Below are 71,888 nucleotides of genomic sequence, written 5' to 3'. Positions count from 1 at the left end.
TGCCTCCGCAGTGGCTGGTCCCTCTGCGTGGGCTGCGGCTGCTCCAGATGCACCCAGTGCTGCTCCTCTTCAGCAAATGGCTCTTCTGTCCTGGAGACCAAGCTGCAGAATCCCCCTCCCTCTCCCCCATTCCTCTTCCCCCCCCCCCCCCCCCACGGTACTTACCTTGTTTATTTTCTTTCTCTTCCATGACCGTGAGCAGAAACTCCTGTAGCCACTGCACCTCCAGCTCTAACTCAGCCTGAGCCTGGCACAAGGAGCAGCTGTTGGAGCAAAGCAGCCATCACCAGTCCTCCGGGGAAGCTTCCGTGTAGCTTCCAGCTTCCAGCATTGGAGAGCTCACCACCTTGCAAGCCGCCCTTCCCCAGCTCCAGCGTATGCTGAATCCAGTCTGGAGCCCTCAGAGCAAGCCCAGAACTGTCTCCCGCAGAGGGAACGCCTTCCCTGGAAAGCAGGGAGACTGCTGAGCCTGCTCTTAGAATGGCCCAACCCCAGAGGTCAGGTCCAGGGGCTGCCTGGAGCCTTCTGTTTCCTTTTCTGTACTTTAGGAAAATGTCTGCAGTGTCAGCGTGGCACTGGGATGTCTCCTCGCCCTTCCCCACAGAGCCCCAAATCCAGCAGGCTCTCTGGGCTGAGTCCTGCCCTAGCAGGCTCCAGCATAAGGAAACTGGGCGGAGGCAGAGCAGGTCTCCAGTCCGCCGCCAGACCCTCGCTCTGTACCCATGCAGACCTGCCCCATGGATGCTGGCCACCTCCCTGTCTAATGCAACTGTATATTCTGCACATATTCTCGCTGCTGACAAGGCCATCCATTCCCGTTCACAAAGACTGTTGAGCATTCTAGCAACGCATAGGAAGTGGGAGCACGTTCCCATCACGTGCGCTGGGGCCTGGCAGAAATGCTTATCTCCTGGCAATGAAAAGAAGAAAGGGGAGGAGATGACTATTTTCTGCAAACACAGAGAAAAACTGACTGGTCAGGGTGCTCCAATGGGCACCGTTTCCCACAGCTGCTCGCCCCACCCGGTCAGCCTTGCCCAGAAGGACTTTCCTCCGGTCTCCATCAGATGGGACTGAACGGGGTGAAGTCGCCTCCCTGCAGGCAGATCTCGTGTTTGGAGAGGCAGCTTTGCTCACCTGTTACGCAGGCTGGGCGCCTCGCAGTCCCTCCATCCCTCTCTCGCCTTCTCTCTCCACGGGTCCCGTCAGTCTGTCCCGGGGTCTGGGCCGCCCTCCCTGGAGCTGCCCATATCTCTCCTTCCCCATAGTCTCCCCCGCGGGCCTAGCCTCTGCTACTTGCTTCATGACCCCCGCCACCGTTTCCTGAATGACTTCCCCGTTTCCGCACCCACCAGCCTCCCACCGCTGTCCACGCTGCAGCCAGGCTCTCCTGTGCCGGATGCTGTTCCTCAAGCCCCGTGGTGTGGGGAGCCAAGAGAATTGCGGACATTCTGGATATTCTGTATCAGACGGCGTCCCTCTGCTGCCCACACTCAGCCTCAGATGGAAACTCCTTCTGTGAACTTACACATCAAGAGCAACAAAAAACAGAAATAACCCCATTAAAAGGTAGGCAAAGGACATGAACAGAGATTTCTCAAAAGAAGACACACATGCGGCCAAGAAACATAGGAAAAAATGCTCATCAGCACGAATCGTCAGAGAAATGCAAATCAAAACCACAATGAGACACCATCTCACATCTGTCAGAATGGCTATTATTAAAAAGTCAAAACATCACAGATGCTGGCGAGGCTGTGGAACAAAGGGAATGCTGATACACTGTTGGTGACAATGCAAATTAGTTCAGCCCCTGTGGAAAACTGTTAGAATATTTCTCAAAGAATTAAAAACAGAGCTACCATCCAACCCAGCAATACCATTGTTGGGTCTATACCCCAAGGAAAATAAATCATTCTACCAAAAAGACGCCTGTACCTGTATGTTCATTGCAGCACTTTTCAAAATAGCAAAGATGCGGAATTAATCCAGGTGCCCACCAATTGTGAACTAGCTAAGAAAAGTGTGGTACATCTACACCATGTAATACTATGCAGCTGTAAAAAATAATGAGGGCCAGGTGCGGTGGCTCATGCCTGTAATCCCAGCACTTTGGGAGTCCAAGGGGGTGGATCATGAGGTCAAGAGATCGAGACTATCCTGGTTAACATGGTGAAACCCCGTCTCTACTAAAAACACAAAAATTAGCCGAGTGTGGTGGCGGGCACCTATAGTTCCAGCTACTCGGGAGACTGAGGCAGGAGAACGGCTTGAACCTGGGAGCAGAGCTTGCAGTGAGCTGAGATCGCGCCACTGCACTCCAGCCTGGGCGACAGAGCGAGACTCTGTCTCAAATACTAATACTAATACTACTACTAATAATATCATGTCCTTTGTAGCAACATGAATGCAGCTAGAGGTCATTCTCCAAAGTGAATTAACACAGGAACAGAAAACCAAATGCCACATGTTCTCACTTGTAAGTGGGAGCTAACACTGGATACTAATGGACATAAAGATAAGAACACTAGACACTGGGGGCTGCTAGAGTGGGGAAGGAGGGAGGGAACAGGATTGAAAAACCACCTGTCAGGTACTGTGTTCACCATTTGGGTGATGGGTTGAATAGAAGCCCAAACCTCAGCATCAGGCAATACACCCATGGAACACACCTGCACATGGACCCCTGAATCTAAAATTCAGGGGGCTGAATTTCAGAGAAACTCATCCCATGGCTCACAGGCCCTACCTGTTCTAGCCTCTGCCTCTCTCTTCCCCCTTGTCACTCCACTCTAGTCATTCAGCTTCCTCTGCCTCCAGATGAAGCCAACCGCATTCCTGCCACAGGGCCCTTGCATGTGCTCTTCCCTCTGCTTGGCTCACACTCTTCAGACTGTCTGTGGCTGACTTACTCATGTAATTCCAGCACAGTTTGGCAATCTCCTCTTCAGGATGCTGTGCTGGCCACACAGTCACTCTGGGTGTTCCCAGCCCTTGTCACCAGCTGACATGCTCTGGATTGTAGGTGGCTCCCAGTTTATCAGTGTCTTGGTGTATGTCTGCTGATTTCTGCATCCCTCTCCCCAGGAAGAGCAGTTTGGCATGTGATATGGATGCACAGCCCACACAACCTCACAATCCAGAGAGGGATGCAGGGCAGAGCCAGCCCTGGATTGCAGAACCATGGGCTCTGCTCTGTGAACTGCTCACCCCTGGGTGTGAACAGACACTGCATTTTCACACTAAAACAGGAGATATGATTGTTTCTTGGGAGCTTACGCAGTGGGCAGCATTTCCCAAAGGTGACCCTGGAAGGAGGATGAGACCTGAGGGCAGGCAACAGCAGCAGTGGAGGGTCTGCTGACAGGCTCAGGCCATGCTCCGTGTCATCTGGGGCATGGGACCATGGGAGGAGCAGTGGGTTGATGGTGACAAATTCTCCGCCGGCATGGTTTCAAGGGATGCTGTGAGTTCCCAACCTGGAATGGCACAGCCAGTGGGACGTCTATTAATTGTGCTGTGCTGGAGGAGCGGGGAAATTGATTTGGATCCTGGGGAGGTTCAATGTTTGACGCTGGAGATCCTCGTTTTGAAATGGATGGGTCATTTCTGAGGATGGAGGCAGAGCTCAGGAAACTTAAATGAAGAAGCTCAGACTCTTTGGGGCATGTGTTTGTTCCACACTTTCTCTGAGCATTGATTATGGGTCCTGCTTTGAACAAGATCTGTTAGGGGCTCGGAAAGGCAACATGGAGGGCCCTGCCTCAGGGAGCACACAATCCAGAGAGCGGTGCTGAGTCTGGCCTTGATCAGGAGTCACCCTGCAGAATAAGCAGCTGTGTGTTGGGGCCTTACATCAATGTGGACAGCCTGGAAAGTCCATCCAGGAGGCAGAACACCAAGATGAGAGGTATCCTGTCCTTTGCACACAGGCCAAGGTGGGAGATAAAATGCAGGACTTGCTCAAAAGCGGGAGCAACCTCTGCCCCCCGCATTTCTCTCCAGGCTCCAGGAGGAAGGAAGCCCCCATGAGATGAACCCCCAGGAGAAAGGAGGCCATGATCCCTTCCAGTCAAGGAGAAGGGTAAGGAGTAGGGGCCAGCGGGTGGTGGCGGTGCAGAGAGAAACTGGGAACGTCCGTCCTCCAGAGACCCACAATCCAGTATGGACACATTCAGGAACACAACCCACACCATGTGATGTGGTCTCTCCAGAGGCTCTGGGACCTTCTTTCCTCTTCTTTGGGGCTCTATCCCTCCCCCAGAAGTCACAAGAATGATGGTGGCAGAACCATCTTGCTAGATAATGTGAGTTGCCGATCACTGCATGCCACCACTGTCAACCCTTTGCACAGACAAATCACATCCATCCCAAGCTTGTGTGATTGTTTTTTAAATAGTGGTGACCATGTTTACTAAACACTTTCTATGGCATCACATGGTTGACCTCAATCTGAGGAGATGCGGAAGCTAGCCCCATTTCACAGATGCAGCGCTGAGGTTCCGGGATGTGAGGTGACGTGATCACAGGCTCACAGCCTGGGAGGCACAGAGACAGGGAGGGGCCCACATGGTCTAGCTGCAAGGTCTGTGCTCAGGGCCACAGAGCAGCTTGCAAATGGACAGAACTGGGCCTCATGGACAACATCAGAGGACTGCTTCAATGACAGCTGAGAGTGATTTGTAATATCATTAACTGCATTGTTTAATTAGTCCCTGAAAACAATTTATCTTTTATCTAATTTAAATCTGTCATACCCTCTAAACATGTGAGGACTATTAAAAAACCCTTTCTTTACAGATAGTGGAGGCGAAATGCTAGCCTAACCTTATCCATGCCATTGTGCAAGCAATGGCAATTGACACCTGCCATTTCCCTACAAGAAGTAACCCACCCAGCGTTGCACTCCCCTGTTGATGCTAATCTCAGTCCCCTCTCCACTCCCAAGCATGTCCGTGTTGTTCTAATAATCTCAGCAATTGATGGTAAATTCATAGGCGTGAATTCTGTCTTCACCGTCAAGGTTCTCTAGATTTGACAATTGAACAGACCTCTCTTTTATGCCCTGCAAGATGAATGCATATTTAGTTTTTTTTTTTTTTTTGGCTGTTAAGGGGAGAAAATGGGAAAAGGAACACTTATTTGCCTGTGTTATGTGCTTCTCTGCATTCTGCAGTGAGTTTTTCTTTTCTCTCTTCCCCATATTAGTCCGGGGACCTTTGCTGTCAGTTCTATTTGATCCACTCCCTACATTGCTAGTCTGGTCTTGTCACATACATGCTACATAAATATGTGAATGATATGCTTTTTTCAAGAATTTTGCCTTGTTGAATTCTCTATTCTTAAGATTGATTTTATTTTAAAACCAAAATTTAGCAAAAACAAAAACAAAAAACAAACAAAAAACCCCAGCAGATCACTGACTTAAATTAGCTTATTTTTAAGAACAGAATTGACTGTTAGAATAATGCATGTAGACACAGCCAGCGTTAGAAGAATGATTAATTAATACTGGTGCAGACACAAAGGCAGAAATTCCCTGGCTTGGAAGTCAAGACATGCAGCATCTGCATCCTCCGAGGAATTCCTCTGTGGCCTGCTGGAAGGGAGCGGACTTTCTGCCCTGCATCAGTGAGATAATGAGTGATTGCATCGGCTCAGCGTCTCAGGATGCAGCACGCCTCTGTCAAAAGATTCTCCCTCCAGAGTGGAATTTCCAAGGGAATACAAATAGTGCATTTATTGAAACAAAAGGCATGGGAAGGGAGAGTTGAAAGGTTTGGTGTGTAACATCTAGATATTTAGGCAGTTCCATGGAAATAAAAAGGAGATTTGGAATGGGATGAGCCTGGAGGCATCATTGACTAGAAGTGGTGTCTTGGGTAAATTCTTTGTCTGTTTCCTCATCTGGAAAATGGGGATAATGATGTCCATGAGGATTAGGGAACCCTCCCAGGCTGCAGCAGAGCCACGAACCTGAATTCCACTTTCAGCCAGCAGGGGAGTGTCTGGTGCTTACTTCCCCAACCAGGGGTTTTCAAAGGGTGTTTCTCAAACCTGATTCTATAGCTCACAAGGACCTGGAGTTGACACTTAAGGTGACAGCTGCCCCTTCCTTCACCCTGGAGGGTTTTGGGGTGATGCTGTGGTTGCTATTCTTATCACCGGAGAGCAGGATGGAGGAGTGAAGTGTGGAGTCAACTGGGCTCCACGCAGTGTCAGAGGGAGGGGAAACCATCATTTGGTGGCAATTGCAGCCTTGGCAGTAGGGGAAGAAGAGGTCCAGGAACCAGTCACAGCCTGAACCAGCTGCTCTTCATCCCAGTTGGCATGAGAATGCCCAGCTGAGCCAGGGAAGTACCTAGAGACAGGATTACACATGACATGTGGAAAGGATGACCAAGGGCAGAAATGAACCTCTAGCCACCCTTGTCTTTCCCCAAGAAGCCTCCCTTTTCTCTCTGGTTCTGGAACTAAAGGCATTTTCCTGGGTGATTGTGGGACTTGAGATATCCTCCAGGCACAGGGCAGTGGGCTGGAGCCATGTCCTTGCCAATGTGTGTCCAGAGAGGGGCATGGGGCAGAGCCAACCCTGGATTGCAGAACCGTGGGCTCTGCTCTGTGGACTGCTCACCCCATAGTGTGAACAGATGCTGCATTTTCACACTAAAACAGGGGACCCAACTGTTTCTTGGGTTCTTACGCAGTGGACAGGATTTCCCACTGAGGTGTCCACATGCATAGCTTCTTCTGGCTCTCCTGTGGCTCTGAGCCTGCAGGAGTCACTGACCACTCTGCAGTTGAGCATCTTGCGTCTTAGGGGATGGATTGTCTGAGGGGAAGAGAACTTTGGGTTCATGCCCATCCACCTTGGAAGAATTTAACTCCATGCCTCTCTCACTCTGTGACTCTGGAGAAGTTATTTGAGTTATCTTCCATCCTCCTGTGTCCTGATCTGTCAGCTAAGTAAACGAAACAAGAATTAGTGAGTGTATGAATGGCAGTGGTTACTACATTCTTAGTGCTAGAAAGGTACTGGAGAAAGGTCACTTTCCATTCTTTCTATCCTTAGATTCGTGCATGCGCACACATTCACACACACCAGGTTTGAGATCGTTTTGCAATTAAAAAGCAAGGGCAGCCCATTTTGCATCTCTGAGTCTCAATTTCCTCATCAGGAAACTGGGGATGATGATCTAAACAATAATAATTAATAATAGTAATGGTGACAGTTTCATATTCAGCACCTTCTCAGCACCAGGCATTAAGTGTTTTACATACATTATTATGTTGTGATAATTAAATGAAGTAATGCACATAGAAGTACTTAATACAGTGTCTGGAACACAATAAACACTCCATAAATGTTAGCTAATGTGGTGATTTCTGTATTCAGTGTGGATGACGTCATTGGCTGGTGTCTCATTCTTTGTCTCTGTTAGACACACACTAACGCACACACACAGCTACAACTACACACCACTAGGGTTTAAACATCTTTTTATAATTTTTCATCAAATGATTTTATACTTTTACTACCCAGATGAGAGTCCCTTGAGGGTAAAGAGTAAAGGGTAAATAACCTCCCAATGTGTTTTTGCTTGTTGTTGGTGGTTTTTTTTTTTTTTTTTCTTTTTGAAATAGTGTCTCACTCTGTTGCCCAGGCTGGAGTGCAGTGGCACAATCTCAGCTCATTTCAACCTCTACCTCCCAGGTTAAAGCAATTCTCCTGCCTCAGCCTCCCGAGTAACTGAGACTACAGGCATGCACCATAACGGCCAGCTAACTTTTATATTTTTAGTAGAGACAGGGTTTCACCATGTTGGCCAGGCTAGTCTCAAACTCCTAAACTCAGGTGATCTGCCCTCCTTGGCCTCCCAAAGTGCTGGGATTACAGGTGTGAGCCACTGCATCCAGCCTTTTTCTTGTTTTTCTCTACTTTTTTCTTTTCTTTTCTTTCTTTTTTTTTTTTTTTTTTTTTTGAGACGGAGTTTCACTCTTGTTGCCCAGGCTGAAGTGCAATGGCGTGATCTCGGCTCCTCCTGGGTTCAAGCAATTACCCTGCCTCACCCTCCCAAGTAGCTGGGATTACAGGCATGCGCCACTACTCCTGGCTAATTTTGTATTTTTAGTAGAGATGGGATTTCTCCATGTTGGTTAGGCTGGTCTCGAGCCCCAGACCTCATGTGATCCGCCTGCCTCAGCCTCCCAAAGTGTTGGGATTACAGGCGTGAGCCACCACGCCCAGTGTTTTTTCTAATTTTAGGATTCATTTCAATGAATGGCCGAAGCATACATACTGCAACTTGCCCCTGCACGCAGCCTCTGCTAAACATGTATAAGCTGGTGTCTTCTAGAGCTTGCTACACCTCAAGTGTTTTTGAAAACATGACCGAGAGTGACACTGCTTGTCAGCTGCAAGTGCCGTCATGGCCTGCTGCCTACTGATTGGTTGTTCTTCCACTCTGTGCTAAACAGTGAAAAGACACAGCCTCTCCCCAGGTATCCTAAAAGCTGGTGCTCACCCTGGCTGCCTCCTAATCTGCTCACAGAATGGAAAATGCAGCCGGAGTGTCAAGTTGCTGGCCACACAGATGGCACTGAGATGTTGCATTTGTGAGACTCTGGAACCACCCAGAGCCCCAGCTTATGCGGACCCAGGGGAGATTACATGCGAAGAGGGACACCCCTTATTAGTGTGAGCTATTGCATTAAAATCTGTTAAATGGCTACTAAAATGGATGGTGTAAGGATATCACAGCAATTGATAAGTCAGGTAAAAAGGTGGTCAAAGAATTGTGTTTGAATAAAGAATGCATGGACACAATAGAAGTGGTAACAGCAAAAACAAAAACAAACAAACAAAAAGTACTACCAGCTAATATTAGTGAGCATTTACTACTCACAGGTCCCTTGTTGACAATGTTTCAGAGACTATAGATAGATGGGTGTTATTATTACTCCCAACCAGCAGGGGAGGACACAGAGCTGTAGAGAGGGAAGGCGCTGATGTTCGACCACCAATCAACACCACTTACCTGTGTTGCACAACAAACAAGGCAATGGAGCTGGCATCTGAGCCCAGAGAGTGCAATTTTGGAGACAACGAGCTGCTCATTGTGCAGTGGGAAGCAAGCTTGCCAATGCCTGGGCCTAGTAGGCACACACACACAACAAACTAAATAATTTTGAATGAATGAATGAATGAATAAGTAAATGAATGAATGAATCAGTGTTGTTGGTAGGCAGGCATTTTGTCTTTCTCAGTCTGTCTCCCCATTGCCCAGCACATAGTTGGCTCTCAAAAAAGTCTCTGTGCTTGGCCCCATCTCCCTCCATGAGCAGCCCCACGGGGTCCTCACCAGCTTCCTGAGTGCTGTCTGCTTCTCCAGCACAGAGACCTGTCTGGGCTGGACACGAGAGCCGGGTCTGCTCCCGGGGTCATTCAGATTGTGCGACAGCCGGCTTGACGCTGAGCAGGCCAAAGGGCACACAGTTGCAAAAGCCAGATGGTTGTTTCTAAATCCAATTCCCTCCTGCTGCCAACCTGCTCTGAAATACAATCCATCACTCACCATGATAGATGTCTTTGAACTTGGGAACTCGGCTCTTGAGAAGCAGAGGAGGGAAATTGAATACCAACCCTCCCTGCTCCCCCGAGAGAGGTTCTGTTGTGGCTGGAGGTGGTGACAGCTTGGAAAATGGTGTCACAGCTCAAATTAGTGCTGAGTGGGCATGGGGCACTAGTGTCTTCAGGGACGGCTGCTCCCACACACGGCTAAGACAACCTGGGACCCAGTCACCCACATCACCATCAGCATCCCCACAGCTCTGGCTTTGGTTTGGAAATCAGACATTTCCAAGGGAATCCTGGACTAGAGGAGAGAGAACTTGCAAGTCAAGAATGGCAAGATAGAAACTACAAGAGGACCTCTCATTATGTTCTGGTTGTAAATACGTACTCGTATTAAAAATGTTTGCGTGTAAACTGAATTCTTATAGCACTATTTTTCTTATTATTACAGTAATAGAGGTTTGATTAGTTACAATCCTTCTTGTACCAAGTAAGAGAAGCACTCAAGTGAGCCTAAGCAAAAAATATAACAAACAAAACAAAACATAATGGATAGTTTCTAGGAGAGGGAATTCTAAGGTGAGGATGTGTTTGAGCTAAGCAGGCCTTGGAACAGGAGAGCCCTGTGATCTAGCCTGCTCCTTTCCACATTTGCCCTGCTCCCCTCCCACTGGTGCAACACATTCCACTTTCTTAGCCCCTTCTCCCTTCACTAGGGGGAGCCAGCTAACTTCCCACCTTAGCCAGCCACCTACAGAGGATCTGATTGGTCCAGGAAGGGTAAGGTGTCCACTGCTTCTCCAATTAGCTGTGTCCAGGGAGGATGGGGTATAAAAGGACTGCCTTGGTGGGGCTCCTCCATGTGAATCCGTATGGTGGTTTCTGGAGAGGCGGATGGTGGCTGATTGGCTGGACAGATGTACTCATAGGAGTTCATGACAATTTTTGCTCTTTGCAAAGATTTAGGAAAATATCAGAAAGTTAAAGAAGAAAATGCAGCGCTGCATTTCCTTCACTGCTTGTAGTACCATTCTAAGATTTATTCAACCTTTTCTGTAATTTTTCTTCAGTGGTCAATGGTGAATCTTTCAGTTTCACTACCTCACAACAACTCTGTGAGCTTATTTATCCAGCTGGATTTTATTAAGCACTTATGTGCACCATTTGGGGGACAAGATTCTGCAGAAACAAGACAGACAAAGCTCCTGCTCTCAGTGTGTTTATAAACTATGGAGAGGGTAAATCACAAGTAATGAAATAGCTAGATTATTTTACAAGGCAATAAGTACTGTGAAGAAAATGAAACAAAGAAATGAAGAGAGATCCTGGGGATGGAGGGTGACCACAGATGGAGAGGTCAGGGGAGGCCTTGCTGAAGGAGGTGCCATGAATGTCAGAAATCATGTGGCTCTGTGCAGGGAAGAGCATCACAGGCCAAAGGGCAGCATGCGGCCTGAACCAGCAGAACCACTGGGGACAATAAGGGAATGGGTGAGAGGCCAGGTGGTAGAGTCACAGTGAGAGAGACACAGAGTATTCTAAGACGAGACTGCAAAGATGGAAATGGGATGTGTTTGTAAATATTTGAGCAGAGAAGTGACTTGACTCCATTAACCTTTTCAAAAGTTAAGTCCAATTCCTTCACCAACCTGGGTCTCACCCTGGAAGCACCAGGAGAGCATTATAAAAAATACCTAGGCTCTATCTATCCAGACATTAAATATTAAATCAAAATATTTAGGAGTAGAGCTTGAAACTGTGTATTTTTATTCATTTATATTTATTCAAGTTTAAAATAAACTTCATTGTACATTTTAGGTTTTGACAAACACTCCCGTGACCACTTCCCCCCAACTGAGATGTAGCATATTTTCATCACCCCCCAAAATTCTTTTTTTTGCAGTCAATCTCACCCTTCATTCTTGGCCTCAAGCAAACACGAGATGCTTGGTGTCACTGCAGATTAGTGTGCCTGCTCTAGAATTTCATGTAAATGGCATCAATTAGTCCCCACTCTTTGTGTCTGGCTTTTTTTCACTGAGTACAATTATTTTGAGACTCTTTTTTTTTTTTTATACTTTAAGTTCTAGGGTACATGTGCACAACGTGCAGGTTTGTTACATATGTATACTTGTGCCATGTTGGTGTGCTGCACCCATCAACTCGTCAGCACCCATCAACTCGTCATTTACATCAGGTATAACTCCCAGTGCTATCCCTCCCCCCTCCCCTCTCCCCATAATAGGCCCCAGTGTGTGACGTACCCCTTCCCGAGTCCAAGTGATCTCATTGTTCAATTCCCACCTATGAGTGAGAACATGCAGTGTTTGGTTTTCTGTTCTTGCCATAGTTTGCTGAGAATGATGGTTTCCGGCTGCATCCATGTACCTACAAAGGACACAAACTCATCCCTTTTTATGGCTGCATAGTATTCCATGGTGTATATGTGCCACATCTTCTTAATCCAGTCTGTCACTGATGGACATGTGGGTAGATTCCAAGTCTTTGCTATTGTGAATAGTGCTGCAATAAACATACGTGTGCATGTGTCTTTATAGCAGCATGATTTATAATCCTTTGGGTATATACCCAGTAATGGGATGGCTGGGTCATATGGCATTTCTAGTTCTAGATCCTTGAGGAATTGCCATACTGTTTTCCACAATGGTTGAACTAGTTTACAATCCTATTTTGAGACTCTTTATTGCTGGATAACACTCCATTATATGGCCATGCCATAGCTTCTTCATCTGTTCGTGCACTGATGGATGCTCGCTTCAGTGCTGGGTTTCGCAGGAATAAAAGTATTAGGAACATTCACACACAAGTGTTTGTATGAAAACATCTATGTTGTCTTTCTTTTTTTTTTTTTTATTTGAGACAGAGTCTCACTCTGTTGCCCAGGCTGGAGTGCAATAGCATGATCTCGGCTCACTGCAACTCCCACCTCCCAGGTTCAAGCGATTCTCCTGCCTTAGCTTCCCAATTAGCTGGGATTACAGACACCTGCCACCAAGCCTGGCTAATTTTTGTGTTTTTAGTAGAGACGGGGTTTCACCATGCTGACCAGGCTGGTTTTGAACTCCTGACTCAAGCGATCTACCCACCTCAGCCTCCCAAAGTGCTGGGATTACAGACGTGAGCCACCATGCCTGGCCCTATGTTTTCATTTCTATTGGATAAATATTTAACAGTGAAATCATGGGGTTACATGAAACATGTATGTCTTTTTTGTGTGTGTTTAATTTTTAAAGAAACTTTCCATCTGTTTTCCAAAGTGATTGCACTGTTTTACATCCCACCAGTTGTGGCTTAGATTTCCAGTTGCTCCACATTCTCCCCACAGTCAATACTTTCACATTTCAGACATTCTAGCACATATGCAGTGGTTCTTTAATGAGTAATTTGGGCTTTCCCTGAAATTTCTCTGTCTGGCTTTGGTATCAGAAATACATGATACTGGCCAGGCACGGTGGCTCACGCCTGCAATCCCAGCACTTTGGGAGGCCAAGGTGGGCAGATCGCTTGAGGTCAGGAGTTTGAGACCAGCCTGGTCAACATGGTGGAACTCCGTCTCTACTAAAAATACAAAAATTAGCTGGGCGTGGTGGTGCACACCTGTAAGTCCAGCTATTCGGAAGGCTGAGGCAGGAGAATCACTAGAACCTGGGAGGTGGAGGTTGTAGTGAGCCAAGATCGTGCCACTGCACTCCAGCCTGGGTGACAGCCTGAGACTCCATCTCAAAAAAAAAAAAAAAATATGTGCTACCAAATATCTGACTCTAGTTTCATGAAGCTGGGTCAGAGTGTCATTTCTACTCTTCTGTTTTCTAGAAGAGTGAGTGTAGAGGTGTACAGTTGGCATTATTTCTTCTTAAATATTTGATTAAATGCACAGGTAGAGCCATCAGGCTCTGAGCCCTCTCTCCTGTAAAGCCTTGCCGGCTGATTTCTCCCTACAGCTACTCTCTATCATCCACGCATTCATGTACCTTTTGCTGAGTCTCTCCTATGCACCAGGCCTGGCCTGAGTGCCAAGGATTCTAACCCAGCTTTTCAAGGCTGAGGCTTGCTGTGAGCTGCTCTGCCCCTCCCAGGGCCAGGAGGGCACTGGGCTGGATCACAGGAGCTGGGTTCACTGGATCACAGCTGGTTTTTGTTGATTTGTCATTTTCATTCTTCACGAAGGCAGCCTGGCATGGTGGATCTTCTCCAAAGAGATGAATTGATTATGAAGTTAATGGAGCATCAGGGCCCTCTCATCTGCTGGCAGCTTTGGGACTTCAGCAGAGCTCTGGGTGGGGAGGAGGGCCAGGGCGCTATCATAAAATGTGTCTGCAGAAGTATTTCTGGCAAATTGCCTAAAGAAATCTGAAAAGGGACCTGAATGTCTAAGCCTCTAATATTTGTTGTGATTTATATTCTCATAATATAAATTCATTTTCATACAAAATTTAGTATTTATAATATTATACTATTTTTCTTAAACTGGGTCCCCAGATTGTATAAGATTCGTGCCTTGCAAACCTGGATCTCTCTGCGCTGACTCTACTTAGGTCACCCTTGCTAAACAGAGAGCCAGCCCTCAAAATGGCCCTTCCTCTCTTCCTTCCCTTGCCCAACCTGAACAGCCCCCAGCCCCAGGCCCAGCCCTTAGCTTCACACTGAGCTCAGCGCATTCGGTTCTGTGGATAGCAGGTGCCCAGTTAACCTTAACACAGATGTTTCTTCTGAACTTCCCAATGCACTGAGGAGGGGATGAAGGAAGGATAGAATGTGACCTGTTCTTAGTCTGTTCTTGCATTGCTATCAAGAAATATCTGATGCCAGGTGCAGTGGCTCAGGTCTGTAATCCTAGCACTTTGGGAGGCTGAAGTGGGTGAATCGCTTGAGGTCAGGAGTTCGAAACTAGCCTGGCCAACATGGTAAAACCCCGTCTCTACTAAAAATACAAAAAAAATTAGCCAAGCATGGTTATGGGCACTTGTAATCCCAGCTGCTGGGGAGGCTGAGGCAGGAGAATTGCTTGAACTCGGGAGGCAGAGGTTGCAGTGAGCCAAGATCATGCCACTGCACTCCAGCCTGGGCAACAGAGTGAAACTCCATCTCAAAAAAAACAAAAAACAAAAAAGGGCGGGGTGGGGGGGGGTGTTCCAAGATGGCTGAATAGGAACATCTCCGGTCTGCAGTTCCTAGCATGATCGACACAGAAGATAGGTGATTTCTGCATTTCCAACTGAGGTACCTGGTTCTTCTCACTGGGACTGATTGGACAGTAGGTGCAGCCCACACAGGGCGAGCTGAAGCAGGGTGGGGCATTGCCTTACCCAGGAAGCACAAGGGTTCAGGGGATTTCCCTTTCCTAGCCAAGGGAAGCTGTGACAGACTACGTGGAAAAACAGGACACTCCTGTCCAAATACTGTACTTTTCCCAAGGTCTTAGCAACCAGCAGACAAGGAAATTCTCTCCTGTGCCTGGTTCGGCAGGTCCCATGCCCATACAGCCTTCCTCACTGCTAGTGCAGCAGTTTGAGATCGAACTGCAAGGTGGCAGCCTGACTGGGGAGGGGCATCCACCATTGCTGAGGCTTGAGTAGGTAAACAAAGCAGCTGGGAAGCTGGAACTAGGCGGAGCCCACCACAGCTCAACAAGGCCTACTGTCTCTAGATTCCACCTCTGTGGGCAGGGCATAGCTGAACAAAATGAGGCAGACAACTTCTGCAGACTTAAACATCCCTGTCTGACAGCTCTGAAGAGAGTTGTGGTTCTCCCAGCACCGCGTTTGAGCTGTGAGAACAGACAGACTGCCTCTTCTAGTGGATCCCTGATCCCTGTGTAGCCTAACTGGGAGACACCTCCCAGTGGGTGCCAACAGATACCCAGGAAAATAGGGTCTGGAGTGGACCTCCAGCAAACTCCAACAGACCTGCAGCTGAGGGACCTGACTGTTAGAAGGAAAACTAACAAACACAAAGGAATAGCGTCAACATCAACCAAAAGGTTATCTACACCAAAACCCCATGTGTAGGTCACCAAGATCAAAGACCAAAGGTAGATAAAACCACAAAGATGGCGAGAAACCAGAGCAGAAAAGCTGAAAATTCTAAAAATCAGAGTGCCTCTTCTCCTCCAAAGGATCGCAGCATCTCACCAGCAATGGAACAAAGCTGGATGGAAAATGACTTTGATGAGTTGACAAAAGTAGGCTTTGAAGGTCAGTAATAACAAACTTCTCCGAGCTAAAGGAGGATGTTCAAACCCATCGCAAGAAAGCGAAAAACCTTGAAAAAAGATTAGATGAATGGCTAAAACTAGAATGAACAGTGTAGAGAAGAACTTAAATGACCTGATGGAGCTGAAAACCATGGCACGAGAACTTCATGATGCATGCACAAGCTTTAATAGCCAATTCAATCAAGTGAAAGAAAGGGTATCAGTGATTGAAGATCAAATTAATGAAATAAAGTGAGAAGACAAGGTTAGAGAAAAAAGAGTAAAAAGAAATGAACAAAGCCTCCAAAAAATATGGGATTATATGAAAAGACCAAATCTACATTTGATTGGTACCTGAAAGTGATGGGGAGAATGGAACCAAGTTGGAAAACACTTTTCAGGATATTATCCAGGAGAATGTCCCCAACCTAGAAAGGCAGGCCAACATTCAAATTCAGGAAATACAGAGAACATCACAAAGATACTCCTCGAGAAGAGCAACCCCAAGACACATAATTGTCAGATTCACCAAGGTTGAAATGAAGGAAAAAGTGTTAAGGGCAGCCAGAGAGAAAGGTCGAGTTACCCACAAAGGGAAGCCCATCAGACTAACAGCGGATCTCTCAGCAGAAACCCTAAAAGCCAGAAGAGAGTGGGGGAGAATATTCAACATTCTTAAAGAAAAGAATTTTCAATCCAGAATTTCATATCCAGTCAAACTAAGCTTCATACATGAAGGAGAAATAAAATCCTTTACAGACAAGCAAATGCTGAGAGATTTTGTCACCACCAGGCCTGCCTTACAAGAGCTCCTGAAGGAAGCACCAAATATGGAAAGAAACAACCAGTACCAGTCACTGCAAAAACATGCCAAGTTGTAAAGACCATCAATGCTATGAAGAAACTGCATCAATTAATGGGCAAAATAACCAGCGAACATCATTATGACAGGATCAAATTCACACATAACAATATTAACCTTAAATGTAAATGGGCTATATGTCCCAGTTAAAAGACACAGACTGGCAAATTGGATACAGAGTCAAGACCCATCAGTGTGCTGTATTCAGGAGACCCATCTCACATGCAAAGACGCACATAGGCTCAAAATAAAGGAATGGGGGAAGATCTACTAAGCAAATGGAAAGCAAAAAAAAAGCAGGAGTTGCAATCCTAGTCTCTGATAAAACAGACTTTAAACCAACAAAGATCAAAAGAGACAAATAAGGCCATTACATAATGATAAAGGGATCAATTCAACAAGAAGAGCTAACTATCCTAAATATATATGTACCCAATTCATAAATCAAGTCCTAACAGGAGCACCCAGATTCATAAATCAAGTCCTAACAGACCTACAAAGGGACTTAGACTGCCACACAATAATAATAGCAGACTTTAACACACCAGGGTCAATATTAGACAGATCAACGAGACAGAAGGTTAACAAGGATATCCAGGACTTGAACTCAGCTCTGCAACAAGCAGACCTAACAGACATCTACAGAACTCTCCACCACAAATCGACATAATATATATTCTTCTCAGCACCACATTGCACTTATTCTAAAATTGACCACATAATTGGAAGTAAAGCACTCCTCAGCAAATGTAAAAGAACAGAAATCACAACAAACTGTCTCTCAGACCACAATGCAATCAAATTAGAACTCAGGATTAAGAAACTCACTCAAAACTGAACAACTACATGGAAACTGAACAACTTGCTCCTGAATGACTACTGTGTAAATAATGAACTGAAGGCAGAAATAAAGATGTTCTTTGTAACCAACTAGAACAAAGACACAACGTACCAGAATCTCTGGGACACATTTAAAGCAGTGTGTAGAGGGAAATTTATAGCACTAAATGCCCACAAGAGAAAGCAGGAAACATCTAAAATTGACACCCTAACATCACAATTAAAATAACTAGAGAAGCAAGAGCAAACAAATTCAAAAGCTAGCAGAAGGCAAGAAATAACTAAGATCAGAGCAGAACTGAAAGAGATAGAGACACAAAAGACCCTTCAAAAAATCAGTGAATCCAGGAGCTGGTTTTTTGAAAAGATCAACAAAATTGATAGGCCACTAGCAAGACTAACAAAGAAGAAAAGAGAGAAGAATCAAATAGATACAACAAAAAATGACAAAGGGGATATCACCACCCACCCCACAGAAATACAAACTACCATCAGAGAATACTGTAAACACCTCTAAACTAGAAAATCTAGAAGAAATGAATAAATTCCTGGACACATACACCCTCCCAAGACTAAACCAGGAAGAAGTTGAATCTCTGAATAGACCAATAACAGGCTCTGAAATTGAGGCAATAATTAATAGCCTATCAATCAAAAAAAGTCCAGGATCAGATGGATTCACAGCCAAATTCTACCAGAGGTACAAAGAGGAGCTGGTACTGTTCCTTCGGAAACCATTCCAATCAATAGAAAAAGAGGGAATCCTCCCTAACTCATTTTATAAAGCCAACATCATCCTGATACCAAAGCCTGGAAGAGACACAACAAAAAAAGAGAATTTTAGACCAAAATCCCTGATTAACATCGATGCAAAAATCCTCAATAAAATACTGGCTAACCAAATCCAGCAGCACATCAAAAAGCTTATCCACCACGATCAAGTTGGCTTCATCCCTGGGATGCAAGGCTGGTTCAACATATGCAAATCAGTAAACGTAATCCATCACATAAACAGAACCAAAGACAAAAACCACATGATTATCTCAACAGATGCAGAAAAGGCCTTCAACAAAATTCAACAGCCATTCATGTTAAAAACTCTCAATAAACTAGGCATTAATGGAACATATCTCAAAATAACAAGAGCTATTTATGACAAACCCACAGCCAATATCATACCGAATGGGCAAAAACTGGAAGCATTCCCTTTGAAAACTGGCACAAGAGAAGGATGCCCTCTCTCACCACTCCTATTCAATGTAGTGTTGGAAGTTCTGGCCAGGGCAATCAGGCAAGAGAAAGAAATAAAGCATATTCAATTAGGAAATGAGGAAGTCAAATTGTCCCTGTTTGCAGGTGACATGATTGTATATTTAGAAAACCCCATCATCTCAGCCCAAAATCTCCTTAGGCTGATAAGCAACTTCAGCAAAGTCTCAGGATACAAAATCAATGTGCAAAAATCACAAGCATTCCTATACAGCATTAACAGACAAACAGAGAGCCAAATCATGAGTGAACTCCCATTCACAATTGCTACAAAGAGAATAAAACACCTAGGAATCCAACTTACAAGGGATGTGAAGGATCTCTTCAAGGAGAACTACAAACCACTGCTCAAGGGAATAAAAGAGGACACAAACAAATGGAAGAATATTCCATGTTCATGGATAGGAAGAATCAATATCATGAAAATGGCCATACTGCCCAAGGTAATTTATAGATTCAATGCCAACCCCATCAAGCTACCACTGACTTTCTTCACAGAATTGGAAAAAACTACTTTAAAGTTCATATGGAACCAAAAAAAGAGCCCACATTGCCAAGACAATCCTAAGCAAAAAGAACAAAGCTGGAGGCATCATACTACTTGACTTCAAACTATACTACAAGGCTACAGTAACCAAAGCAGCATGGTACTGGTATCAAAACAGATAAATAGACCAAAGGAACAGAACAGAGGTCTCAGAAATGGCACCGCACATCTATAACCATCTGCTCTTTGGCGAACCTGACAAAAACAAGAAATGGGGATAGGATTCCCTGGTGCTGGGAAAACTGGCTAGCCATATGTAGAAAGCTGAAACTGGATCCCTTCCTTACACCTTATACAAAAATTAATTCAAGATGGATTAAAGACTTAAAAGTTAGACCTAAAACCATAAAAACACTAGAAGAAAACCTAGGCAATACCATTCAGGACATAGGCATGGGCAAGGACTTCATGACTAAAACACCAAAAGCAATGGCAACAAAAACCAAAATAGACAAATGGGATCTAATTAGCCTAAAGAGCTTCTGCACGGCAACATAAACTATCATCAGAGTGAGCAGGTAACCTATAGAATGGGAGAAAATTTTTGTAATCTACCCATCTGATAAAGGGCTAATATCCAGAATCTACAAAGAACGCAAACAAATTTATAAGAAAAAACAAACAAACAACCCCATCAAAAAGTGGGCAAAGGATATCAACAGACACTTCTCAAAAGAAGACATCTATGCAGCCAACAGACACATGAAAAAATGCTCATCATCACTGGTCATCAGAGAAATGCAAATCAAAACCACAATGAGATACCATCTCACGACAGTTAGAATAGCGATCATTAAAAAGTCAGGAAACAACAGATGCTGGAGAGGATGTGGAGAAATAGGAAAGCTTTTACACTGTTGATGGGAGTGTAAATTAGTTCAACCACTGTGGAAGACAGTGTGGTGATTCCTCAAGGATCTAGAACTAGAATTACCATTTGACCCAGCAATCCCATTACCGGGTATGTACCCAAAGATTATAAATCAAGCTACCATAAAGACATGTGCACACGTATGTTTATTGCAGCACTATTCACAATAGCAAAGACTTGGAACCAACCCAAATGTTAGATGATAGACTGGATTAAGAAAATATGGCACATATACACCATGGAATACTATGCAGCCATAAAAAGGATGAGTCCATGTCCTTTGCAGGGACATGGATGAAGCTGGAAACCGTCATTCTCAGCAAACTATCACAAGGACAGAAAACCAGACACTGCACGTTCTCACTCATAGATGGGAATTGAACAATGAGATCACTTGGACACAGGGCAGGGAACATCACACACTGTGGCGTGTTGGGAGATAGAGGTTGGGGGAGGGATAGCATTAGGAGAAATAACTAATGTAAATAATGAGTTGATGGGTGCAGCAAACCAACATGGCACATGCATACCTATGTATCAAACCTGCACGTTGTGCACGTATACCCTAGAACTTAAAGCGTAATAAAAAAAAAAAAAAAAAGAAAGAAAGAAAAACAGGAAGAAAAAAAATCTGAGACAAGCAATTAATAAAGAAAAGATGTTTAATTAGCTCACAGTTCTGCAGGCTGTGTAAGAAGCGTGATGGCTTCTTGGGAGGCCTCAGGAAACTTTTAATCATGGCGTACGGCAGAAGGTGAAGGGGAAGCAGGCACATCTTACCTGGCCAGAGCAGGAGGAAGAGAGAGAGGGGAAAGGAGCTACACTTTTAAACAACCAGATCTCATGAGAACTCTATCATGAGAGCAGCACTAGGGGGATGGTGCTAATCCATTAGAAACCACCCCCAAGATCGAATCACCTCCCAAAAGGCCCCACCTCCAACACTGCGGATCACAAGTGAACATAAGATTTGGATGGGGACACAGATCCAAACCATATCAGTGAGGCTGTGTGTCTGGGCTATAGACAGGAAAGTTTTCTTTGCTGAGCACCATCTTGAGAGAGGACAGAGGGCTTGGGGTAGTCAGGGAAGACTGCCTGGAGGAGGCAGAAATAGATCTGAGGCTGAAAAGGAGCAAGACTTGCGCTGAAAGGGAGAGGAGAGCAGGCATTGGAGTGAAGGGAGAAAGAGCCCTGAGGAGATCCTGGCTCAGAAACGAGGCAGGGGCCTGGGCAACCCCAGCCTGGCAGATGAAAGCAAGGTATGTGTGCAACAGGGAGAGGTCAGGTGAGGAGGTGACCTCTCGGGCTTCTTTTTTCCATCTAGCTGAGTTACTTTTCACGTTGTTTTACCATATGTGTTTTCAAATCCATGCACACAGAAAGACAAATTCAAACAGCACAACAGGGTCAACAGTGAAATGCAGGTCTTGCTTCCCTTGCTGCCTCCATCCCCCAGCTCCAAACTGCTGGCGCACCTGTCCCCGCCGAGCACTTTTCCCGAGCTGTTATAAGCCAATGCAGACGTGTTGAGCTCTTCCAGCCTGGAGCCACTGGAGCCACTGCTCTGCAGCTGCCTGCGCCCTGGACATGCTGTCCTGAAGAGCCTTCTGTATCCATATCTATGCGTCACAGTAACTCCATGCTTTTTACCCCTGGAGCCGCCTTAGAGGGGGCACCACGGAGGTACTGCTTTGTTTTGGAATCGGGCAGAGCTGGGCTCTAACTTGGTGCCATCAGGTGTCAACTGCAGACCCTGGCCAAGTTCTTGGCCTCTAATCCTTGGTTTTCTCATCTCTCAAACGGGGAGGACAACAGCTCCCTCCTCAGGGGGCCATGATGAGGATAAGTGAGAAAATGTGTCCAAAGCCCAGGTACGCAGCCAGGCACAGAGGATACGCGCCATCAGTGGTAGCTGCTAGGACTCACGCAGAGAGAAAGGAGCCTCGAGGCGCCCACCTGCTCTTCTTTCCCAGGGACCCTGCAGACAGAAGCAGCCACCCCATGCAAACCTCACAGCTGGCCCTGCACTCCCGCCCCTTCTCCCTGCAGTGTTTTCTGCTGTCACTGCCCAGCAGTTCCCTCAGGAGGGAAGGAATGCCAGCTACATGTCACCCAGGCACAAGGGCCGCTTTCTCTGTGTATTCCGACTCTTCGACTGGACTCTGTTCAAGCCAGAGGCGGGGGAGCTGGGAAGGCATTTTGAGCTCTGCCCAGGCAGGTTCCCCGCCCACATTCAGCGGGCCACGTGGCCGAGGGCTTCGCACAGAAACAGCACCACGCTGGGGTCTCGTGTGGAGATGAAAATGAAGGGATAAATATACAGGTTTAATAATATTCTGTCGTTTTGACAATCTCTGCTGCTTGCCTGTGATATTTTAATCCACTTTGCACGCTTTCGACATTAAGAACTTCTGACAAAGTTTCACTGGGAAGATGTGTTTTTATAATGGTCCTGTACTATGTCTGTGATTCTATACACAAATTTATTTGCTTTTATCACTTTGGACTAAAGAGAAAGAAAATGAACCATTAGAAAAAAGGCTTCTATACCTCTCTCCCCCCGTAATTCTCCTCTGGAAGCAGCCGTCCCTCTCTTTTATCTTTCCACTCTGTGCTTGCAGGAACAGCCCCATTATCTGCTTCCGCACTGCCTTTGAGGTTAATATTTCAGTTCCATCCTTCCGTTAGCTATGGAGATGAATTAAATTAGTGCCAGCAGGAGGAGAGAATTAAATAAACTGTAAAATAATGCCAACTTTCCCGTTTCCCTGTACCATCCTTGTACCCCAGCTAAATTTTTAAAAGAAGTCTATAGGGATTCACAAATAGTTGTCCTTACTGATAAACAGAAGTTCAGACTGCTCAAATTGTTTCCGAATCATGTTCATTCATTCATGCATTCATGTATTTATTCCTTCATTCGGCATCCACTCTGTGACAGGTGCAGTTCTAGGCCATGGGGTGGAGCGTAGAGCAGGGCACTGCTCCTCAGCAACGCACAGGTGGAAGTCGTGAGGCACCCCCAGCATATGACACGGGGCAGGAAAGTGGCAAAAATGAAGGGAGATGCATCACTAAAGGCCTCTTAGGCCTCTGCAAATAGTAAGGATTTTATGCCTGTGAAATCAGAAGCCATTTGCAGATTTGAAGTAGGCTGTGGGTGTGTGGCAGGGCAAGAGTGGCTGTTGGGAGCCCGGGAGAAAGAAAGGAGCTGGCCAGGCACAATGGTTCGTGCCTGTGGTCCCAGCTACTCGGGAGGCCGAGGTGGGAGGATTGCTCGAGCCCAGGAGATTGAGCTAGCAGTGAGCTATGATTGCACCACTGCGCTCCAGTCTGAGTGACAGCATGAGACTCTATGTCTGAAAATAATCATAATAGTTAAAAAGAAGCAGCAGCTGTCCAGGTAAGAATGATGGGGCTAGGTCTAGGCTGAAGTCAAAACAGGTGGAGAGGAAGGGGCAGATTTAGGGTATATGTGGGAGTGAGATGCCACCACAAGAGAGAAATTTATTACTTTTTTTTTTTTTTTAATTTAGAGACAATCTTCCCCTGTTCTCCGGGCTGGAGTACAGTGGTGTGACCATAACCCACCGCAGCCTGAAACTCCTGGATTCAAGTGATCCTCCTGCTCAGCCTCCCAAATAGCTGGAACAGGCGTGTGCCACCATGTCCAGCTAATTTTTTTAAAATTTGTTGGTCTTGCTATTTGCCCAGGCTGGTTAGAACTCCTGGCCTCAAGCAATCCTCCTGCCTTGGCCTACTGAAGTGCTGGGATTACAGGTGTGAGCCATCGTGCCCGGCTGTATTTTACTTTTGAGAAAGCCGTCTGCCTTGCTGTCATCTGGGCTAGCTTACCTGAACACCAGCCCCACCCCACGCCTACAGAACAGCTCTCAGCCTGAGAGACTGATTTTCAGGGGGGCCCCCAGGGTTGTGGGGATAGGTGTGGATGGAGGGAAGGTGAAATTGCCCAGCAGCCTAGGTGTTCTGTCTGCCGTCCTGGTGCTGCTCCTGTCCTCCCGCTAGGCAGGGAGATGGGGAAGGTGGAGACAGAAGTTGCTGACCACGCTCTTTTTTTTTTTTTTTTTTTTTTTTTTTTTTTTTTGAGATAGTCTTGCTCTGTCGCCCAGGCTGGAGTGCAGTGGTGCGATCTGGGCTCACTGCAATCTCCGCCTCCCGGGTTCAAGCAATTCTCTGCCTCAGCCTCCCAAGTAGCTGGGATTATAGGCACCCACCACCAAGCCCAACTAACTTTTGTATTTTTAGTAGAGACGGGGTTTCACCATCTTGGCCAGGCTGGTCTTGAACTCCTGACCTCAAGTGATCTTCCTACCTCAGCCTCCCAAAGTGCTGGGATTACAGGTGTGAGTCACCGCGCCTGGCCCCACACACCTTTAATTGCTCCCCTTTTGGATTTCATAGGGTCCTATATCTAGGTTTCTTCCATTTTAGACCCAGGGATAGGGTCTGAGGAAAAGCCCACCTCTCCTACCTCCCACTGCCTGGGCTACGCAGGTTAACACTTGTTTCTACCTCGGTATCCTTCAACCTCATCAATCTTCAGCTTCCTTCCCCCAAACGGCCCATCCGCCTCCCGGGCCTGCTGTGACACTCTTTGGAGATGGGAGAAGTGGCGTTCCTAGTGTGAGGGCTCCTGCAAGGAGGCGCTCACTGTGAACAGTGCTCTAGACTGAGGGGGATTCTCATGAACCCTGAGTGGACTTCCACCAGGGGTTGCAAACTTAGCTGGACACAGCACCCAGGCAGTAACTGAGAGCAGTGAAGGCAGGTTCTGTGGCCTGCTGCAAAGACTAGCAGGGCAGAGCCAGGGACATGCCCCTCTGGCCACAACCCAATTTTACCAAGGAAGCTGGGAACCTGAATGTCTGTGGGAACTCTGCCAAAGTTTCATGCTGATGATGAATCCACATTCGAAGATCCAGTGCAGACACGCTCCGTCCATCGGAGGGCTGAATTTGATGTGTTGTTAGTCTCCTTGTGTGATCACCGCCTGCAGTCACATTTCACTGTTCTCCAGTGCAGAAGTACAGATTTATTATTGAAAATTTGTTCTGGCTAAGAAAACTACAGAACAACCCACCCTTTGCTGCTTCTGGCTGACTCACGGGTAGAGGCACTAATGATACTCATGGGAACTCAAAGGAAATAGCCCTGCCAGTCGTCCATCACATGCCTCTGGACATGGCAATTGGTTCAGGAATGGGCATGTTGCCCACTCTACCTGAGTCTATAAACTATGATGGAACTTTTCCTGGGAGCCCTGTGGCAGGTTGTGAGTGGGGGTGACTTGCTTACTTGCTTAGATGAGGGGTGAGAGCTTCAAGAACCATCTTGCAAAACCTAGAGGACAGCTTATCTGAAAATTGAGGCTGCAGGAGAGAGAAGCCAGAGGGAGAAGCAAGCTCTGGGGACATCAGTCCAGCCCCTGGATCCAGCCATGCCTGAAATCCTACCCTAGGGTATTTCAGTAATGAAGTCCCCTTTTGGCTTAAGTCAGTGTGCTTAAACTTTCTGTCTCTTAGAATCAAAACTAATTTAGCAGATATATAGAACGATACCTATCCATTCTAGAATAGGATGAATGAAGGTAGGTCCCGAGGTGAGCCACAGGCATTTGTGAGGCCAAAGTGATGAGCACAGAAGTGCAGGCAAGAAGGACCATTCTCCAGTGGCAGAGAATACAGCCAGCACTGGAGGCCAACACATGGGAGGTAATTAAGAATACAGGGAGGAGTAATTCACAATGGCTCTACCACCAACCTGTAAAAATCACCCTCCCTCACCCCTGGACCTTGGTCTCCAAGCGTGTTACAGTCACAAATGCCATCCAGTCATTGGCTGAGTGGCTGCTCTGTGTCAGGTACTCTGCTAAGTGCTTACTTACCTGGTCCCGTGGCATCCTTCAGGCAACCCGTAGGCAATGCCGCTGTGCTTGGGCCACTTCCCCAAGGTCCTCATAACAAAGGGGCAGTGTCGGGACCGACCTTGGGGGCAGGCAGCTCTGAAGGCCCCGGATGTTTAGGACAGGAGGCCAGAGCATCCTCGGACGGCTGTGGAAGCGGCAGCCCCGGCTGGCTTGAGGGAGGAGCTCTGGCGTCAGCTCTGAGGCACAGAGCTGTTTATGCAAACTCTGCTCTGACAGATCCCGCTCGTGGGATTTTGCGTGTTCTTTGTTGGAGGAATTTTTGGAGCCGTCACTGGGTTAAGTTGAGAAGTAAAAAGTAGTTGGGGAAAATCATACCATTAAATATTCATCTATTTTCTTTGTTTTAATTAGATTCTTTCCCCATAGGCAGGTAGAAGGACAAGGCCTTCAGAGGCCTCTTCGTTGCATTTAAAAAAAACTCTCAGGCAATCAGTACAATAATTAAGAAGCACTATTTTTTTTTTTCCTAGCAAAAGGAACGAATTATTTCAGCCTTGTGCTGATTGATCCATTTTTATGAGCGGTTTTAAAATCCTAGATGCATTTTGTGTGTCATTTAAAAGATGGCCTGGGTGAACCCATGCATGTCAACTGTATATTGTCCCAGCAATGGTTGGGGGTCCTGGCCATGTGGGGATGCTCCCCAAAACAAGACCCCAGAAGCCAGCTCCAGCTTCACCCAGGACCCTTTTGGCATCAGCCACGAGGAGTTGCTGATAAGTATGCATGGGGATTTCAGAGAACTCAGTCTGCTTCAGGCTCAAGCCCTGCTCTCTCTCTCCCTAAACTGCATCCTCAAACTGTTCTCATTGGGGAGGGGCAGCCCCCTGCTTCCCTTTCACCCCTGGCCTAATTCCAATCCATCTCTACATGTACAAAATCTATCAGCCCTTCAGTGCCCAGCTCAGTGGCACCTGCGCCGCGCAGCCCTTACACGTTACCCAGGTGGGAGTGCTGTTTCCCCTCTGGGCCTTCCCAGCTCTTTGTCTGAAGCCTTCCAGCCTGGCTACCCTCTGTGGTCTGCCTAGGGCTATTGCCTGGGATGCCTTCATTGCCTGTGGGTGGAAGAAGATCTTCTTGGTGCTTGGTGAGTGTCACATGGGGAAGGGAGGACGTGAAAGGAAGGAAATGTATGGGAGACAGGGAAGAAAGAAGGAATAAAGTCCCTTACTGTTTGATATTTTTTAAAAATGGTAGAGTTAGACACTGAGCTATTTATTAAGTATAACCTTTCCTTTCCAGGGAGGGCAGGTCTAGGTGGTAGAGGGGGTGTTTTTTGCTGAGTGGAGTGATGGGTGTGGAGGCTGAAAGAGGGGGAGGACCAGCCTGGAAGCTGGAGAGGAACTCGAGACGGGATTGACCAGGTTTAAAATGGATTGTATGAAATTGTTTCCATTATGTGTGGATCCCTGTCTTGCCCCAATGTGTTCAGTGAATGATCAATATCCTTCTAATGTGTGGTGAGGATTTGGGGTCTCTGAGTCGGGAAAGGCTGCTCACATGGCTGATTTTGACTTCGAGGGGGACCCAGGCAAGAAGGACCATGGATGCCTGCTTCTCTCAAGAGTCACAGTCTGAATCTCCTCTCTCGGCGTGTTTCACTCTTTCCTTGGCTTTCTGGGGACACTGTAGCAGTCAGGCTGCCCAGGTTCAATTTTAGTTTCCCGGAGTCCTAGTTGTGTAGTCTTGAACATTTTACTTAACCTCGTCGACCTCTGCTTTTTCATCTGCAAAGTAGGGCTCACAATAATTCCTTAACTTAGAGGTCAACACAAAGCTTAAATGCACTTAAATGGCCATAAAATATTTAAATGAGTGCATGGCACAAAATAGAATGTTAGGTGTTACTCCCTCATTCTCCCTCTTTTCTAACCTGAGGGCATTGAAAATATGTACGGAAACCTTTAAAAGTATTTCTGCTAAGGTTGCCAGATAAAATACAGAACTCCCAGTTAAATTTCAATTGCAGATAAATAATTTGAAATGAAAATTTAAATCCTACATTTTTAGTTGCTAAATGTGGCAACCCTAATTCCTGGCCTTTGACTCTAAGATTTCACTTCTGTGAATCAATTATAAGGAAATATTCTTACACACGAAAAAGTTTTATGCAAGGATCTTTGAGTGTTTTGAAAGTAAATGTTGAAAATTTGAAAAATATGTCCCCTGGTAGGAAAATTGTTAAATAAATGAGGGTCTACCTGACTGAATATTATAAAGTCAAACATTTTTGTTCCTGAACAATATACAGTAACATGGCTAATGCTTATGAGATAAGAGAAAAAAGCAGGGAATACAATTATATAAACTGAGGGTTTAAAACTCTGTAAAAATGATCCTTAAATACAGAAGAACACTGACAGGAAAATTGGTTAAATGTTAATAATGGTTATATCTGCATGGTAACATTATGGCTTTTTTCTTTTTTCTACTTTTGTGCACATCTCAAATTCTCTGTAATAAGCAACAACTACTTTAGCTATAAAAACTGCTTCTCTACATTTGCGACTTGGGGGAAGAAAGAGGGGGGCTGAGCGCCGGGATGCTTGGGTCCTCATGCTCGGTCACACTGATGGTGTGGGCCTGGTAGAGTCACGTCACTGCTTGGGACCTCTGTTTTCTCATCTATAATATGAAAGCTGGACATACTAGTCTACACAACCCCATACTGCCCTAAAAACATTTTATTCTTCTGGGTTATTATTATTATTATTTGCCTCTTCTCATTTCTTCCCTTTCTTAATTTTCCTCCCCTTTTCTCCTTTTTTTCCCTTTCTTTCTTCCCTTCTTCCCTCTCTTTTCTCCTTTCTTCCCTCTCTTAATTTCGCTCTCCCTTCCTTTCTCTTGTCTTACTCTTTCTCATTCTCCAATGTGCTCAGTGTCAGTTAGAACTCTTAGCATGCAAACATCAAACAGCTGCAAAATTCCAACCAGCCTATAAAACAAGCAAGATGTATTCCTACTGGAATAAACTGTTGGAAATCAAGGAAAGCACAGCTTCAGGAATGGCATGATCAAGGTGCCCTATTTTGCTTGATCTCCCTCTGGGTCCTTCTGTGTCTGCTGGCTTTGGCCCTGGGCTGACTTCCCTTCTTGCCGCCATAGTTGTTCCCACAATTTTAGGTTTCCTGCCTGCATATCACAGAGTCCAGTTGGTGAGTGTTCCTGTCTCAACATTAAAGAAGGGTCACCTCCGATCAATTCTGGGAAATGGAATAACTGGATTTATTTCAGCCACTAAAAGCCCCAATCTGGAATTTTGGGTCGGGCCATGAGCTGAGGTGGATTCCTGAAGAAAAAACTGGGTATCAGTAGGAAGTGAACAGAAAACGGACCCTGGGTTGGCACCCCCAAATGCTCATTACATCAATCAGCAGGCATTTGGGGGCATCAGCTGATCCCCCAGCACCATGCAATGCTTTGGGATCAAGTGGGGGGAGATCAGATGATTACCTTCCTCAGTGGCATTTCTACTCACCTCCCAGAGCAAATGCAGAGGGGCTTAGGGCAGGAGATGGCACTGTTGAAGCCATTTCTGAGTCTTAAATCAGATGTGGTTCTGTGTGTGTGGATTATCTGGGCAGAGGCTGCCATTGTCTCACTGGCTTTGTGTGTTTCTAGCATGATGGGATCCCTGGGATATGAGGGGTTCTTAAGCACCCTGACCATCTTCTCCCCATATCTGAACTTCCCCGTCCTATTCTAAAGCTGCACACTCAGACAAAAGCCATGTTCTCCCCATCTCTCTCTTCTATTTTTTTTTCTTCCATCTCTAACTTACGAAGTCTTTTTTTGAAAAACTCCATGTTTCCCCGCTGAGACTTTGCCTAATGAAGTATTTTATACTATTCGATCCTTTACAAAGAATGAGGGTGAGTGCTTATTAAATTAATTTTTGCTTTAATGTATTTCCTCCATATTGCATGCTGGGGACACAACTGTTTCTGCAAATGACTTTTTCCAAGATGCCTGATTTATCTTTAATTGCCTCTGTCCCTTGGGTTGGTTCTACCCGACTCTTGTTATTTCTATTTGTGTAGTGGTTAAAGCCTAGAGATATAACAGGTAAAGGCTTCTCCCTTTGAGGGAAAGAAGGCTGTGATTCTGAAGGGTGGAAAAGCATCCTTTCTGAATAGGAGCTCCAGAACGCAAGTTACTTTCCTGTGGCTTCCAGAATTGAAATACAGGGAACCTTTTCTCTCCTTTGTAAAACACCTTGGGTATAGAAAGCCGGTTTTCATGCACTATCTCAAATGCTCCACGTTTTGGTGAGGGCTTCCCCCACAACTTATGAGGTAATTAAATCAGAGGTTATTCCTATTTTGAGGGTAAAAGTAGAAACTTGCTAAATGTTTTATAGCTGGTAAGAGCACCTGTGGAGTATACAGTTTTGACCTTGAAGATAAGCATCTTTTCATAATACCACTCTATGTCCCCACAAAAAAGAAAAAAGACTCCAGCCCCTAACGGATGTATTTGCCTGAAATATTTGTGTTTTCAAAAAACAGTACAGAAATCAAATAATTTGTATTCATTGTGAAAAAAATGAAAAGAAAATGAAAACAACGCGTGTGTGTGTCTGTGTGTGTGTGTGTGTGTGTGTGTACACATATGCACTAATCAGCCCCCCACCCGAAAGTGACCATTGTCTGGAAAGACACGGGGGGTTAAGCTAGGTTCTGGGGTGAGTTCTGACCTACTGGGATTTCATCTGCCCATCGGATCCCCTCACCCTTCTCCCTACCTCCTGCTCCACCATCTTTAAACCCAGTGGGTGCAGGGAGTGCACATCTGCTGTCATTGCCTGCTCAGTTCATTCTCTCTTCTCAACCTCAATGTCCCTCTGGGAAACCACCAACTCACTATCAACCCTTGCAGTGAGTGGAATGATTGATGCCAACCTCAGAGTCAAGAGTGGTCATGTGATCTGGACTTAGCCAATCAGAACCAGCGATACCGAAAAGCTGTGCCTCTTGGAAAACACTAGCTCTGTTTCTGCCAGACATGAAGATGAAAGTGGCCATCCTGCCATAGAAGACATTGCTCAAGAGGGAGTCCACCCAGAATAAAGTAGAGCTGGGAGGCTGAGGGTGAGACCATACCCTCATGCTGGGGTTTTCTGTTCACATGAGCTAATGCATTTATTTTTTGCTAATTCCAGCTGGAGTTGCATTTTCTGCCATCAGCTCAAAGTGAGGAATGGTTGCTCATGTGCTTATCAGAGTGGAAACAGGATAGTTATTTTTAAAAGAAAAATTTATTTTTGAAGTTCCCCAGTTCAGTGCTTACTGAAAAGCTGCAAAGGGGAGATTTTCCTCAAAAGTTTCTCAGGATGCTAGACAGGGTGAGATTTCTGCTACTGACTGAATTCTGCTAGGATTTGTAATTTACTTTCTTTGCAGTCAGAGGACATGCTCTGTAAGATTTCATTCTTTTTTTTTTTTTTTTTTTTTTTTTTGAGATGGAGTCTCGCTCTGTCGCCCAGGCTGGAGTGCAGTGGCGCGATCTCGGCTCACTGCAAGCTCCGCCTCCCGGGTTCACGCCATTCTCCTGCCTCAGCCTCCCGAGTAGCTGGGACTACAGGCGCCCACAACCGCGCCCGGCTAATTTTTTGTATTTTTAGTAGAGACGGGGTTTCACCGTGGTCTCGATCTCCTGACCTTGTGATCCGCCCGCCTCGGCCTCCCAAAGTGCTGGGATTACAGGCGTGAGCCACCGCGCCCGGCTGTAATTTACTTTCTTTGCGGTCACAGGACATGCTCTGTAAGATTTCATTCTTTAGAAATCTATTGAGATTTGTTTGATGACATAGTGTATGATCTACTAGGTGCACATCCGTTTGCATTTCAAATGAATGTGTTCTGCAGTTGTTTGGTGGTTTGGTGCAGGGTTCTATCAATGTCAAGTAGGTGAAGGTGGTTGATAATGTTCTTCAGACATTCCATACTCTTACTGGTTTCTTGTCTAGCAGTTCTCTTCATCCCTAAGAGAGGTGCACTAAAGTCTCTTACTATGACTTTGGTTTTGTCTATTTTGCTTTTTCATTTTGTCAAGTTTTTATGAATGCATTTGGAAGATCTGTTATTAGGCACATACGCCTTTTTAAGTGCCATATCTTCCTGATTGTATTGACTGTTTTTTTTTTTTTTTTTGAGATGGAGTCTCGCTCTCAGTGGCATGATCTCGGCTCACTGCAAGCTCTGCGTCCTTGGTTCACGCCATTCTCCTGTCTCAGCTTCCCGAGTAGCTGGGACCACAGGTACCTGCCACCACGCCTGGCTAATTTTTTTGTATTTTTAGTAGAGCGGGAGTTTCACTGTGTTAGCCAGAATGATCCCGATCTCCTGACCTCGTGATCTGCCCACCTTGGCCTCCCAAAGTGCTGGGATTACAAGTGTGAGCCACTGCGACCGGCCTGACTTTTTTGTTGTAATGCAAATTTCCTCTTCTCCTCTAGTAATACCACTTGTTTTGAAGTCTATTTTGACCAATATTATTATGACCACTTCAGCTTTTGTATGTTTACATTTTGCATTTTTTTGCATATTTTTCTTTCAATGTATTTTTCTTGTATTTGAACTTAAATTGTGTCTATTGTAGACGGCATATGCTTGATTCTTGCTTTTTCTTTCTTTTCCTTTTTGAGACAGAATTCTTTCTCTGTCACCCAGTCTGGAGTGCAGTGATGTAAACCCAGCTCACTGCAGCCTCAACCTCCCAGGCTCAAGAGATCCTCATGCCTCGAGTAGCTAGACCCATAATCATGTGCCACTACCCCCACCTTTATTTTTTCTTTTTTGGTATAGTTGAGGTATCACCATGTTCCCCAGGCTGGTCTGACATTTTGGGGCTTAAGCAGGCCTCCTGCCTCAGCCTTCAAAATGCTGGAATTACAGGTATGAGCCACTATGCCCAGCCAATTCTTGCTTTTTATCCAACCCTTAAAAATCTCTGCCTTTTGATTGAATATTCTTTTTACATTTAATGTAATTATTGACATGGTGTATTAAAGTCTGCCATTTTTCTATATATTTTCTACTTGCCTGATCTATTTGGTGTTGTTCTTCCTGTTTTCTTACTTTCTGGCCTTCTTTTTTGTTAAAATATTTTAGTATTTCATCTACATTCCCTATTGGCTTTCTATCTACATATTTTTGCAGGGCCAGGCATGTGGTTCATACCTGTAATCCCACTATTTTGGGAGGTGGAAGCAGAAGGATTGCTTTAGACCAGCCTGGCAGCATAGCAAGGCCTCATCTCTACCAAACAAAACAAAACAAAGAAAACAAAAAAAACTCCAGGCATGGTGGCACACAACTGTAGCCTGGGCAACAGAGTGAGACCCTATCTCCAAAATATATATATTTGCATTATGTTTTTAGTGGTTCCTAAAGGGATTGCAATAGCTACCTTTAAGTTGACCCATTCTACTTGTGGTTAATATCAAGTTACTTTACTTAAAATATAGGAAACTTGAAATATTGTGCTTCCATTTGCCACCCTATTATTAGTGTTATTTTCATGATATATATGTGTGTGTATATATAATATATATATATATATACTATAACCCATTTGTGCAGTATTACAATTTTTGCTTTAAACAATCATAGTTTTTAAAAGAAGAAAATTAAACAAATGGTCCTTTGTATTTATGTACATATCTACTATTTTCAGAGCTCTTTATTTCTTCAGCTTAAAGGACTTCCTTTACTTTTTTTGTAGTGCAGGTCTGGTGGTGGTAGCAAATTATCACAGTATTTGTTTTCTAAAAGTGTCTCTAACCTTCATTTTTGAGGTATATTTTATCCTAATATAGTATTCTTGGTTGACTGTTCTTTTCCAACCTACAGTACTTGAATTATATTGTTGCTGTTTCTTTTGCTATCCAAAGCTCATGATAAGAACTCAGACATTATTCTTGCTGGTTTTCTTCTGGAGTCAGTTTTGCTGAATGTTTTAAAAATTTTCTTGCTTTGGCTTTCAGAGCTTTGAGTATTATATATCCAGTAGAATTTTCTTTAGTTTTATTCTATTTGGGGTTTATTGAGTTCTTGGGTCTGCAAGCTAATTTTTTCAACAGATATCGGAACTTTTGAGGCTATTCTTTCTCTAAATATTTTTTTCTTTCCTTTTCTGATGCTCTTCTCATTCTGGGATTCTAATGACATGCATTTCAGACCACACACTGTTGTCTCACACATCTCTGAAAGTCTTTTTATTTTTTAAACCTTTCTTGTGTACATACCTAAGACTGAGTTAATTTCTATTGTGCTGTCTTCAAGTTTACTAATATTTTCTTTCACTTAAAATATGTTAGGCTGAGCACAGTGACTCATGCCTGTAATCTCAGCACTTTATGAGGCCAAGGAGGATGATTGCTTGAGCCCAGGAGTTCAAGACCAGCTTGGGAAACACGGCAATACCTCACATCTACAAAAAATGCAAGAAATTAGCCAGGCATGGTGGCACACGCCTGTGGTCCCAGCTTCTCAGGAAGCTGAGGTGGGAGGATCACTTGAGTCTTGAGATGGAGGTTGCAGTGAGCCAAGATTGCACCACTGTGCTCCAGCCTGGGTGACAGGCTGTCTCAAAAAAGTAAAAAGAAATATGGTATGGAGCCTATCTAGTGAGTGCCATACAAGTGTCATTGTCTCCCTTCCTTTGTTGGACTGAGTGATTGTTCTCCTATTTTTCAGCAGGGTATAATAAGTAAGCCAGCCTTGCCTTCTAGCAAGCATTTTTTTCCATTGATAATAATTTAGGCTCCTAGGAAAATAAGGCAAGGTTCCCTGTGAAAGGAAGAGAACAGGGTTTGAGGCAATGGTGGTAGTAGAAATGGCTAAAATATCTCTCAGGAAAGCAGGGAGGAAGAAGAGTTAGGTGGGAGTGAGGTGTTAGGCTCCTGGGAAAACTATATAAGGAGGAAACGTACTGGGGAAAGCCAGGGGCTATGGCCTGTCAAAGGTCTGGGAGAAACCACGTGTATGTGTTCAGGGATGGCAAGGCAGTGAATTCTTCAACAGGCCACCCGGCCCTATGCCCCACTCACACCTGCAGACTCTATTTGCTTGGGTTTGAGAGTCAGCATTGCATAGAGATGAGTACTTCATGTTGTCAGTGTCCAGCACCGTGCCCCTTGGCCACCCAGCAGGAGTGACATGCATGTCTGTCCTGGGAGTCCTTCCAGTCCCAGATCATTACCTCATGTGATACACCAGCCCCTTCACAAAGCTCCAGGACACTGTAAACCCAAGAAAAGGACATCCCACCTATTTCTGGGGTGGGGGGGGTTGTTGAACTTGAACTTGAGAAGCCCTGCCACTGCGACAGGGTTTACCGACCTGTGGGTAAACCCCAGTGATGTGGAAAGTCTGGAATCCCAGTTAGGGCATAAAGCTCCAGCGATGTCCCCACTAAGGGGAGCGTCTGACCCGCACAGTGACCTGGAGAGGCAGGTGCTATCCCATTTAACAGAGGATAAGTGAAACCTCGGAGAATCCAGTGCCTGGTCTCACTGCCATGAAGGAGATGAGCCCAAGAAGTCTGGCTCCAGGGCCAGTCCGTTTAATTACTGTGCTCTCTACCCACACAGGAACGGCTCAGAAGCAGTTTGCCAAGCTCACTCCAGAATATGTGTGTTTGCATGTGTGTGTCTGCTCTGCTTTTTGTTTTTTAAGTGTTAGTTCAAAGCTGCAGCACTACCCAGGGTGGGGTCAGTCACATTCATAATCTACATACATTCTTAGAGATGCCCAACTGGGCTGCCTCAGGTGCACAACTGGGCAGCCTTGGCATTCTATGCTTTTCCAGGGATAGGGGCAGGAATGGAGGGAGGAGCCAGTCTAGTAGGATTGCCCTGGAGACCTCTGATGGCACCCATGGAAGCTCCCTGAATACAGTCTGACTCAGGCCCTCAGATTACAGGTGCAGAATTGAGGCCAATAATAAGGATGTGGCCTGCTAACAAATGAGCCATTGGAAGGTGTAGACCAACACCACAGATCTCTTTCCATGCATGCATCCATCCATCCATCCATCCGTCCATCCATCCATCCATCCACCCATGTATGTATTCATCCATTCATCTATCTACCCAGTCGGCCATTATCCATCCATCTACCATACACCCATGCATCCGTCAATTCATACATCCATGTATCCATTCACCTATCCATCCATCGATCAATTCATCCATCCATCCATCCATCCATCCATCCATCCATCCATCCATGCACGTATTATTCACCCATCAATCCACTCATCCACCCATTATCCATCCATCCATCCATCTATCCACTCACCATACACCCATGCATCCATCAATTCATCCATCCATGTATCCATTCACCTATTCATACATCGATCAATTCATCCATCTGTCCATGTAAACACTCACCTATCCCATCTATTCATTCACCCGTCCATTCATCTATCCATTTATCCATCCATCTATCCATCTACCCATCCACCAGATACTTACTGAGCTACCGTGTTCTACGTGCTGTATTGAAACCTGGGGATTTGGTGGAAGGCAGGGCAGACACGGTGCCTGTCCTCATGGAGCTGATATTTGCTAGAAGGCTTTTGATCTGTCCCTCTCCCAGCCAATGCAGAGCTGTGTCCATAGTATCCCTCACCCCTCATTTTTCCTCTAATTGTTATTTTTTGTAAGCAGTATTCTTCTGGAAGCCCCAGGAGAGGACCTGTGCCTCCTCCAACTCTCAGTGTTGTGAGAGCTGTGTCATGGAAGAGAAAACCTAGGCCCTGGTGTCAGGCTCACTTGGGTTTGAATTCTGGCTCTGCCCCTTCAGCTAATCACTGAACACTGTGCCTGATTTTTTCACCCCTGACACAAAGATCATAAGATCTGCCTTGCAGGGCTGTTGTGAGGACCAGAAACACTCAGCTCATGGGGGTGGGCGGGGGTGGGGGCACGCACTGCCTGCTGGGCCTGGAGCATCCCTTACGGCAACACTGACATGGACTTGGCCCTTGGAGCACAGCTCACCCAGAGGTCGGATGTGCAGTGCCTGGCGCCTGGCAGGTGCTCCACATGTGGGGCTCTTTCTCCCTCACACTGGGCAGACTCTGTTGGCAGCTGCTCCAAGAAATCTGTTTGGCTGCCTTCTCTGTGCTGAGCAGGAGTGGCCTCGGCTGTTCTGGCAGTTGTGACCTTGCTGCTAGCAATGTTCAGCTCAGGGCCTCCTGACTGTTCCGCCTGACTTTTAAAGGATCACATCGCATCAGTTTCACTTATCTGATTTCCTTCGGGTGGGCAGCTGGGGGCCTCAGCAAGGTAAAGGCGTCTGCAGCCTGACACTCGAAGTCCAGACCCAGTGTGTGTGCATGTGCATACGTAAAACTGAAACAAAGGCTCACAAAGCAAGTTCACCCTTCCTACGGGCAATGCATTTGTATTTTCTCCACTATCCTATGCTGTTTTATGATATATTTATTTCATTTTATTTTTTAAATACTGATTAAGATCCAATGAATGCATCTTATGATCTAATAATGGGTCCTCACTCACAGTTCAAAAACATTGCCCTTGCTGGGTGCAGTGGTGCATGCTGTAGTCCCAGCTACGCGGGAGGCAAGGTGGGAGGACGGCTTGAGCCCAGAAGTTCGGGGCCGTAATGCGCTGTGCCAGTCGGGTGTCTGTCCTAAGTTTAGCCCCTATGTAGTGACCTCTCAGGAGTGCAGAACCCTCAGGTTGCCTAAGGAGGGATGAAAACAGAGAAGGTGGAAACAGAGAAGGTGAAAATTCCCTTGCTGATCAGTGGTGGGATGGCGCCTGTGAACAGCCACTGCACTCCAGCCTGGACAATACAGCGAGAACCTGTTTCTAAAAAAAAAGAAGAAAAGAAAAGAAAAAGAGAAAGAGAAAAACACTAGCTGATCACACTCTTGCAGGCTTTCCCCTCTCACCTCAGGCTAGCTCACTAACACCCATCACCCCAGTGTCTCCACAGAGCCTAGGAGGTACCGCCTTTACGCCCATATGAGGGCCTTTGAACATCTACCCCGGCCCTTCCTGGGCTACCTTGTTCTGGTCTCCGCTCCCCTGCTGTTGTCACAGAGAGGCCCTCACTGATCATGCACATGAGCAGCTCTCACTCCCAGCTCCAGGCGCTGGCTGTATCACCTCCTTGCTTGCTTCCTGCAGTCCTGCCTTCTGTCTTGCTCACCTTGCACACTGTCTGCGGGTGGTTGAATAGAGTGCTGGAAGCCTACGTTCTTGGCTTTGCAGGGCTTGGATTTGCACCCCGGTCCCCTGGAACGCCTCCCAGGGGGGCGTCCTCCTGCCTCTCTCCCTGTAGTAGCCAAGACTGGAGCAAATTTTCCCTCTACAGATGCATCTGCCCAGCACTTAGGTGCCAGGCATGCTCACTCTACCTGGATCGGGGGCGTCAACCCTGGGGCCTGCCTTCTCTTCCCATGCCTCATGTGATGTCTTGCCCTCCTCTCCCTCCCTGTCCCTCCCTACCCCGGGTGCAGCCCTGCCTGCGTGTAAATGTCTCCTCCAGTTACAAGGGCCAGGCAGGTACCATACAGTTTTCAACACACCCAATATTGGGGGATAAATCACAACCAGCACTCAGCTTCAGGTTTTGGAAGACCACGGGAGCTGGGAACAACCGCGGGGAAGCTGCAGAACTCAGGCCCTGTCTAAACTGGGGCCTCCACACCGCTCCTCATGGTTGCCGCCTGGGAGCGTGCCTGATATGGTCTGACAGTGTGATTATCTGTGTGGTGTGTGCGTGCGTGTGTGTGTGTGTGTGTGTGTGTGTAACCTCCAAATTTTCAAATACTGGTTGACAATTCCTTTTTTTTTTGAGACAAAGTCTTGCTCTGTCACCCAGGCTGGAGTGCAGTGGTACAATTATAGCTCACTGCAGCCTTGATCTCACAGGCTCAACCGATTCTCCTGCCTCAGCCTCCTGAGTAGCTGGGATTACAGATCCACACCACCACGCCTGGCTAATTTTTAAAAAAATTTTGTTTTGTAGAGATGGAGTCTGGCTATGTTGACCAGACTGGGCAACATAGCCAGACTCCTGGCCTCAAGTGATCCTCCTGTCTCAGCCTCCTGAGTAGCTAGGATTATAGGCACACAATCCCATTTTTTAACACTTTATAGGCCAAAAAAAACATGACTGTGGGCCTGATTTTGCCCACAGCCTCCACTGGTGAGCTCTGCTCCAGGTGCTGCAGGCTTTGGACTGGATTCAGCCTGCCTTGCTCATGTGGTCATTCCTCACATTTAAGGCGAGGAAACTTGGCTGTTGCAAGCTGTTGATGTTGCTTTGCCGGAGTAAGAAACAAAGACCAGCTGGTGGAGACCCCCAGTACTGGTAGATTTCAAGAGGAGAAAGGTGCCTGCTGGGGAGTGGTGGGAAAGGAAATCTGACCGACTAACTTTCCACTGATTGTAATTATGTAAATCCAAGATGCCAAAGAAGTAGAATATGTGGCCTTTAGATAAGGTACCATAAACCTGTCTTGGATAATTAACCTTTTTAAGAAGCAACCATGTTCGGTACTTAATATCTGAAAAGGTGTAACGTAGCAAGAGTGGGCTATAAAGAAAAGAGATGGAAAGTGTGGTTGCATTTCCCAATTCATGATGGTGGGCTGCAGCTAATTAATTCATAATGCCACTGAATTGATACTTCTTTATTTGTGTTCATGCAAATTACCTCTTAACTCATGTTAAAAGGCAAACATATTGAGCAAGTTGAACTTTCAAAAAAGCCAACCTTCATAGGAGACAGAACAATAACGGTTATGGTTGGTTATTCATGCTGCTATAGATAAGATTATTATGTCAACATTTCCATTTGAAACTCTTATTTTCAACAATTTATAACTTGGTCATAAAAAATAAAGATCCATTGTGCTCTAAGTGACTGTTACGGTTTCACCTGGGGAAAGATTATTTTTTGCCCCTCCAAGTTTAAAAATAGCTTTACTTAGCAGGTTAAAAGGTTATCATCTCACCAGGTTTAGAAAATGGCATTCACTGTCTGGGCGGGCCAGGCCATCACCAGGGGCCGCTGCTCTCTGACCTGGCTGTTCCGAGTGTCCTTGTTGGCGTGATTCCCAGCTCACCAACTGCTGGGGATGGGGGTTTCTTCTCACTGATACTCATCTACTCTTGTTTTTTGTTGTTGTTGCCTTCTTTTGAAACAGAGTCTCGCTCTGTCACCCAGGCTGGAGTTCAGTGGTGCGATCTCGGCTCACTGCAACCTCTGCCTCCCGGGTTCAAGTGATTCTCCTGCCTCAGTTTCCCAAGTAGCTGGGACTACAGGCCGTGCCACCACGCCTGACTAATTTTTGTATTTTTGATAGAGATGTGGTTTCACCATGTTGGCCAGGCTGGTCTTAAACTCCTGACCTCAGGTGATCTGTCCACCTCAGCCTATCAAAGTACTGGGATTACAGGTGTGAGCCACCACGCCCGGCCTTGTTTGTACCTGCCCAGTGGCCTAAAAACTTTCCTATTGAATATAGCCTTTTCTGTCTTCTCTTTCCTTCCCCAAGACTCAGGAGACATGCATCCACTTATCTATCAATTGGATCGTTACTTACTCACTGAGCACATACAGGGGACAAGGTGTATGCTGCTGTGGGGACACAGGTGTGAGCAGAGAAGATATGGGAAAACTGAGAACTCCCTTGGAGTTTCTCTAATATTCAGATGTAGATTTCATGGGGTGGGATGGGCAGAAGTCCATCTTTAGGTTCTTTAAAGGTGCTGATTACAGCCAGGTGTGGTGGTACACACCTGTAGTCCCAGCTATTTGGGAGGCAGAGACAGGAGGAGTGCTTGAGCCCAGGAGTTCAAGGCTGCAGTGACCTGTGATTGCACCATTGCACTCTGGCCTGGGAGACAGAGCAAGACCCCGTCTCAAAAAAAAAAATAATAATAATAATAAATAGGCTGGGCTCAGTGGCTCACGTCTGTAATCCCAACACTTTGGGAGGCCGAGGCGGGTGGATCACGTGAGGTCAGGAGTTCGAGACCAACCTGGCCAACACGGCGAAAGCCCGTTTTTACTAAAAATACAAAAATTAGCCGGGCGGGGTGGCTCACACCTGCAGTCCCACCTATTTGGGAGGCTGAGGCACGAGAATCACTTGAACATGGGAGGCAGAAGTTGCAGTGAGCCAAGATCATGCCACTGCAGTCCAGCCTGGGCGACAGAGTGAGATTCGGTCTCTAAATAAATAGATAAATAAATGTGCTGATTTGGCTCCAGCAGACACCATTAGCTTCCCACAGTAGTAAATAAGGCCAACTGTAAGTGAACAGGCAAAGAAAGAAAGAGACACTGTTGATTCAGATGGTGATGAAGTCAATAAATAAAAAAATAAAAATCGATGGAGTGACTGGGAGTGACAAGAGGTGTGAAGGGCGGAAAGATCAGGTGTAAAGTGGGTACCAATAATAAGCTCAGTTGGATTGTGCATGCTGGGAAGACAGGAGGCACCCAGGAGTGCTGGGGCACCAGGAGCAAGTATGGGAGAGTGGAAGAGTTAGAGATGGAGAAGGTGGAGGAGCTGGCCTAGAATTCCAAGTCACTTCCCTCTCTGAATCACAGGCACTCATACTTAGTGCTATTCCTCCCTATCCTGTCGTTCTTGTGTAGTTGAAATGGACGCAGGTGAGATTTGCTTTTCACTACTTCCCAAATGGAGGTAGATTGATGGATTGACATTTTAATTGTAAAAATAATAATATAAACTCAGTGTAAAAAAGATAACATAGGAAAACAAAGGGCAAAGTCAAAAATAGATGTTAATAAATCCACTATCCAAAAATAATGATTGTTAATATTTGATGCACATCTTGCTAGACTTTTTGTTTGCAAACACAGACAGTTACTGACCTGCATACATGCATCCATTTAACAAAAACTTGATCATATACATCCTGATGTATAAGCTGCTTTTTTCACTTAATGCATTGAGTACCATTTACTATGTCATTAAACACAGATCTATGATATAATTTTAAAAGAGGGCAAAGTGATTTTATGGATGCAGCCCCGTCTAACTCATCCTGCACAGCGGACAGGAAATCTGCAGATCATTTTTCATGATTATAAACAATCCTGCTATGAACGTCTTTGCACATTCATCTTCATGTACTTGTCTGATGCTTATTTTGAACACATTCCTACAACCAGGGTGGTTGGGTAAAAGGCTCTGGGTTGTGAGTGCAAACTGCAGAATCCCACACATAGAGGACATGGGGGTCCTCAGGCAGGCCTCAGGGGAGAGCAGGAGAGCTGCCCTCACTCCCCGGGTGGGCAGGGCTCCAGGGCCAGATATGCTGTCTCCAGGATCCCTCTACCTTGTCCGAAGTTCAGGGCTCCCGTGACCTCTGCCTTCCAGTGGCACCTGCAAATTAGACCCCATTCTCTTAGGGTCTGAGTTGCCTTTGCACAAAAGTGCTGAGAAGGGACTGTTGGTGTCTGGCAAGGTATTTGCCTCTCCATGTAGCAAATCTACAAGAAAAGGGGGTTGGGCTAGAGTACACCAACTGGGTTCTGAGCTGAGAGGGAACCTAAGACTTGACCTCTAGAACCTTTAGATATTCACATTCCATTCCCTAGATGGCACAGATCTACCTAGAGCCCCTGTCTCTTGCAGGGCAAGCCAGGGGAATGAATGCCTCTCTCAGCAGAAGCCAAGAGAGGAGAGAAGCCTCTCTCCACGGATGCACCTGCCCAGCGCTCGGGTCCTAGGATGTTGCCCCACCTGGATCAGCAGCACCGTCCCCCAGTGCCTGCCTTCTCCGCTCATGCCTCCAGGTGATCTCTTGTGTTCCTCACCCTTCCCGTCCCTCCTGACCCCGGGCACCTCCACGATCCCTTCTGCCCAGGCTTTTGGTTCCATCTCCCATCAGGGTCTCACTGACTGCACTCCATTCTCTCTCTGGAGCACAAGAGGCCTCATATGCATTTGCTGACCCCTTCAGCTAGCACAAATTTGCTGTCTCTCTCTGCGTGCCTAAAGTTCCATTAGAGGTGGAATAGAAGGAGCCCAGTCACTCTTACACAGCTGAGGACGCAGCAATACTTCTTTGTGGAGTGCAAGACTCTATCCCTGCCTTAAGGAGTTTATTTGGTGGAGACAAGGCAGAGAAGGTAGGGCGGTTTATTCCAGCCTAAGAGAGGGCATCCACAGCACATCCCACAGCCGTCCACAGGAAGGGGACTAGAAATAGAACAGTAGCTGTAAAATACTCATCCTCACACACTGAACACTGCCAGAGGCCGTGCCAGCATAACCGAGTTCAAGCCGGTACCACGCACTGCACGACAGCCAGTACGTCAAGAGACAAGGAGTTGGGTCAAGGGAGGGGGCTTTGTTTTGGAGAGCCAGCAACTGAGAAGGTGGTGGGCCAGTGTCCTAAAGAACCATCTGAAGTTACTATGAATTTCAGCCTCCTTTTATGTGGGAGGAGGGGAGGGGGTTGAGGTTAGGATGTGACCGATGACAATGGACATCTGGGCAGCAGCGAGGGTCTGAGGGGCCTGGAGACGTGTTTGTCCTTGGTCGAGTCCTAGTGCTCATGTGCATCTTTAACACACAGTGTTGCTCATGGGATGCCCTCCTTATCTCCTTGGGGGTGAGCGTTTGGAAGGAACTGTGGTCCTCCTTGCTTTAAACTAGAAACAAAAGTCCTCCCACAGTTAGCTTGGTTTATGTGCAGAGATCAGCAAGGGCTGTTAACCTAGAAGATGTCACCACAGGGGGTGGGTTAGGAGCAAAGCACTTGTCACATGAAGGCTTCTTTTCACTGCTCCACCAAGGGCACATTCTTGCCTTCCCCTTTATACACACTCTTGTAACCCCCATCTTGCCAGGAGGTTGGATGTGTCTCCAGGTCTGCCCAAGTCCAGCAGGGCTTCCTGGAGGATGTGGAGTTTCTGCCAGACCTTGAACCAGAGGTGAATAAGGCAGAGGATGGAGGGGGCTCCAGGTTAGGCCCAGCACAGGGCCAGGTGGGAAGGAGAGTAGCTTTGGCCTCTGCACAGAACCACCAGGTCCATGATCCAGTCTTGTCTCTTCCGCCATCCCCATCCCTTCCAGCTCTGGCATTCATGGAACAAATCATCAGTTATTTGAATTCAAATCTGACAAATTAAATAGCAAAGAATTAAATAAGTTGTAGATCAATACTATCTGAACGACCAATTAATCATTCTCTGTAATTAAAACGACCAATTCCTAACACCTTTCAGTTATATTTTATTGCACCATTTCTAATTCAGAGCTTTCAGGCAGTTGTATTGATTGTAGGTATACTTACCTGGTAATCAAATAATTTATTAATCAGCATACTTCATTATGGAATATCTGGTTTAATTACAGTCACATTGACTCAGAGGGCTGGTTTAGTTCAGCCTGAGTTTTATTTTTATTTTATTTTACTTTTTTGAGACAGAGTTTTGCTCTCGCTGCCCAGGCTGGAGTGCAATGGTGCGATCTTGGCTCACTGAAACCTCCACCTCCTGGGTTCAAGTGATTCTCCTGCCTCAGCCTCCCAAGTAGCTGGGATTACAGGCACCCGCCACCATGCCCAGCTAATTTTTTGTATTTTTAGTAGAGACAAGGTTTCACCATGTTGGTCAGTCTAGTCTTGAGATCCTGACCTCAGGTGATCCACCAGCCGTGGTCTCCCAAAGTGCTGGAATTACAGGCATGCGATATCCTGCCCAGCCCAACTTGAGTTTTATTTTAAAGATGCTGGAGGTTTGCCATCACCTGGTTGTATACGTCACACAAAGTTCCTTCTTTTGTGAAAAATAATTGTAAAAAAATAGGTGTGTGTACTTAAAAGCAGGTAAATGGATAAACTCAAGTGGTTCCTCAAAATTATGTTTTAACTGTAATCTTTTTCATGGAGGTTTTGCAACTTAATTTATTCCCAGCATGCTTAGAAAAGTGCTCTCAAGATTCAGGGATGAAAAGGCCTTTGGGTACATGGGTGCTGCCTTCATTAGTACCTTGAAATACAAATTAAATCCCAAGCACATCACAATTTGCTTTCCTGCATCTACCAATTTTGAAACAGCACAAATAAAATGTCTTACTTTCTTTGTGAATTTATTATTTCAACTGTTCATGCTGGACACCTGGTGGTTTGATTTAACTTTCCTTAATGTTTTGGGGCATCATTAGGAGAGGGAAATGAGGACCTGTAATTGTGTGTGCAGACCCTGCAGGGGCTCTGGGTGGGCTGGAGTCTCCTTCCTGCTCCCCTTGCTCACATTCAAGGTCCCCAGGGCTGTCTGGGGTTGTCTTGGAGACTCAGGGAGCCAGTTCCTCCCCAGGGAGAAGAGGGCTCTGGTGGGCTTCCCTCTGCAAAGACAGAACGTGGGCATCAGTCTCTGGATCTCGGCTTCTCCTGAGTGATGGGCAAAGCTTCCACAGAGGTGTTGAGCTGGGTCGCAGCTGAGTGGATCCAGCACTTCAGGCTTGAGAACAAGATGACTGAAGGTAGGGAGCTGTGGGACCACTGAGAAGGACAGAGGCGGAGGTGGGAGGGGAGCAGAAACTGACATTACCACCTTCTCTGTCCTCTACAAACTGTCCAAGGACTTTCAGAGCCATACCCCTTCAATTTATCTCCCGCCCCCCCGAAATCTTCCTTCCCTCCAAAAAATGTTCAATTCTCCATCAAAACAATTCATCCTAGACCTGTCTCTCTCAGAGTACTCCTCACTCTGCAGGGAGAGCCGGGGGAAGTCCCTAACAGCACACAGAAAGGATGGCAATTTGGAACACGGAGTGGATTACATGCCAAGGGCTTCCATGCAGTCACACGCTTACACACCTTCTACCCGTATCCTCACAGTGTCCTCCGGGAGTTCTAGCCAGCAGGTGAGCAGCCGGATGGCATCATCCTTGCTCTACTTCCCCGCTTGCTGGCTCTCGTTGTCCTTATTCTTGGAGAAAGAAAGTCCAAATTCTTAGCACAGTGTGCAAAGCATGAGCCCTCCAGGTCAGGGCCTCAATTAGGTTCTCTCTGAGTTCCCTCTGAGCCATAGCACTCTGTCCCACCAGCCCAGGACTCCCTGCCCCTCGTCCTTTCTTTCCTCCATAGAACGTACCACCATCTCGTATATTACATGTTTGGTGGTTGTCTAGCTTCCGCAAGTAAAATATAAGGTCCTGGGGGCCACACACATTTGACTGCTGTGCTCGCGGCTATCTCTTTCATCAGTAGTGGACACACAGCGTTGCATATAGTCACTGTACACAAATCTTCTGACTGGATGAATGATCCATCTCCAAGGGCCCTTAATTACAATCACAACCAACTAACTTAGCAATTTGAAAGCCTTCTTTCATCTTCACAACCAACCTTTGAGATAGGTATTCTTATCTCCATCCTCAGACGAGGACACCAGGGCTCAGAGGGCATCAGTCACTTGCCCAAGTGACTCCAGCAATTGGAGGACTTGGGATCACACTTAGGCTGCCTGACTCAAGAGCCCAGGCTCTTGCAAAGTATTTGAAACAAATGAGTTCAATGAATTCCACAAATTTTCAGGGGGCACATAATACAATCCAGGTGTAAAAAACATTGGGGGACTTTTGGTGCTACTGCAGCAGCCTGCTTGGCAAGAGATGGATGTGTGGCTGATAGGGAAACTGATAGGGTTTTCAACAAAGCCTGAAATTAATCATACTTAATGAATGTGACTAACGTGATGAAAGAATGAGCGATTAAAATATTAGCACATCTGAACTTCTCCCCCCTGGCTAATTTCTTCTCCTCCCTAGGGTTACCATGTTTCAAAGAAGTAGGGGCACAGAATTACGGAAACGGGTTTTATGGAACACAAATGCCTTTTAAATGGCTTAGATTAAGGACAGTCTGTGCAGTTCTCAAGCGGCTGTCCATCTTCACATCTCGCTGCTCAAGCGAGGGACGTGGGCTGAGGGGAGAGGCTGAAACTGTCACGATGGCTGCAACTGGAAATGGGAAGCCAGGCATTTCCCGGGGTAATTGTGTGGAAACAGGAGATAGGCGTGGGATCCTTTCAGCAGGGAGGTGGCTGCCTTTCTGTGTGGGCAAGTGGCTGGGAGGCATGTTCCCTGGGGACGAGGCAAAGGCATCTTACTGGCTTTGCACATTATGCAGGATCATAGGCAGAATTACCCAGTGATAAATTTGTTTTGAGGATGACAAATGCAGAATCCTAGCACATTCACCTTAGAGCTCCCCTCCCTATCCGCACCCCCTACACACATTGCCCAGATGAACACATTAAGACTAGGGAAGAGGGCTGGGCGCGGTGGTTCGCACCTGTAATCCCAGCACTTTGGGAAGCTGTGGCGGGCGGATCACGTGAGGTCAAGAGTTTGAGATCAGCCTGGCCAACATGGCAAAACCCCATCTCTACTAAAAATACAAAAATTAGCTGGGCGTGGTGGACCGTGCCTGTGATCCCAGCTACTCGGGAGGCTGAGGCAAAATTGCTTGAACCCGGGAGGCAGAGGTTGCAGTGAGCCGAGATCACACCACTGCACTCCAGCCTGGGCAACAGAGCAAAACTTCGTCTCAAAAAAAAAAAAAAAAAAACAAACAAAAAGACTGTAGGGAACAGGAAGTATCTAGACTACAATTCACACTAGGAGATTCCCCTGCGTATCGGTATTCTGCTCTGTCACTCTCCGGAATCAATCGATCATGCTTGTGCAAGGAATCATATAAACCTGAGGTCCCAAACTCAAGGCCTCAGCAGATGGGCAGGTAACGGAACTGAATGGACGCAGTGGGAAAGGACCTAGACCACCAAGCAGGTACCTACCCTGACTGACAGCACCCCACTGTCTTTCTCTATGTTGAGGACACGGGCCTCGAGTGGCTTAAAATAATGCAATTTTATTATTTTACAATTCTGGAGGTCTGAAGCCTAACACGGGTCTGTAGGGCTGCACTTCTTCTAGAGACTCTAAGGGAGACTGTTTCCTTTCCATTTCCAGCTCCACCTCTGCCTGCAGGCCCCTCCTCTGGCTCCACCCTCAAAGCCAGCAGTGTGGCATTTCTGTCCTCTCACCTCTTGCTTCCCTCCTCTAAGACCCTATGAACACGCTGCACCCACCCGGACAGTGCAGGAAGACTCTCTGATATGGTTTGGCTCTGTGTCCCCACCCAGATCTCATCTTGAATTGTTACAATCCCCTTGAATTGTAACCAAGGCGGGACCAGGTGGAGGTGATGGATCATGGGGGCAGTTTCCCCCATGTTGTTCTCATGATAGTGAGTTATCATGAGAACTGATAGTTTTATAAGGGGTTTCCCCCTTCGCTGGGCTCTTATTCTCTCTCCTGCCACCCTGTGAAGAGGTCCCTCCTGCCATGATTGTAAATTTCCTGAGGGTGTCCCCAACCTGCCGTGCTCAGCTGTGAGCTGTAATTTACAAATTAAACCTCTTTTCTTTGTAAATTACCCAGTCTCAGGTATTTCTTCATAGCTGCATGACAAGGACTAATACACCCTCCCTATCTCAATCTCCAATCACAGCTACAACATTCCTTTGCCATGTAAAGTAACATACTCCTAGGTTCCAGGGATTAGGCTGTGGACATTTTTGTGGCGAGGCATTATTCCATCTACCATAGTTTGTATGTGGGAATACTCACAATTTGTAAATGCTAGCAAATAATTCTGAGGTTCATAGCACTGTGTATGCCAGATCACCAGGTGTCTCTGGGCAGAAATGAGTGGGGAGAGAGTGAATCTCCAGTCCATGACTTCTGACCTCTGATTTAAACAGTATTTGTTAAAAGGAAGGCTTGGTGTCGTGCTTCCTCCTGCCTTGTTCATACATACGCATTGCTTGTCAGACTTCCAGAGAACTGAGAAGCTTACCAAGCATTTATGTTCCCAGGCCTGTGGCTATTTTTTCCCCTCAGTTTACAAAACTAACAATGTTTGTTAAGCTCTCGTTGTATGCCAGTGTGCTAAATATTTCACATGGATTCTTTTTTTTTTTTTTTTTTTTTTTTGAGACGGAGTCTTGCTCTGTCACCCAAGCTGGAGTGCAGTGGCCGGATCTCAGCTCACTGCAAGCTCCGCCTCCCGGGTTTACGCCATTCTCCTGCCTCAGCCTCCCGAGTAGCTGGGACTACAGGCGCCCGCCACCTCGCCCGGCTAGTTTTTTTGTATTTTTTAGTAGAGACGGGGTTTCACCGTGTTAGCCGGGATGGTCTCTCGATCTCCTGACCTCGTGATCCGCCCGTCTCGGCCTCCCAAAGTGCTGGGATTACAGGCTTGAGCCACCGCGCCCGGCCGGATTCTTTATTTTAATTTGCACAACAATCTCATTTTTATCTCTGTTTTTTACAAATAAGAAATCTGACACTCAGTAATGTTGCCCGACATCACACAGGTAGTAAGGGGCAGAGCTGGCATGAAAGTCAGGCTGTCTGGCTCCAGAGTGAGCTGATACATGAAAGCTAAAACCCTCTTCAGTTAAATAACAACCACCGAGGAGTTGCAGTGGTGTGCACCTGTAGTCCCAGCTACTCTGGAGGCTAAGGTAGGAGGATTGCTTGAGGCCAGGAGTTTGAGACCAGCCTGGGCAACACAGCAAGACCCTCATCTACCAAGTGGAACCCAGGCTGGCCTACAGAAGTCCAAGTTCCAGTATGCCTGCCACTCCTGGACGTTGCCCTCCTTCTTCCACAAGAGGACAGATGTTCTACTATACGATTACCCTTCTCTCTGCTGCAACACTGGACTAGAACCACTACCAGATGGGTGCTTATCAATGTGTCTTTGGGCAGGTCATTTGTCTTCTCTGAGTCTTAGTTTCTTCATCTAGAAAATAGAAGGTTATTATTATTATGGATATTTACATACGGTGTGCCAGGCACAGTTCTAGGCATTTTACATACATTAATCCATTTCATCCTTAAAATAACTCTCTAGGGTAGACCCTGTTATTATCTCTGTTTTACAAGAGAAAGACTGAGAGGCACACACAGAGATTAAATAACTTGCCCTAGGGCACAGCTAGTGAGTGGTGAAACTAAAATTGAACGCAGGAAGTCTGGAGATAATTCCTATTCTGTTCACCCAACTGGGACATTGTGAAGGTTTTATGAAGACTCCTTCATTCATTCATTCACTCGTTCATTCATTCATTTTTCATTTACTCTTACCAACTCAGAGGACAGTTGCGATATTATTTCATGTGAAGCACTCAAACCATGCATGGTGTGTGACAACTTCTCTGGAAATGTCTTTTATCCTAAGGTTGTTGCCAGGGGAGAGCACTGAGCCAGCTGTGTGATGAGCCTGGCCAGGGTGGCCCCTGAGGAGGCAGCCCCCAGTCTTGAGAGTACAATATAGTCCCTTGGGCTATAAGGCTAGGAAAAGCCCAGGCCCTAAGAGGAGTCATAGGAAGGTCAAAGGGGAAAACTGTCAGTACACTTTGGACATGGCGTGAGGAATAACAGTGAGTCAGCAAGGATCAAGGGAAGGCTTCTTAGAGGAGGTGGCATTTCAGATAAAAACACCACCAGCAAATCCTCACTTGGTGCTGCCTGTGTGCTGGGCCTGCTTGTAGGTGCTTTACACATTTCAGTACATTTACTCCTCCCAGTAACTTTACAACACACATGGCATCATTACTGCCCCCTTTTGGCAGGCGAGGAAACTGAGGCACAGAGCGGTGAAGGAACTTGCCCAGATCACAGAGCCCATGCACAGCACAGAGCCAATTCTGTGCACTGCTTATATTAACATTTACTTAATATTTAAATCATTTTTGACCTAAATAAATGAAAAACTTTATCTCAGTATAGTACAGAATAGAAAACCAGTATGGAAAGAAAATCAATACTATGAACCATACAACGAAATCACTCTAGACTCAGTTGTCTGATAAGAGCTTCTAATTCAAGATCTTTTCTGTTAAAAGTGGGAGATAAGTGTAGAGAGGAATTAAAGATATATTAGGATCAAACTGAGGCCAAGTGCATTGGCTCATGCCTATAATCCCAGTACTTTGGGAGGCGGAGACAGGATTCCCTGAGGCCAGGAGTTTGAGACTGGACTAGGCAATATAGTGAGACCCCATCTGTACGTGTGTGTGTGTGTGTGTGTGTGTGTGTGTGTGTGTGTGTGTGTGTGTGTGTGTTTTAATTAAAGATGTATTAGTACCAAACTGAGACTTTCTCATTGGTGCAATCAGGATTGAAAGAGAAAAACAAAACAAAACAAAACAAAAACGTTCTCACGATGTGATGGAAGGTGAATGAGCCAACTCTGCATCCTCTAAAATTCTAAAATCTTACTTGGGGAAACAGTGGTGTCACTGAAGAGCCCAGACTCAGGAGACAGATTACCCTGCTTCACATTTTGCTGGTTATCCAGTTCCGGGAAAAGAATCTCTCTACACCGCGGTTTCTTCATGGGCAAAATGCTGATACTAATAGCTCTGACTTCATAGAGACCTTGATAACAAATGAAAGAAGGTAGGTATAATAAAACACAAAACCAAATACACAGCGAATGCTTAATAAACATAATCCATTAGCATTACCGAGTTTTGCACAGATGCCTCTGGCCTTTTTTTTGTTGTTGCTGTTAGACGAAGATAATAATAATCATCATAGTAAAAACATAGCGATTACTATGTGCCGGACTTTGTCCTAGTTGAGATATAGTACCATCCTAAGTTAAACTATAATCGTTTATTGTTATCTTTAGGTCTTCCTGGATGACATTTTTACTCTAAAGGATCGTAAAGTCGGCCCATCGGACGTCACTGGAGTCCCTTGTTCAGCCCTCTCTTTCTTCTGGGCATCTCTCGGGACACAGACCAAGTGGCACCGGGACTGACAGGTGGGCCGCTAGCCCCGCCCCCAGCGAGGGCTTGTAGCCGCGTCCCCTGACGCAGCGCCTCTCCAGGTTTGCCCCGCCCTGCAGGACTTACTTTCCGGCGGCGCGCTGACGCCACGCGTTCCGCGCCTCTTCGCGCCTGCGCCGTGGTTGGAAGGTCGTCCCTGTGACCGGCTTGGCGGTTGGAGCAGCTGTCGCCATGTTGTCGGTCGCAGCCCGCTCGGGACCGTTCGCGCCCGTCCTGTCGGCCACGTCCCGCGGGGTGGCGGGCGCGCTGCGGCCCTTGGTGCAGGCCACGGTGCCCGCCACCCCGAAGCCGCCTGTGCTGGACCTGAAGCGGCCCTTCCTCAGCCGGGAGTCGCTGAGCGGCCAGGCCGTGCGCCGGCCTTTGGTCGCCTCCGTGGGCCTCAATGGTGAGCCGGGGCGAGGGCCACAAGCGGGGCTGAGGGTCTCTCGGTGCCCGCTCCTCTGGCCCCCAGCAGGGAGCGGCCGCGGGTGCACGAGCGGAGCCTGAATCAGGTCGGGCTGGGCGGCCTCCGCGACGCTGGGCATGGCACCCGGGCCCGGGTTGTCTTTCGGGGGCCGGCCTGGACTCGCGTCCGCCGGCTCCACCGGGTTCCTCCTCGGCCGAGTTCACGAGCTCTGAAGTCCCGCTGCTCCAGCCACCTCTGAGGGGTTTTGTTGCTTGCAGGTCGTTTGACCTTGGGCAAGTTTCTAAACGTACTTCCTGTGAAATGGATTCATATCTTTACCAATTTTGTAGGGGTGTCGTGAGGCTTAGATGGAGGAATTCTACGTAAAGCCATTAGCACAGTTTGGGCACTTACATGCTTAAGAAGTGGAAACTTACTAATACTTGGGAAGTTGGTCTTCTCACCACTACCGACCCCTTCAGTGTCCTTCCCCTTCACCCCCCCCCCACGAAAAAAAAAAAAAAAGACATACACAAGGTCAGTTACAGTGTAGTGTCACAACATAATCAGTCCTCAAGAACGGGCAGAGATTGATGACTTTTACATTTTACAGATGAGAAAACAGATGAGGTAGACTAACTCGCACCAGGATCCGTGGTGTGGACATGTGGTAGCAGGGATTTGACAAGACGGATTGTCGTAGCCACTGAGCTCTTCGCAGGGGCTGTTCTACACCCTCTGTCCTTAGATCCCGGTTTATCTTCTTTGCCTCGCCTTCCATCTTTACTTGGCCCGGTATCGGAGATAGAGAAATGGCAGCCTGTGGGCAGTATGCCTGCAGGCTTTGTAGTTTTCAGAAAAACTGTAAAGACTAACGCCATCTCTTAAAATGCTGGAAGCTGGCAATACCGGGATCTAGTTTCTACTTGGGAAAAGTCCGTAGTGTGCTGTGTAGTGGCCGTCCCCACAGTTGGAACAAGTGGTCTTCTCCAGTTTGTCACAGTCTTTACCAGGTCTGCGTGTTTCATTGTGTTACCAGCCTGGCTCCATTGATAGCTGTGTGTGACTCTTCCCCTACGAGCTAACCAAATTGCCGGACACTTTTCTTTTTACTCTGCCTTCACTCACCCTGGGCTCTGCACTTTCTCCATGGTCCTTCCACTAAGTTGCTACATGTCCACATGTTTTCCTTACCCATCTTTTCAATTTCAGGTAAGGATCAGGTGAATAAAGTTTTTATTTGCTGGTTTGTCTGTCTTTATAGCACATACATTTTACACTCTGTATTGTGTTTATTGGTAACTCCTCCAACCTTGGGCTTAAGGGCATAGAAAAGGTAATGTCTTCTTTATTTTTCTATCTTTCACAGCGTCGGATTTCGTATACAGTTAGTGCAAAGTATTTGTGAATGAATGAATGTTAAGGGGCACCAATGGGTTTTGAAGAAACTGTCCATGGTGGGTGTAGAGTACCCTAGCCCATCCTTGGGACCTGGAGGTGAGAAGGAAGGAAGGAGAACATTTCAATAGCAACAGAAAAGCATCTTTGGAATTTGTCGTATTGCTAGAGTTTCTTCAAAAAATTGGAGGCTCACCTGACTTAAGAAATTTTTTTTAGAAACAGGCAAATAATGTAGGACCATGAGGCAAAAACCTTTTCTGTAATCATTTCAGCCTGTAATTTAAGTTCACGTTATAACCTGTCTAGGTTTATGGAAAGATGGTTAATGGAAGGGGAGGGGTTGGATCTGGAGAAGATTGTTGAGTTGGAGAGGAAGGTTGTACTATTTTCTTGCAGATTTCCAAGGCGCATTGGAGCTCACCTTAAAATAAAACTTGTTTTGTTAAAATTCCTTAAATTTTATCCTTTAAGTGTTTGATTTTGCTTTAGGTTAGAATTAAATCTAGCATCTTACTAAAAGGCAGAGCTAATGCAGCTCATGTAAGTATTTGGAGAATGATTTATGCAATAGGGCAATTTAATTTCTGAAAGGATTCTTGGTGGTGTAGCCTACTAAAGTGTAACCAGGTAGGTAGAGTGGGAGGAGACTTTTGCCACCTAATCTCTGAATGAGAAGTGCAAAGCCATTTTATTGAATTTTCTTATACATTTCCTTGAATAGCGTTAAGGATTGTGGATACTGTTTTTAAGGTAGAAGTATGAACTTTTGATTCCTTTATCTCTTAGGTAGGAAACACATCTTTTCTGTAATCTCAGGTAGAGCTAGGAGCAAGTAATTTATGCTTAATTCCAAATGTCAGTGTATACTGGCAGGTTAGCATTTATTTGTTAAGAGTAGTAGTATAGGATGTAATGTCACTTTGACTCCACAGATTCTGGGATGTGAATCTCAAGTTGCCATTATCTGTGTCCTGGTCTTCAGGAAATGATTGAGTTAGTCAGAAAAGCATATAGAGTGATTTTGATAGGTTTCACTATTGTTTGTGAATACTTCTGGCTTCCATAAAGTTATTGACTTGAGAATCATGTGAAAAGCAGTTCAAGTATTCCGTATTGTAATGTTTGACTACTCAAGGAAGTACAGTATATTAGGAAGATATCCTAGTAGAAGAAGGTAGAATTGCAGTTTATTACGATAAAAATGCATCTTAAAAGAAATCTTTGTTTTGGAAACACGTTTTCTAAAAGAGGAATTTTTAGTGTCCCCTTTTTTAAAAAGGAAACTTTGTGGCAAATTTCTTAAGATGAATGTACAATCTGCAAAGAGGTTTGCTTCCTGATACATACTTAGAGGTGGTACTAGTTAAAAAAGTTTTTTGGTCAGGTATTTAAAAATAGTATGGGAGAGAAGGATGTAACTGTGTCGTGTTTTTGTTTTTTAAACTACCAAAGAAACTACTTGTTCCCAGAGCACTACATAGTAATTATTTAACATTCATTTGGGCTCTTCTATGGCCTACACTAGAAGTGCCCCAGTTGAGAGAACTGCAACAGTGAAAAGGAAAGATAATACCCCTGCTTTTACAGTGACTGTTGCCCTTTAGTGCATAGGGGGAGATATGAAAATTTTGTCCTTTTTCCCCTCGCTAAATCGAAATAATTAGTTCTTTTGCAGATTTCATTGTATTTTGAGAGCTCTGATAAGGATGTCTTTCTCTGCTTATTAGTGGTTTTAAGTTAAAGTAATACTATTTATACCCTAGAGTATAAAATAGAAACCTTAATTTTTCTGCAACTAGAGTTATACAGTTCACAGGATGTTTATTATTGTGTCATTATTGTTTTATGGATTGTTAACAGTTTTTTTCCGAGAATATAGATTGGACTATAAGGGGCGGACATTTGCATTAATAAGGTGATCACACGTCAACTTACTGTGTGGACTAGATGAGTTTTAGGGCCTCCTTCTAATCCAGAGAGTATGGGAGGTATTTAGCATGATTTATATAGCATGTCTTGGCAGTTGAATTTTTGGAAATTTTGAAGTATTACTGTTTATTTTGCTGTTTAACGTTTTTAGCGCGATGCACTGAGATGTTGTGAATCCTGAATCAGCAATGTTCAACCAACCAGGAGTAGCTCAATTTACAAATAGTATCTTGTGATTTCATACCAATCTGATAGGTAGTGGTTCACTTCATTTCATTTTTGAGATTTTATATGCTAGCACCGCCAATTTGACTTGTTCTGAGACCCAGTGAGTGCCATGTTTCACATTTTTAGAATTTGATTTTTTACCTGTGGATCCATAAAAGACTGTTTCTTGATGTATACTCCTTTCAGGATACTCATCTAATTGTGTTTTTTAACCTTCTGCTTGTCTTGCAGTCCCTGCTTCTGTTCGTTATTCCCACACAGACGTCAAGGTGCCTGACTTCTATGACTACCGCCGCCTTGAAGTTTTAGATAGTACGAAGTCTTCCAGAGAGAGCAGCGAGGCTAGGAAAGGTTTCTCCTATTTGGTAACTGCAGTAACTACTGTGAGTGTTGCATATGCTGCCAAGAATGTCGTCACCCAGTTCGTTTCCACCATGAGTGCTTCTGCTGATGTGTTGGCTATGGCGAAAATCGAAATCAATTTATCCGATATTCCAGAAGGCAAGAACATGACTTTCAAATGGAGAGGCAAACCCCTGTTTGTGCGTCATAGAACCCAGAAGGAAATTGAGCAGGAAGCTGCAGTTGTTTTGTCCCAGTTGAGGGACCCACAGCATGATCTAGATCGAGTAAAGAAGCCTGAATGGGTTATCCTGATAGGTGTTTGCACTCATCTTGGTTGTGTACCCATTGCAAATGCAGGAGATTTTGGTGGTTTTTACTGCCCTTGCCATGGGTCACATTATGATGCATCTGGCAGGATCAGATTGGGCCCTGCTCCTCTCAACCTTGAAGTCCCCCCATATGAGTTCACCAGTGATGATACGTTGGTTGTTGGTTAGAGACTTGGACTCAAGTCATAGGCTTCTTTCAGTCTTTACGTCACCTTAGAAGACTTATTTGAGAGCAAGCCTTCTGTACCTGAAGTTGATTTGAAATATGTAAGAATTGATGATGTGTTTGCAACATTAATGTGAAGTAAATTGAATTTAATGTTGAATACTTTCAAGCATTCACTTAATAAAGCCGCTGTTAAGCATTGTTGTGCTCAGTCATACATTTGAAAGGTACAATGTCTTTTTAGCTAATTCTAATTAAAAATTACAGACTGATGTACAATATACTTGTGAAATCTGTAACTGACTTTATCTTTTTGCCCAAATATTTGCTTCCTGCTTTGCGTCAGGGACAGAGATTCTGCAAAGCTCATTGTTGGGATGAAGTAAAATTAACGTGTCATCTCTGAGTCCTGGGAGGTATCTATGGCATTGACAGAAACAGTAGTATCTAGGTATTTCTTATTGACCGGACTTGGTAAGAGTACTCGCTATGCGTTTCCTCCCTACTGTGTAAGCTGTGTGATAATGTCAGCTCTAATCTGTGGGAAAGAGTCCTGAATGAGGCATTAGTAGCTCTGAGGGTTTATCTTCAGGTCTGGTCTGCTGGTTTTTCTCCTTAAGTGACAGGCCAGGAAATTTTATTAGTCCCTTATGAGTGTAAATTAATACTTAAAAATCCTTTAGTCTTAATAGGCAGTGATGGGATATTATCTGAGAGAAGCTTTCCAAAATGAGAGTGCTCTGCCATTTCTTTCATTTCGTGTGTGGATCGTTATGTCCCCAAAGCTCCTGCATCCACTCTCTCAGGAGGCAGAAAGGGAGCATCTGAGACCTAACATTGCCTGCATGCAGAAGTGGTCCTGCTGGGTTTGTTTCTGTAGTGATGACACAATGTTTTTTCCTGTTGGGTTTACAGTCACTCAGCACTTTTCACTGTAAGATGGTGTGGAACCAGACGCAGAGCACATCAGAATTCACATCCTATTTTCTTCTGCCTCCAATTATGCAGGTGAAACAAGACTCAGGTCTACTTTCTCCTGGGATATGGGAGTGGGCTTTGTCCTTTGAGAATCACAGCCACTTTTTGATGTGTTTGTCTTTACTGTTTGGAGGTGGGCCAGTGATATGCTTTACTGAGTCCACCTGATGATCTCATGTACACTTTTTTAAAATTGCAAAAGTGGTTGGGTTAGGTCTGCCCAAAGGGAACTGACCATCCAGGATTCCAGTCTTTGGTGTTAATAGCTATGTGTTGACAGAAAAAAGAAAATGTCAAACTTTCTATGCTTGTGAGTAGATACTAGTCTTTGCTTCATTTTTACCATTCTAGAAATGAAATTAGCATGTGTGATAATTGGTGGGACACAAGTATTTTATATTCTGTGTCTCTAGATAGTGGAGGCACTCTTTGGATTGGGGGTTGGAGGAGGGGTTGGTGGCAAGAATTGGAATGTGAAACATTGAGTTGTGATGGGAACACAGGTCCACACACTAAAAAACTTGTGCTGCTAAAAATGTCAACAGCATCCCCTCCCTATAAATACTGATACCCCTTATCACCTCCCACCCCAAAGTGATACCTTGAAATTCTATATGGCGGTGGAGGACAGAAGTAGGAGGTTTGCAGGTCCCTAAGGTACTCAGTGCCGGAATTGCTGTATTTGGTGGCTGCTTACTTCATCTATCATATTTAGAGTTGGATGGTGGGATGCTGTTAAATCCTAGTAGCCCATTTAGTTTTTAAAGAAGGCTTTGTTCCACAAGTGACAGGACAAGTCAAGTCACTTCATGCTACTTTGCTGAATGGATACGGCAGACCTGTGTTACATTTTTACCATTCTGTGAAAACAAAATCGTAGATATTAGGGGGAAATGACTTATAGAATAAACCTGACCAGTCAGCACCCTGACATCAGATCATTTACATGTACTGCATTTTATTGGGGATGATTCTTGGGACAATCTTGAGAGCCAAGGTTTTTCATTACGCTTTAAAAAGTGTTATAAAAATGGCCTTTTTGAAAATGTTGCATTATTTGTTAAAGATAACATCAAATTTTCTTTGGTCTTTTCTGAGTATACCCTTGTAAAATCTTTGACTCAATCTGACTGTGTAGAGGGCATTTGTCCTGATTGGATCAAAATGTGCTTTAGTACCCTCATTTTTCTAAACTGTAGAAACATAGTATTTAAATATCAGAAGTAATTCTTCATTCTCACAGTATTAAATTTCATTTTCTGTATTTTCATGTCATTTGAATTTCATTGCATTTTATATATTAACCCAAAATAATGTTTGTATTTTTTGGACTACTATCCTTAGCCCACTGTTCTAACACACTTTATCACCACCTCCCCTCAACCACTTCCTTGAGTTTCATATTCTTGTGCTTACTGGGCATCTATGTTTGGATGTCCTGTTAACACCTTAAACTGTCTGAAACGAAAAGACGTCACCTCTGTTTCCGCAACTTCTCTACTTCAGTCAGTGCCCTCTCCATCTACCTTGTTAACTACCCGGCAAGCAAAAAACCTGCTAGTCTTCCCTGCCTCCTTTCCATTGTCTCCTCTCCACTTTGCCCCAAATCAGTCCCCTAGTTCTGCCAATTTACTCTTTTTTTTTTTTTTTTTTTGAGACAGAGTCTCACTGTTGCTCACGCTGGAGTACAATGGCGTGATCTTGGCTCACTGCAACCTCCACCTCCTAGGTTCGAGCGATTCTCCTGTCTCAGCCTCCTGAGTAGCTGGGATTACAGGCATACGCTGCCATGCCTGGTTAATATTTTGTATTTTAGTAGAGATGGGGTGTCACCGTGTTGCCCAGGCTGGTTTCGAACCCCTGAGCTCAGGGAATCCACCTGCCTCAGCCTCCCAAAATGCTGGGATTACAGGCCTGAGTCACCGCATCCGGCTCGCTAATTTACTTATAATAAGACCATTACTGTCTGTGTCATCTGTAGCATTCTAATAATGGCTAACTTTTTGAGCACCCATTACTGACCACTAGGCTAAGTGTTACGTTAAGTATATGGTCTCTCTTAATGTTTAAGAAACCCAGAATGTCAGGTAATGTTGCTATTTCTAGTTTACAGATGGGGAAACTGAGGTACACCAAAGTTTCTTTTCTACAGCCATTCCTGGTAGGTTTGTTGAGGCAAAATTTTTATTTTAACCCAGAGAATCTCAAGTCCAGAGCCTATAACCTGATCCCCATTTTATACTCTAGCGTTTTAATTGAGGCTTTGTTAAGTCTTGCCTAGTCTACTGCAGTAAAATTCCAGATAGATCTTTTCTCCAATTCTGTCCCCATAAAATTTGTCCTCCGTGTAGCTGCCAAGTAGTGTGGAGGTTAAGAATATGACATTGGTTTTGGATTCCAGTCCCGGCTCTGCCATTTCCTAGATGTGTGACCTGACATAAATTACCCAATCCATTCCTCTTCCTTCATCTGAAAAATAATACCCACTCAGGGTTGTTTTAGGAAGTAGCACATTAGTATGTGTCAAGGGATATGTCAAAACTCCTTATACAAGGTCCTCACCATCCCATCAGTAAACCCCTTGCTCTAGTAACAGAATTTACTTGTAACCTACATTCTTTGTAGTTTTCTCTCAGTCTCTTCCCAAGCTACCCCTTCTGCCTGTTTCCCTCTTATCATCTTTATTTTAGCTATTTCATCCACTGCCTGCCTATCTGCTTAGGCGCAGCGCCCTGCAGGAAGCCTTCCCTGTCTCACAGGCCCTTTCACAATTAAGTTTTTCCGAAATAACCAGGAAATATCCGTTGTGGTATTTATATTAACCTCTTTTGTAAAGCTCACGTTTCTGGTTTGTCTCCCCTCTACCACCAGACGGAGGGCTGAGGCCCACAGCAACTACTCAGCCATGGAGTTGTGTGCTCTAAATGAAAAAAAAAAAGTGAATTTCTGAGTGGCATTTGAAAGGAAGATTTTCCAAAGAGTATTGTGTAAACATCAGGACTGAAAAAAAAAAAGAAGAAAAAAATTAGTGTATCTTATCTTTCCAGGACTTGAGGTCGGAGGAGATATTACGGTATATTTTGGATTTAAATTTAAACCATTCCCATAAGAAAAACTTGAAAAGCATAAATAATGAATTCAAGATCTTAAAAACTGAGATTTTACTTTAGTTATGTTTGTTTTGTAATTAATGTTCTGCCTGTGTAAGACTTCAATGTCAAAAGGTCTGTCATTTAGTATTTTATTTTCAAAACTTGTAAATGCAATGGATGTCATTTCATTTAATTTTACCATTTTATCTGTCTTACTCATTTTCCATCCTGGGATTTAGGAGGGGAACATTTTGATTAGAGAGGAAAAATATTATCAAGCAGGTGAACTGATCAGTTCTCTTCTGAGATAGGAAGGAGTCAGGATGATTTTCTTTTTCAGTACTCTGCACTATTTTTTGGAGTTTAACAATGTCCTAAACACAGTACTGCCAGGAATATGAGGTTAAGATGGTTTCTAGTCTAGGTACTTAAAGAAGACCTAAATACACCACAAAAGGAAGACTATTCAAGTGCTTGCTTCTGTGAGTGCTTATGAAATAGATTATTATAGATCGGAAATCTCTGGTCTGTGGCACAAGATTAAAATTAACTTTGTGGAGGGCTTCAGCAATATCTCTAATAACTCCGCCATAATGATCAACCTAAGACTAGTCTATCAGTGAACTGAAAATCCTAAATTCAATAAACTACACTTTATATTTTTACAGTTATTATCCCAAACTTGGATCAATTTGAGTGCAAAACCGTAACCATCATCTGGCTTTTGAAATCCTTTTTTATTAGAATATTTGCAAAGAAATGAAAGTAAGTAATAGGTTTTCATACATTTTTAAAAGGGCAAACAAAACGTTGGTTTCTTAATGGAAGGGAGAGGAGAGCTAGTGCATTTCTCAAAATTGGCCTGTCTAGAGGGAGTATCTGAAATCTGCCATTTTCTCCACTGGGGCATGGCTGAAACTTTAACTCGTGCCTTTTGCTTTATCTGAGGGAACACTTGCTTTCTTAGCGCTCTCCTCAAGGCACACTCTGCTGTGGCCCCTTTCAGCCCTTTAGAGAGACAAGGCATTCCTGGGTCCCCAGTTCATCTCAGTACATGAAAATCAGGTTAGAGGCAGTGTTCCTCTTAGTGACGGATTATCTATTAGACCATTTTAAATATAAATGTCAAATGAGATAGTGTGTAGAAAAGGTATATCAACAGTAAAACGACACAAATGCACAAAGCATTATTTAATGAGGCAATAGATGGCATTTAGAATGTGATTAGGTATGTAGAAAGGCCACTTAGGTGGAGGTCTGTAGACCCTACTCAGAACGCGATTCTGAATCAAAGGTTGGTATTCATCCTGCATTCTCATGATACTTTGGCCCCTGGAAGTTCAGATTTGCATGTGTACGTAGTTTTGATGTTAATGGAAAGCAAAGCTGAATTCATCCATGACAATGGTTCACATTGTAATGTCCCCCTCCTCTTCGCTTTGAAGAATTAATACTAATTGGCTGTAAAAGCTGGTTCTTTGAAATGATCAGGAAAATATATAAGGCTTTTGTAAAGCTTGATAATGAGAAAAATGAGGCAAAGCAAAAATATATAAAATGAAGAGCCAGCCATCCTCACTTGATGGAAGAAATTAAAATAATAAAAGCATGCAACTCCATAGTAACAAAATTGTGAAAACCAGGGGATACAGATGACTTCTTAGCAAAAATATAAAATGCCAAAATTAGCCCAAGAAATAGAAAACTTAAACATGCCAATTAGCAGAGATTAAGGATAAAAAGTTACCATGACTGAATGGCTTCATAGCTGAGTTCTATATGACACATTAAAGAAAAGATAATTCCAGTTTAAACTTCCAGCTCGTTCAGGTCAGAGCTTTTCCAATTTTACTGTGCATGCCATTTACCTGGAGATCTTGTTAATGATGCATATTCTGATTCTGTAGGTCTGGAATAGGGCCTGAGATTCTGCATTGTAACACTTTCCCAGGTGATGCCCATGGCAGGCTAAGAAGTTCAAGGGTAAAGGGGCCGCAACTGGTGAGGGCCTTCTTGCTGCTGGGGACTCTCAGCAGAGTCCCAAGGTGGTGCAGGGCATCACCTGGTCACCTGGTGAGGGGGCTGAGCATGCTAGCTCCGGTCTCTATCCTCTTATAAAACCACTTATGCTACTTCTATGATAGCCCATTAATTCATTACTTTGTGAATGGACCTAATCACCTTGTAAAGGCCCCACCTATCAATACTGCCACACTGGAGATTAACTTTCAACATAACTTTTGGAGGCGACAGATATTCAATCCATAGCGTTCTATAGAATGCTCCAACAATTCATTATGTGAGTTTAGTGGAAATATAATATTAAAACCTGACATTAAATATAGAAAAAATAATGTCAGTTTCATTTACTGAATTAATGAAATTTTCTAAATAAAATACTAGTAAAAGAAATCTAGTCATACTGCAAAAGAATAATAAACTTTGAGATTTATTCTAGGAATGTAAGGTGGTATCAACACTATTAAATGAACAAAGAAGGAAAAAGACATCAATAGACGTGGAATAGGGAATAATTACAATAATTAAAATAGAGGAGTATCTTTATTTTATTTATTTATTTAAAGACAGAGTCTCACTCTGTTGTCCAGGCTGTAGTGCAGTGGCACAATCTTGGCTCACTGCGACCTCTGTCTCCTGGGTTCAACGGTTCTCCTGCCTTAGCCTCCCTAGTAGCTGGGATTACAGGCGCCCACCACCACGCCTGGCTAATTTTTTGTATTCTTAGTAGAGATGAGGTTTCACCATGTTGGCCAGGCTGGTCTTGAACTCCTGACCTCAGGTGAGGAGGGCAGATCACTTGGGGTCAGAGGTTTGAGACCTACCTGGCCAACATAGTGAAACCCTGTCTCTCCTAAAAGGACAAAATTTAGCCGGGCTTGGTGGTGGGTGGCTGTAATCTCAGCTACACGGGAGACTGAGGCATGAGAATTGCTCGAACCCAGGATACAGGTAGCAGTGGGCCAAGATCATGCCACTGCACTCCAGCCTGGGCAACAGAGTGAGACTCTGTCTCAAAAACAACAACAAAAAACAGAGTATTTTCCAGGTACCCTGCCTGTGGGGTACCCTGCCCTGTTTATGGAGCAGACATTTTTCTGTACTCTGTTGTTCTAATACGTTTGCTTTGCTTTCACTTAAAAAAAAGTCTTTTCCTCAAATTAATGTACATTTATTAATAATAAACTTCCAATTAGACTCTACAGCATTTTGTTTTGATCCAATTTAGGATAAAATCATAAAGCTTATATAAAATAATATCCAAAAATATCCAAGGGAAGTATGAAACAGAAGAATAAAGATTTGAGAACCTACAGTGTAATTATTGTAGTTAAGTTAATATGACATTGGCATGAGGACAGACAGGTCAGTGGACAAAATAGACTATCAAGAATGAGATTTCAAGCTACAGGAATTTAATACAAGAAAGACGGGATTCAATTCAGTGGGAGAAGATTGATTTATTTAATAAACAGGGCTGGCAATGAGTACTATTCATTTGGAAGAAAGCAGAGTTGGACCCCAGCTCCTATCATGCTATCATAAACTCTAGTGGGATTAAAGATGCATGTAAAAAAATTTTTTAAGGAAAAATTTTAGGAACTGTACATACAGTTTAAGTGGGGAGAGGACCTTTTTAATCATGGAAGGACACTTAAAACCTATAGCAGACGCTGGGCGTGGTTGCTCATGCCTGTAATCCCAGCACTTTGGGAGGCCAAGGCGGGTGGATCACCTGAGGTCAGGAGTTCAAGACCAGCCTGGCCAACAAGGTGAAATCTCATCTCTACTAAAAATAAAAAAATAAAAAAAATAGCCGGGCGTGGTGGAGGGTGCCTGTAATCCCAGCTACTTGGGAGGCTGAGGCAGAGAATTGCTTGAACTCGGGAGGCGGAGGTTGCAGTGAGCCGAGATCACGCCACTGCACTCCAACCTGGGCAACGGAGAGAGACTCTATCTCAAAAAAACAAACAAAAAACAAAACAAACAAAACCTATAGCAGAAAAGATAGGCCTATTTGTATTTTTTAAAATCTTGAATTTTAAGATACTAGTCAAATCGGATGACAATAGATTCGTAAAATAAAAACGCTAATCCGAAGAGTTAGTATCTGTAACATACATAGAGAGATCTTATAAATTTACAAGAAAAGGACAAAACTGTAGGAAAAAGTGTATGTGAAATACCTTCATTAGAAAAAATGAATCTGAGTGCCTAATAGATGAGTAGGTATGAGATCTTGTCATTGTCAAAAGTCAACACAATGGCAGTGAGGTGTCACTTTACATCCATCAGATGGGCAGAACTTTAAAGAGTAATAGCACCTTTTGCTGTTGAACAAGTGTGAGAGAATGATACTCTTGCACATTGCTGGCGTAAATAGAAGAAAGTTTTAATACACTTATCCAGGCTGTTTTCCAAAAACAAAAATAAACTCTCATTGACCCAGCAGTTCCTCTTCTGACACTCCATAGAAATAAAAACAGAAGTCTGGAAAAGTGAATGGAAAAAGATGTTTGCTTGGGTGAAATTACAGTGGTCCCAAACTAAGTGACAATGACATAAAGGGAACAATAAAAAGTTGTTGTAGGCGGGGTGCAATGGCTCACGCCTGTAATCCCAGCCCTTTGGGAGGCCGAGGTGAGTGGATCACGAAGTCAGGAGTTCGAGACCAGCATGGCCAACATGGTGAAACCTCGTCTCTACTAAAAATACAAAAATTAGCTGGTGGCACGTGCCTGTAGTCCCAGCTACTTAGGAGGCTGAGGCAGGAGAATTGCTTGAGCCTGGGAGGCAGAGGTTGCAGTGAGCCGAGATCACACCACTGCACTCCAGCCTGGGCAACAGAGCCAGACTCTGTCTCCAAAAAAAAAAAAAAGAGTCATTGTATATGATTATATGAATAGGTATATGATCATATTTGTGTGGAAAACATGCGGCAGAAACTAGATCTTGCTAATGTGAATGATCTGGGATTGAGATGGCTCTGGGGGAGGAGGGAAGGGCCAGGGAAGAGAGTAGGTACATAGAAGCAAGCTAGCCATCACAGAAAATGCACGGAAATACCACTGCCTGCCTCCTGCCCCTGTCCAGTATGAATGATATATTCATATATATATATATATATGAATTGTGAATATATGTTTATACAGACTAATTTTACAAGAAAATTATAAAAATTACAAAAAACTATACTGTATAGTTTTATAAAATTATATAATCTATACATATATGTTCAGAAATATGTATGTGTGTGTGAATATACATGTATGAATTTCAATGCATATGCAGAAAGAGATTGGGGAAAAAATGAGTTCTATTCGTATTTATAGATGCATAAGGATGTCTACTATGACATATTGCCAAGTGAAAAAGCTCAAATGGCAAAGTGTGTAACATAGTTCTCTATGGTAAGAAACAAAAATGCCCTCTATATATTGCTGCTTTACTATGTCAGCATGAGCAGAATGTGAACGTGCGTGGCTGTGCTGTTAGAATGGAGCACGAGCGTAGGGTTGGGGGCAGGTGGGTAGTAGGGCTTTTCTTTCCAGATTTAGTGTTATTTTACTTGCTGTCGCAACCCGTTTTGTTTGGTAATTTGAAAAGCTTAAAATTATATCGTCCTGACTATCTGGGAAGACATCCTTCCTGACCTACTACTTCACTTTGAACATCAGTTGGCCCCTCCTATTAATTAATATTAGACAGCTACTTCCCAATATTTGTCAGTGGTCAAGGCTTTGTATATTAGCCATGGATATCCACCTATACACAAAAGTGCTATAAATGTGCAGTTCTTGATATGCGGATTCAGTGATTTTGACTTTAGTAATTGTTTTCCAGAAAGACTAAAAACAATAGACTTACCATTTATTTACCTGTGTCACTCATAACTTCTAAGTCACAGATGGCTTTAGTTCAAGCCAATACAAAGGGAAGCAGGAAACTAATTGTAGAAAAGTCATTTGCATCTTGTTACATAATTATGTATTATCTAGACGAGAGCTATCCAATAGAACTGTCTGTAATGAAGGAAATGTTCTATAATCCGTGCCAGTATTGAGCAGTTGAAACACGGCTAGTGCATCTGAATAAATGAATTTTACATGTTATTTTAGTGTTAATTCAAATAGCCACACACATGGACACTGGCTACCTCATTGTTCAGTGCTGATCTAGAACCACTCAACTCACTAAAAACAAAAACAAATCCCAACGCTGTTGAAAACTGAAACAGTAAACTTGCTTCTATTGTCTATAACTACTGTGTAGGATAAATATCCTCTGTGTATAGAGAGAACAGCTTTTAGAAAACATTTTTATGATTCTTATTTTATTTTTTGAGACGGAGTCTCGTTCTGTCGCCCAGGCTGGAGTGCAATGGCACAATCTCAGCTCACTGCAACCTCTGCCTCCTAGGTTCAAGTGATTCTCCTGCCTCAGCCGCCCGAGTAGCTGGGATTACAGGTGCCTACCACCATGCCTGGCTAATTTTTGTATTTTTAGTAGAGATGGGGTTTCACCATGTTGGCCAGGCTGGTCTCGAACTCCTGACCTTAGGTGATGGACCCACCTCAGCTTCCCAAAGTGCTGGGATTATAGGTGTGAGCCACTGTGCCCAGACAGACTCTTAAATTTTTAATGAAATCTTTCAAGCATACAAAAAAGCACAAGAATAATAAACACCCATGAACCTACCGTTCAAATTTAACAAATGCTAATAGTTTGTTAAATTTTGCTTCAGATTTTCAAGAATAAAATATTAGCTATCCAGTTGAAGCCCCCTTCCCCACCCCCTTCTTCACTCTGCTCCTTGCCCAGGTATGGATATATACATTTAGCACATGTTCTTCCTTTGCATTATTATCAGATAGTTATTGCAGCTTTCAAAGATGGCCAAGTCTCAAGTGTCAAAGTGTAACATTCTCTCTAGGCTGTGTATCTGTTTGCCTGTGTGTTTGCCAAAAACAGTCCACTTGTCAGGAAAGATTGCAGGAATTACAGAGCCATAGAGAGAGGCAGAGCCATGTGGGATGGGAAGTTATTTACTTGCAGAAGGTGAGAGTGGACGACATCGAATGTGAATTACTCTGGACGAAGTAAGTTCAACGGGCTCAATGGGAAGAATGGACATTTGCTAAGGTAGGGAAGCTAGTCCAAGGGAAGGAGCCAATTTTACTATTTTCAGGAAGTGAAGGACACCACCAAGAGGTTTCCTTGCATTTCACGAAGGGATTTGTCTAGGCAAGCGGTTCTCAAATTTGTTTCCTCATTAGAATCATCTGAGGAGCTTCAAAAACCACTGACACCTGATCCACTGCCAGAGCCTGCTACTTAATTGGTCTCAGGCATTCCTGCCAGTCAGAACTTTTAAAACATCTCCAGGTGATTCCAATGTTCAGCCATGATTGAAAACTACAGCCTCGGGCCAGTCTTTCAAACTTCGTAGATGTTAGAATCACCTGCTAAGCTTTAAAAACTATGCCTGGACCCACCTCCAGGCATTAATCGTAATTTAAACTGATTTAAATGAGATGGAAACAACCTGGGCATGGAGATTTTTTTAAAGCCCCCAACCAATTCTAATGTGAAGCCAAATTTGTGAATCTCTGGCCTAAAGGAATATAGCAAAGAATTTGGATAAAAAAACCTCAGTGAGTTTCTGGCTTCTACATGCTGGGCTCAGTCTAGAGTTATCATATAACTGGGGAGTAGGTATCACGGAAATAAAATAGAGCTATCTCCAGGCTCTTTTCTGCTTCCAGTAAGTGCCAATAAATCTGATCCAAAATGCTCGGAAACACACAAGTTCATCCAGTGACTAGTGGGGACTCTCTCTGTTGCTTTGGGATCTGGCCTTTTGAAGCAGAGAAGTCACTTTTTATTTTTAATTTATTTTTTTATTTTTTGAGCTGGAGTCTCACTCTGTTGCCCAGGCTGGATTGCAGTGGCTCGATCTTGGCTCACTGCAGCATCCGCCTCCCAGGTTCAAGTGATTCTCATGCCTCAGCTCCCCAAGGCGCCTGCCACCACGCCCAGCTAATTTTTGTATTTTTAGCAGAGATGGGATTTCACCATATTGGCCAGGCTGGTCTGGAATTCCTGACCTCAAATGATCTGCCTGCCTTGGCCTCCTGAAGTGCTAGGATTACAGGCATGAGACACCGCGCCTGGCCAGAGAAGTGACTTTGAGATTCTTAGAAAAGGGTTGCAGGTTGTTTGATGGACAGGACATTGTGGATTATAAAGATTATAGTGTAAGAAAACCAGTAGGCAGGAGGCCAAAGGGAAGTCTTAATACCATCCTTCCAGCTACCACCGTCACTAATGCATTCCAGGAGTCGATGATACTCAGCGTGAAGACCCGTGTAAATCACATTCTTTAAGGAAAAGGGTGTATTTGTCATTTGCCCTCACTACTTACAACTGCTGAGTTGAGTGGGTGGGTAGAAAGCAGTATCGATGAGAAATGGTGTGGCTCTCAACAGCAGAGTGAGGTAAGGAGGCCGGGTAGAGCTGCCGGGAAATGCTGCTGGGCTGTGCTGAGGAACTGGCACTTCCTGGGGGAGGAAGGAACACGAGAGAGTAGACTAGGGAGAGTGGAACATTCCAGCAGTAGAGCCTGTTGATGTGGATGGCGGGCACTTTACTTTTGGACAGTTTCCTTTTATTTACTGAACTTGAGAAGGAGCTGGGGAATCGATCAGTGATTGATTTGAGGGTGGAACAAGGGAAGATCATTTAAGATCTAACATTTTTCTTTTATTGAGAATTCAACTCTTCACAGTTACGGGAGAAGATAGAGTTATGATAGAGATGAAGTACAGAAAACTTCAAGAAAGATGACATTTTAAATAGTTTTTCTAATTCAAACATAATGAACCTTGAAAGCACAGAAAAGTACACGGAAAAACTACCAAAACTCTTACCCAAAGATAAACATTCTTAATATTTCCCTGTATGTTATTCTGGCATTTTTTTCATGCAAATGAATATTTATATTTTGTGTGTGTGTATATGCATATATATGTACACATAAAATATATATGTGTATATATATACTATATCTCAAAAAGAAAAAAAATGTATATGTATACACACAGTCTTGCTCTGTCGCCCAGACTGGAGTGCAGTGGTGCAATCATAGCTCATTGCAACCTTCAACTCCTGGGCCTAAAGGATCTTCCTGCCTCAGCCTTCCAAGTAGCTGGGACTATAGGGCTACTCCAGAACACCTGGCTTAAAAAAAAAAGTTTTGTAGAGATTGGGGGTCTCACTATGTTGTTCAGGCTGGTCTCAAACTCCTGGCTTCAAGCAATTCTCTCACTTCGGCCTCCCAAAGTGCTGGGCTATGTGCTTTTCTTAATGAAAGTTATCTCCTGTACAAAATAGTTCACTGTGAGAATTCTTTTGATATACTAAGGGAGAAAAAGCTGCCTGTGGAAGAGTCTGCACAACTCATTGAACCAGTCAGCCCTTGTGGCACCTCTAAGCCATTTGATTTTGAAGGGAAGAACTTGAAGTGACCAGGAGAAAACCCAGGCTATGTTCTAGAAAACCGCAGGGGTAGATCGTTGTTCTGTAACAGTTCCAAAATGTGTTAGCCAGGCCTGATCTGAAATGAGAACACAGTTGACTAGTGTTTTGCACTTTGTCCCCTGCAGCTCCCCTTGTATTTAGCCCAGACACAATCCTATCCTATCACTTTTCTTTTTAAACCAGCCGTCAAATTATGTTATGAGCAAGACCCTCAGCAGACAGTCATTCAACTTGACGGGGGTTTGCGAGGAGTTATTGGCATAAATTATCTCAGCACAATTACCCATAGTTTATATCACAAGTGTGTTCCATTGCACTCTCTCTCCTTTTTTCAAACTACTTAGCATAATTATGTTATTTTAATGACCACTTCAGCAACATTAACTATGACATTACCCAGTAGTCTATCAACTGGTGTTGGAAAGCTCTTCTTCAGCTTCAGTCCTGGAAGCCTGCATTATGGTTATACTCTTCAAAACAGAGGTATTGCTGTTATCAATTGTCCTGCTAAAGCCTTCTGTGCTATTTCTTGAGACAGAGTCTTGCTCTGTTGCCCAGGCTGGAGTGCATTGGTGCGATCTCGGATCACTGCCACTACCATCTCCCAGGTTCAAGCGATTCTCCTGCCTCAGCCTCCTGAGTAGCTGGGACTACAGGTGCCCATCACCACGCCCAGCTAATTTTTGTATTTTTAATAGAGACAAGGTTTAGCCATGTTGGCCAGGCTGGTCTCAAACTCCTGAGCTTAGGTGATTCACCTGCCTCGGCCTCCCAAAGTGCTGGGACTACAGGTATGAGCCACCGCACCCAGCCTTGTATGCTATTTCACTTCAAAGGAAAGGACCCCACCAGGTAGCGTCTTTCTCAGATATTTTCATTTGTCCATCCACAGACCTATCCAAATTGCTCTTTTAAAGTGCTCTGGGGACCAAGCAGTTGTATCAAAATCTGGGTTGACTCTACGGACCTTGACTTTGGAGTCATCTGCTGTTGAGACACTCCCCTGTCAGGTACAGAGACAGGTGCTGCCTGTGTGCCAACTCACCCTCAGCAGGTGGCTGCATGCCTGGGCACCAGGGACCTGGCCAATAGCCACAAAATGTGAATGACTGGGCTATCCCAGCTTTCCCATTTCACAGGTGGGTGCCCAAGGCCTGGAAGCTGTGCGGTGACTGCTGAAGTCTCGAGGTTAATGAGCAGCGGACCTGGGACTCTGCAATCCTCCCACTGCCCCTCGCACCTAGAGGCACTCTCAGAGAAGACGCTTCACGTGGAGGAGGAGCCATAATGCCTCAGTGGGGGCACAGGTTTGCAGCACCAAACAGTTTCTACAGGACCTCCCTGTTTCTTGCCTAGATGATGCTCAGCATTGCTGACCTCACTTCCTGTCACTCCTGACCTCCCTTCAACTGCCCATATTAGGGAAGGTTTGATGCTAGC

The 71,888-nt window shown here is 44.9% G+C and overlaps 1 protein-coding gene and 1 long non-coding RNA gene across 4 annotated transcripts; one reads left to right on the top strand and one right to left on the bottom strand.

Moving 5' to 3' along the window:
* Positions 1–44,290: 44,290 nt before the first annotated feature.
* LOC139360366 (uncharacterized) lies at positions 44,291–52,079 on the bottom strand. 3 transcript variants are annotated; one of them, XR_011617699.1, is made up of 5 exons: positions 51,711–52,079; positions 51,463–51,621; positions 49,878–49,981; positions 45,983–46,094; positions 44,291–45,664 (listed from the first exon to the last, which is right to left on the bottom strand). It is a non-coding gene; the product is annotated as an uncharacterized lncRNA (long non-coding RNA). The 3 variants fall into 3 exon arrangements; XR_011617698.1 differs by having other exon boundaries at positions 44,291–46,094; XR_011617697.1 differs by lacking the exons at positions 44,291–45,664; positions 45,983–46,094 and having other exon boundaries at positions 49,235–49,981.
* Positions 52,080–52,167: 88 nt separating this feature from the next.
* Positions 52,168–57,021, top strand: LOC105487652 (ubiquinol-cytochrome c reductase, Rieske iron-sulfur polypeptide 1). The gene is made up of 2 exons (XM_011751150.3): positions 52,168–52,422; positions 56,212–57,021. The coding sequence occupies exons 1-2, from the start codon at positions 52,209–52,211 to the stop codon at positions 56,820–56,822; spliced, it is 825 nt and encodes a 274-aa protein (XP_011749452.1). The 5' UTR covers positions 52,168–52,208; the 3' UTR covers positions 56,823–57,021.
* Positions 57,022–71,888: the final 14,867 nt, after the last annotated feature.

Source organism: Macaca nemestrina, chromosome 20, assembly GCF_043159975.1.
Source record: "Macaca nemestrina isolate mMacNem1 chromosome 20, mMacNem.hap1, whole genome shotgun sequence".
NCBI lineage: Eukaryota > Metazoa > Chordata > Mammalia > Primates > Cercopithecidae > Macaca > Macaca nemestrina.
The sequence above is the reverse complement of the archived record's forward strand: the minus strand, read 5'-3'. Positions and strand labels throughout refer to the sequence as shown.

Coding starts and splice junctions, on each gene's coding strand:
- LOC105487652 (XM_011751150.3), top strand. CDS start 52,209: ATGTTGTCGGTCGCAGCCCGCTCGGGACCGTTCGCGCCCGTCCTGTCG. Junction 52,423..56,211: donor CGCCTCCGTGGGCCTCAATG/GTGAGCCGGGGC, acceptor CTTGTCTTGCAG/TCCCTGCTTCTGTTCGTTAT.